The sequence below is a fragment of the Vombatus ursinus genome, unplaced genomic scaffold (assembly GCF_900497805.2).
Source record: "Vombatus ursinus unplaced genomic scaffold, bare-nosed wombat genome assembly UNPS02000580.1, whole genome shotgun sequence".
Classification (NCBI taxonomy): Eukaryota; Metazoa; Chordata; class Mammalia; order Diprotodontia; family Vombatidae; genus Vombatus; species Vombatus ursinus.
In genome coordinates this window covers 18,245,238-18,317,326 of record NW_020940358.1, presented here as the reverse complement: position 1 = coordinate 18,317,326, position 72,089 = coordinate 18,245,238, and positions in this window count along the sequence as shown.

Here is a 72,089-nt window from a genome sequence, read left to right as displayed (position 1 = left end):
CAACTGTTTTTAATAAGTTTTCTATTACCAAGGCTAAACATCTATTACTCCAAATCAAAACTTATCTGACTTGCGCTCCACTCCTGTCATCATTCTGGTTGACTTTGTCTTGACACTTTCCAGATTGTGTATGTATTTTCTGAAATGTAGTGTCCAGAAATGAAAACAGTATTCAGATGTGGCCTGATCATAATAGAATATTGGCAGAGGTGTATTGGAGTCAACGGGAACTGGTCTACAAGAAAAAATTGTTAAATTGCATACAGCAGCATATAGGGGCATTATTACCTACTTCATTCAACATACATAGTATAGGATATCGTTGATTTGTTTTTGTTGGCTATTACTGAACTTTTCATAGTAGCTATTGCCTCACTTCATGTCCCCCAGCTTATCTTTGTCATGTTGTTGTTTGAAGCCAAATATAAACTTTATTAAATTTCATCTGATTTAGCTGGGCCTTTAAATCTACCCTGAGTCTTTTATGAATATGAACTATGCTATCCATGTTAGCTATTTCCCCAAACTTCATGAAGTCTTCAGATATGAAATATGCACTATCTGTACTTTCATCCAAGTCACTGATAAAGATTTTCAACAGCATAAGACAAAAGATGTACCCTTCAAGCTTTCATTAACACATTAATGGCTCTTTCGGTCTAGTCGTGTTAGAATCTAGGTACAAAGGGCCAATACTCACAAAAGGTTCTCAGTTGGGGTCAGTAACAGTTAGGAGGAGTTAAAATGATACTAAGAATTTTATTTATCTGGCCAGAAAGACACCAAGACTGAAGTAATCTGCAGGAGCCTTTGGGGAGAGGGCTTTTGTACACAGCCTTGAGGCAGCTTTTTGGAGCATGAACCAACCAATTCCTAGTTAGGTTAGGCCTTGAACAGGAGAATTTTCCAGAGAAAAAATGGAACAGTACATATTGTGGAAATTGGGTTGCAATAACAAGAAGATTTTTTATCAAGATGAGACTTGGAGGTATTTCAATAAGGACACAAGAGGAGAGGATCCTTGACCTAATTACCGTAGGCAATTAGTCTTGGAGTAAAATCAAAAGGCACTGTCAGGGATGCAATCTTCAAACTGGATGCAGTTTTCTAAGTTTTCTTCTACTTCCTTCATCCATTTCTAAATCTGCCTGACTATACTTTTATTTAACCCATATCTCTTCATTATATCACATGCATAGTAAGAAGGAATGCCAAAATCATTCCAAAAAAAATCTAAGTATCCTATAGGTGCCATAACTAAGGTGAATGATGGGATTTTATGCCTGGTTACCAAAGATATAGCATGTGTACTCCAACAGATGGAGGTGGAAAATTGAGATTGGCATCTACATGGCTAGAACAATTAGTTAATATAAGAAAACACCCATCTTTCAGTCACTATATTAATGTGTTCAACTTCTTGTTCAACTATGTCTGAATTATTTGTCTTATTTTAACATGATAAAAGAAGCAGTGTGGTGCAGGGGAAAGATGAATGACTTTGTGATTTGGATCCCAACAATGACATTTATTACTTGTATCACTCTATTCAAATTGCTTACCTTCTCTAAGACTCAGTTACCTTATTTGTAAAAATTAAGGGGTGGACTAATTGACTTCTAAGGTGCCTGCCAGCTCTAGATCTATATCACTATGGTCTTAATTATGAGGTTAATTTCAAGGCTGCCTGCTTCAGGTATTCTAAATGCTATTTGCACCAGAAACTAAGATTTTTAGATGGAACTTTACATTCTGTGAACCACAATCCCCTGATCAGCTAGTCTGGTTGCTCTGTAAAAAAAAAAATGAAGTTTTGTTGACATGACTTGTCCATGATGAAGCCATGCTGAGTTTTTGATGTCACTGCATCTCTTTTCTATGTCTTCACAAACCATTCCCTCAATAACAATGTTTAGAATTTTTCTACTTAAAGAAGCTAAGCTCACTTCTCTATAGTTTGAAAAAGCTAGCCTTCTCCCTTAAAAAAAATGGGACAAAATTTGGGTCTCTGCAATTCTGCAGTATATCTCCTTACCTTTATGATATTTCAAAGAATAGCAAAAACAATTCAATAATCATAATGGACTCTGTGTGTGACTACATATATATTTCATGTGAAAACTAAAATCTTTTTAAATTAATTAAACATGCATATCATATTCTTATTAGACATAAGTGTTATTTAATTTATCCTGGAACTTTTGGTCCAGTACCAAAATTTAGGAATTAGTTTTTCATTTTGTTTTTCATTTCTTTCTTCCACTCCAGGTTATGTCAACAAAATGATTGAAAGGCAGAATTCAGAGACTTCTTGTTTTCAACCAATTAGAGAAAATGGGTCTACTCTTCATGTGGTGATTTAGCAGAGTCCTAATCCAGGTTTTGTCCCATTGTATTTCTGAGTAGTGGCAGTGTGCCTTTCTCAGGAGGGAAAGCCAAGTATTTCTTGGAACAAGAAAACCAAGGTATACTGCATTTGGCAGTTTTCTTTGTGCTGTCCATGATTTTTCTGATTGAATGAATAGTGTTGAAGACAACTGTGTTCTGCTATTCATTAAGCTTTTCTCTTAGGCAACAAAATATTATACATATATATGTATATATTTATGTATATATATACATACATACTTGTATACATATGTATATATGTATGTGTTTATATGTGTATATGTTCACATATGTATATATACACACCTGTCACATATATCAGATTCATCTACACAGTATGGCAATTTTTGACTATAGTTTTGGCAGTTACCTTTGTGTTCTATATATTTCATCTTCATTTTAGCTTTCTACAAGTCAATGTTTTTATACTTTAGGGTTATTTTCCTTTGAATTACTTAGTTTAATGTTTGCAGATGTTGAATGATTAATTTATTATGATTTTTTTTTACAGATTCCTTAGGCAATTAAATGCACAGTCATGGTTTGGTGTCCTACACCACTTCCCATTCTTAAATGCTGTAAATCACTCTGTATTCTAGTATTCAGTTACTCAAATGCAACTGTAATATCATTAATTTGAGTGCTTACATAATCCACTCATACATACCTATCCTTTGTGATGTCTACCAGTGTCACAGAATTATATAAAGTAATTGAGAGTTGGAAGGGACTTCAGTGATCATCCAATTCAACTCATACATGAAAGGAATCTTTTCTGTAACATACCAGACAGGTGGTAATTGATTCTCTGCTCAAAGACCTCTAATAATGAAGAACTAACCACCTCTCTAGACAGCCCATTCCATTTTTGTAGGTTCTAATTGTTGGTTGGTGGGTAGCTAGGTGGCACTGTGGATAGATTGCTGGGCATGAAGTCAGGAAGACTCATCTTTTGAGTTCCTATCTGGCTTCAGACACGTCATAGGTTTGTGACCCTGGGTAAGTCACTTAGCCATATTTGGCTCAGTTTCTTCATCTGTAAAATGAGCTGCTGAAGAAAATGGAAAACCACTCCAGTATCCTTTCCAATACAATACCAAATGGGGTCACAAATAGTTGGACATGACTGAATACAACTTAACAACAACAACAGCAAACTGTTAGGATTTTTTTTCCTGTTAACCTAAATTGGCTTCTCTAAAACTTCCATTCATTGCTCCTGGATAGAAGGCCCTATGAGACAAAATAGAGCATGTCTACTCCTTCCTCCACATGAGAACCATTCAAATGCCTGACGACAACTGTAAGTATCTTCAGAACCTCTTCTTCAGGCCAAATATGCCTTATTCCATTGACTAATCCTCAAATTTCATGAACACAAGGCCCTAAAATTACTTCTTCTGAATACTGAATACATTACTAATGTCCTTCATAAACCATTGTGTCCTGAACTGATTATAGTATTCTAGATAAGTTCTGACAAGGGCCAAGGGAATGGGCCTGTCACCTCTCTATTCCTGGAAGCTGTGCCTTTCTTATTGTTGCCCCAGATAACATTTATTTTTGACCACACTTACAATCCACTAAAACTCTCCGTATCTTTCCAGAACAACTAGTGTTTATCCGCGCCCCACCTCTTATGTTTATGAAGTTGATTTGTTTTTTTACCTAAGTGCAAGAATTTACATTTATCTCTATTGAAATTTATCCTATTAGATTCAGCCTAACATTCTGGTTTCTCAAGCTCCTTTAGGACTCTGTCTCTAGCAGGGAGCTATATGGTGTAGTAGCTATGACTGGAGTGAGGGGCATAATACAAATACAATATAAATACAATACAAATAAAATAAATCACAATACAAAGCAGAAAAATAAAAATATTAAATTCATCCTTTTCAAATCATGATGCAATAAAAATTATATGTAATAAAGTGCCATGGAAAGATAGAGTAAAATTAGTTGGAAACTAAATAATCTAATCCTAAAGAATGAATGGATCAAACAACAAATCATAGAAACAATCAATAACTTCATCCAAGAGATTGACAATAATGAGACAACATACCAAAACTTATGAGATGCAGCAAAAACAGTTCTTAGGGGAAGTTTTGTATCTCTAAATGCTTACATAAATATAATAGAGAAAGAGATCAATGAATTGGACATGAAACTAAAAAGAAAAAAAACTAGAAAAAGAACATGTTAAAAATCCCTAATTAAATACCAAATTAGGAATACTGAAAACCAAAGAAGAGATTAATAAAATTGAAATTAAGAAAACTATTGAACTAATAAATAAAACTAAGAGCTGATTTTATGAAAAAAAAAACAGTAAAATAGATAAACCTTTGGTCAATTTAATTAAAAAAAAGAAGAAAACCAAATTACCAGTATCAAAAATGAAAAGGGTGAATCCACAACCAAGGAAGAGGAAATTAAAACAATAATTAGGAACTATTTTGCCCAACTGTATGCCAATAAATTTGACAATCTTAGAGAAATGGATACATGTTTACAAAAATATAAATTGCCCAGATTAACAGAAGAGAAAGTAAAATACTTAAATAATGACACCTAAGAAAAAGAAATCGAACAATCCATTGATGAACTCCCTAGGAAAAAATCTCCAGGGCCAGATGGATTTACAAGTGAATTCTGTCAAACATTTAAAAAAAAATTATTTCAATGCTATATAGACTATTTGAGAAAATAGGTGAAGAAGAAGTCTTACCAAATTCTTTCTATGATACAAATATTATGCTGATACCTAAACCAGGAAAAGTCAAAACAGAGAAAGGAGATTATAGACTAGTTTCCCTAATGAATATAAATGCAAAAATTTTGAATAAAATGTTAGCAAATAGAGTACAGCAAATTATCACAATAATAATACACTTTGACCAGGTAGAATTTATACCACAAATGCGGGACTGGTTCAATATTATGAAAAATATCAGCATAATTGATCACATCAACAACAAAATTAACAGAAACCACATGATCATCTCAATAGATGCAGAAAAAGCTTTTGACAAAATACAACACCCATTTCTGTTACAAACACTAGAGAGCATATGTATAAATGGAGTCTTCCTTAAAATGGTAAGTAACATTTACCTAAAACCTTCAGCAAGCATCATATGTAATGGGGATAAGTTAGAAGCATTTCCAATAATATTGGGGGTGAAACAAGGATGTCCATTATCACCATTGTTATTCAATATCATACTGGAAACCTTAGCTGTAACAATAAGAGAAGAAAAAAAAATTGAAGGTATTAGAATAGGCAAAGAAGAAACAAAGCTATCACTCTTTGCAGATGACATGATGATATACTTAGAGAATCCTAAAGAATCAAGCAAAAAACTACTTGAAATAATAAACAACTTTAGCAAAGTTGCAGGCTATAAAATAAATCCACATAAAGCATTGGCATTTCTATATATTACCAAGAAAGCCCAACAGCAAGAGATAGAAGGAGAAATTCCATTTAAAGTTACTATAGACAGTATAAACTATTTAGGAGTCTACCTCCTGAAACAAACCCAAGAACTACATGAACACAATTACAAAACACTAGTCACACAGATAAAGGCAGATCTAAACAATTGAAAAAAGAAAACCATCAGTTGCTCATCAGTAGGCCGAGTTAATATAATAAGAATGACAATTCTACCTAAGTTAATTTACTTATTCAGTGGCATTGCAATCAAACTAACAAAAATTATTTTATAGAGCTAGAAAAAATAATAAGATTCATTTGGAAGAACAAAAGGTACAGAATATCAAGGGAACTAATGAAAAGAAATGGTAGAGAAGGTAGCCTAGCCATTCCAGATCTTAAATTGTATTATAAAGTAGCAATCATTAAAACTACTTAATACTGGCTAAGAAATAGATTGGTGGATCAGTGGAATAGCTTAGGCATGCAAGACACAGTAGTCAATGACTATAGAAATCTTCTGTTTGATAAGCCCAAAGACCCCAGCTTCTGGGATAAGAACTCACTATTTGACAAAAACTGTTGGGAAAACTGCAAAACAGTATTGCAGAAACTAGGCATAGATCAAATCTTACACCATATAACAAAATGAAGTAAAAATGGGTACATGATTTAAATATAAAGGCTGATACTATAAGCAAACTGGTAGAGTAAGGAATAGTTTACCTGTCAGATTTATGAAGAACAGAAGAATTTATGATCAAATGAGATACAGAACATTATGAAATGCAAAATGGATAATTTTGACTACATTGAATTGAAAAGTTTTTGCACAAACAAAGCCAATGCATCCAAGATTAGGAGGGAAGTAAAAAACTGGAAAAGAATTTTTAGAATCTGTATCTCTGATAAGGGCCTCATTTCTAAAATATATAGAGAATTAAGTCAAATTCATAAGAATACAAGTCATTCCCCAGTTGATAAATGGTCAAAGGATATGAACAGGCAGTTTTCAGATAAAGAAATTAAAACCATCTATAGTCATATGAAAAATGTTCTAAACCACTATTGATTAGAGAAATGCCAATCAAATTGTCTCTGAGATATCACATCACACCTATCAGATTGGCTAACATAACAAAACAAGAAATGTTGGAGAAGATGTAGGAAAATTGGAACACTAGTATGTTGTTGGTGGAGTTGTAAAATGACCCAACCATTTTGGAGAGCAATTTGGAACTATGCCCAAAGGGCTATAAAATATACCTATCCTTTGACCCAGCAATAGCACTTCCAGGGCTGTATCCCAAAGATATCATAAAAATAGAAAAAGGACCCACATGTACAAACATATTCATAGCAGTTCTTTCCATGGTGGCAAAAATTGGAAATTGAGGAGATGCCCATCAATTGGGGAATGACTGAACTAGTATATAAATGTAATGGAATGCTTTTGTGCTATAAGAAACAATGAGCAAGTGGACATCAGAAAAAACCTGCAAAGACTTATATGGACTGATGCCGAGTGAAGTGAGCAGAACCAGGAGAATGTTGTACACAGTAATAGGCACATTGTGTGATGACTAACTTTGAGAGACTTAGCTCTTCTCAGCAATGCAAGGATCTAAGACAACTCCAATGCCTCATGATGGAAAATGCTATCCACCTCTAGAGAAAGAATTATGGAGTTTGAATGTAGATTGAAGCATACTATTTGCTCTTTTTTTCTTTTGTTTTGTTTTGTTTCTTCTTTCTTGTGGTTCTTCCTATTGCTTCTAATTCTTCTTGACAATGTGACAATATACAATAGGAACATATATGTAGAGCCAATATCATATTGTATGCCATCTGGTGGCAGGAGGCGGGTATGGAAAGGGAGAAAATTAAAAACTCAAAAGCTTATGGAAGTGATTGTTGAAAACTAAAAATAAATTAATTAATTTTAAAAAAGATTGTAGTGAGGAAGATCCAAGTTCAAATCCTGCCTCAAGCATTTCCTAGCTATGTAACTCTGGGCAAGTAACTTACCCTCTGTTTGCCTCAATTTCCTCATTTATAAAATGGGAGTAATAATATCACTACTTCTCATAGCTGTTCAGAAGATAACACAAACCAATATTTGTAAAATGCTTAGCATAATGCCTGGCAGATAGTAGGCATTATTATGATTATTCCCTCCCCCTTTCATTATCCACTGTATGTAGCTACCATTCTAGGCTTTGTGTTATTTTCAAACTTGATGAGCATGGCTACCTATGACTTTAACTAGTCATTTATAATGAAGCATAGATATTCAGGGCATTGTACTATAGACATCCTGCCAATTCATCCAAGACTCTTTGTACAGATGAGGAAACTGAGGCTCAAGGAAGTTGCATAACCAAGTTCACACTGATATATTGATTCAGAATTGAAACCCAGCTGTCCTGACCTCAAATTTAATACTCTTTCTAGAGAATAGCACATTGTCTCGGTAGAGTATAATATATATCTTATAATAATTTTATAAGAAAAGTTTAAACAAAATACTCTGAAAATTCCTGGACTAGATGGATAATTTCAGACTCATTTAGGCATGGAAGTGGGGCTATGGAGGCTATATATATACTTTTTTAATTAAAAATGAAATTTCTATATTAAGAGTAGGCAATTATATATTGAAGGTAATGTAAAAGTTACATTATGATTAAAATATAGAAGAATTATCTGTGTTAATAATGATTATGCTGAAGATGTATTTCCATTTTGCTCTCAACTATTTAATCACCATTTTAAAAAGTAAATGTATTTAAGAGGCATTTTTGTATGTCAAGATTGATTTTATTTTAATTACCATCATTGTGGACAAAACATAGGACACATTGCTTTTTACCAGGCCCAGGTAAGAATTATATCTAGACCAAGCTGAATCACTGGTTTTAATGTTGTTGTTTGTTGTTATCATTCACTGAATTCACTGCTTTCTTGTATTGTTTTTACTCTACTGATAAGTTCTATTAGAGTCATGCCACTGACTTGCTCTGTGGCCTTGGGGACTTCATTTCCCCTCGCTGAAATAAGGGAGTTGGACTCAAAGATCTTTAATGTCTTTTCCATGCTATGACTGAGAGGTTTAACATTAATTTTCACCCATGACTATCACAGTGAAGATTTATCTCTCCTATATCCATTTTTTCTCTACCCTATAATTCTGCTTAGAGGGATGATCATGCAAAATGAGTCTCAATTGTGTTCTGTGTCTACTAAGGAAACTATGGCACAATGTACATGGCTTTTATGCCTTTAATTTCATTAGCATACTGGCCACCACAGAAATTACATAGTTGTATGGAGGGTGATTCTAGGATAGAATTTTGCATAGTAGTTTCTGAAAAAAGTACAACTCAGTCATGCTGAAGGCCCAGTTGTCCCTTTCCTGATACCAATATTGATGCAACAGCGTGCTGCCATTCTTATTTGTTTTCCCTTCATTCTTCCTTTCTACCATTTTCCCCTCTAAAGGTTGCTAGTCTTCTGGTGAAGACAAGTAGTAATTTCAATGTCAATAGTTTTTATCTATTGCCATTTCTATTCTAGCAGCAAAAGCACTGATATATTTGAACTGTATGCCAGTCTTAGGTTCTTAGTAACTTATTCTTTTTTTATTAATTTATTTATTTTTAGTTTTCAACATTCACTTCCACAAGATTTTGAGTTACAAATTTTCTCCCCCTCTCATCCCTTGGCCCACCCCAAGATGGCATGCATTCTGAATACTCTTTCTCCTAATCTACCCTCCCTTCTATCTCTCTCCCCCCTTTTCTTATCCCCTTCCCTTTCAATTTTCCTGTAGGGCAGGATAGATTTCTATAACCCATTTCCTGTATATATTATTTCTCAGTGGCATGTGAAAACAATTTTTTTTAACTTTTGTTTTTAAAACTTTGAGTTTCAAATTTTCTACCTTCCTCCCTCCCCACCCATGCTTATTGAGAAAGCAAGCAACTCGATACAGGTTATATATGCATAGTCATGCAAAACATTTCCATAGTAGTCATGTTGTGAAAAACTAACTATATTTCCCTTAATTCTATCCTGTCCCCCATTTATTCTATTCTCTTTTTACCCTATCCCTCCTCAGAAGTGTTTGCTTCTGATTACTCCCTCCCCAATCTGCTCTCCCCTCTATCATCCTCCTGCTCTTTTGTTCCCTTCCCCCCCCCATTTTCCTATAGGGTAACATAGATTTCCATACCCAATTGACTGTGTATGTTATTCTTTCCTTAAGTCAAATCTGATGAGAATAAGATTCACTCATTCCCTCTCACCTTCCCCCATTTCCCCTCTACTGTAAAAGCCTTTTCTTGTCTGTTTTATGTGAGATAATTTACCCCATTCCACCTCCTTCTTTCTCCTTCTCCCAGTATAATCCTCTCTCATGCCTTAATTTTATTCTCCCCATATCATCCCTTCATCTTCAACTCAGCCTGTGCCATCTATCTATCTATCTATCTATCTATCTATCTATCTATCTATCTATACATGCATACATACATACATATAATTTTCCCCTCTAACTACCTTAATACTGACAAAGGACTCATGAGTTACAAATATCATCTTTTCATGTAAGCAGTTCAACCTTAATAAGTCTCTTATGATTTCTCATTCCTGTTTACCTCTTCATGTTTCTCGAGTCTTGTATCTGAAAGTCAAATGTTCTATTCAACTCTAGTCTTTTCATCAAGAATGCTTGAAAGTCCTCTGTTTCACTGAATGTCCACTTTTCCCATGAAAGATTATGCTTAGTTATGCTGGGAAGGTAATTCTTGGTTATAATCCTATCTCCTTTGCCCTCCAGAATATTATATTCCAAGCCCTGTGGTCCCTTAATGCAAAAACTTCTAAATCTTGTGTTATCCTGATTGAGTTTCCACAATACTTGAATTGTTTCTTTCTGGTTGCTTGCAATATTTTCTCCTTGACCTGGGAACTCTGGAATTTGGTTACAGTATTCCTAGGAGTTTTTCTTTAGGGATCTCTTTTAGGAGGAAATTGGTGGATTCTTTCAATTTCTATTTTGCCCTCTGGTTCTAAAATATCAGGACAGTTTTCCTTGATAATTTCTTGAAAGATGGTGTCTAGGCTCTTTTTTTGATCATGGCTTTCAGATAGGCCAATAATTTTTAAATTCTCTCTCCTGAATCTATTTTCCAGGTCAGTTGTTTTTTCCAATGAGATATTTCAAATTGTCTTCTATTTTTTCATTCTTTTGGTTTTGTTTTACAATGTCTTAATTTCTCATAAAGTCACTAGCTTCCAATTTCTCCATTCTAATTTTTAAGGAAATATTTTCTTCAGTAAGCTTTCGATTTTCCTTTTCCATTTGGCCAATTTTGATTTTTAAGGCATTCTTCTCCTCATTGGCTTTTTGGATCTCTTTTGTCATATAGGTTAGGCCATTTTTAAGGTGTTATTTTCTTCCATATTTTTGGGGTCTCCTTTAGCAAGCTGATGACTTGTTTTTCATGATTTTCTTGCATCACTCTCAGTTTTTCCTCTGCTTTTCTTACTTGCTTCTCAAAATCTTTTTTGAGCTCTTCCATGGCCTGGGCCAATTCATATTTTTCTTGGAGGCTTTGGATATAGGAGCTTTTACTTTCTCATCTTCTTCTGGTTGTATGTTTTGATCTTCTTTGTTACCAAAGTAAGATTCTATAGTCTGACTCTTTCTGTGCTGCTTGCTCATGATCCCAGCCAATTACTTGAGTTATAAAATCATTTGTTAAGGTAAGAGTCTGCTTCCAGTGTGGAGAATGTACTGTCCCAAACTTTGTTGGTTTTGTACAGTTGTTTTTAGAGATACTTCTAGGGACCTGTAAATTTTCAGTTCTTTTAAGGTACTATGATCAAGGGCAAGGTGTTTACTCCTTTCCTGGCCCGTGCTCTGGTCTATGAGTGGCAGCAAGCACTCTTTTCTGTCTTGGAACTGTGAGGAGGATTCTCTCTCCAGAGCCACTGCAAGCTCCACCACCCCCACATTCCTCCTTGCCCCAGGACTGCCACCCAGAACTGTGACCCAGATCCAAGCATGGGCAAAGAAAGAGAATCCTCCACCAGCAAAGAGATCCCTGCAATCTTCCTCTGATTAGCCACTAAATTCTCCCTCAGACTGTGGGCCAAGCTTCAGAGGCAGCCACTGCCCCAGGGCTACACTAGGGGACTGGGGCTAATACCGTGCTTCTCTCTCACCACCACAGACACAGACTTTTCCTACTGACCTTCTAAGTTGTCTTTGGCATTCATGGATTGAGAAGTCTGGAAACCACCATAGCTGTCTGTGATTCAGTCCTCTGAGGCTTGCTCCAGGGTCACTGAGGCCTGTGCACCCATGCTGAACTATGTTCCTTTCCCAGTCCAGTGCGATAGAACTTTCCAATCAACCATCCAGGGTGTCTTGGGCTGAAAATTTGTTTCATTCTGTCTTATTGTGGATTCTGCTGCTTTAGAATTTGTTTACAGCCATTTTTACAGGTATTTGGAGGGTTTTGGGGGAGAGCTCAAGCAAGTCACTGCTTTTACTCCACCATTTTAGCTTTGCCCCCCATAACTAATTCTTAATAACTCTATTCACTATTAAACAACATTTGTTGAGCTTATTTTCCACCAAAGCTTTTCTTCAATGTCTCATGCTAACATAGAGATAGCCCTCAAATGTAATGTGGAATGAATGTGGACTTCAATAAGAGGTCCTATTGTAGAAGAAACACACTGAGTTTGAACCTGATGGTAAAGTATATACATGTATCTTGTTCAAAGCTAATCCAACAAAGTTCAAAGGTTCATCGCCATAAGATGGGCTAAGAGATGATTTTTCCCCATCTACAATATATCATAGGCACAGGATATCTGTGATCCTTATTGGTGAAAGCTGTGCCCCACTATGTTGGAATCATAGATCTCTGAAACTTTAAAGTCAGTGTTATTAAGTATAGGTTAATCAAAATTTAAAAATTATTGGACTACCTGAAAACCATGATCAAAAAAGATCCTAGGCATCATCTTTCAAGAAATTATCAAGGAAACCTGTTTTGATATTCTAGAACCAGAAGGTAAAATGGAAATTAAATGAATGCACCAATCACTTACTGAAAGAAGTCACAAAATGAAAACTGTCAGGAATATTTTAGCCAAATTTCAGAGTTCTTAGGTCAAAGAGAAAATATTGCAAGCAGCTAAAAACAAGTATGGTAGAGCCACTATCAATATCACACAAGATTTAGCAGTGTTTACATTAAAGGATCAGAGGGCTTGGAATATGATATTCTGGGGGCAACCAAGAATTGCCTACCCAGCAAAACTGAGTCTAATCCTTTAGGGGAAAAATGGTTGATATAGAGGACTTTCAGCGTTCTTGAAGAAAAGATCACAGTATTAGCCTGTTTAGAAGGAGTATATATAGATAGATGGCACAGGTGTGAGTTGAATATGAAGGGATGATATATAAAAAAAATTAACATTAAAGGCTGAGAGAGGAATGTACTGGGAGAAAGAGAAAGGAGAGGTAGAATGGGTAAATTATCTGGCATAAAAGAGGCAAGAAAAAGCTTTTACAGTGAAGGGGAAAAGGGATGAGGTAAAGTGAATGAGTGAACCATACTCTCATCAGAATTGACTAAAATAAGGAATAGCCTACACACAATTAGGTATAGAAATCTATCTTACCCTACAGGAAAGTAGGAAGCAAAGTGTATGAGAGAAAGGGGTGATAGAAGGGAGGGCAGATTGAGGGAGCGATAGTCAGAAGCAAAACATTTTTGAGGAGGGACAGTGTAAAAGAAGAGAGAGAATAGAATAAACAGGGAAGAGAAATGGGATGGAGGGAAATACTGTTTTTGTGTGTTTTTTTCCCTTTTGTTCTGATTCTTCCTTCACAACATGACTAATGTGAAAATATGTCTAATAAGATTGTACACACATAGCCTATATCAGATTGCATGCTGTCTTGAGGAGGGAAGGAGAAAAAAAATTGAAACTCAAAATCTTATAAAAGTGAAAGTTGAAAACTTATTTATATGTAATTGGAAAAAATAAAATACTAGGAAAAAGTTCAGTTAATCAATTAGTAAATATCTGTAAACATTTCATGTTCAGTCTTATGTCTCAGAGAGTGCAGACATTCTCTGTCATTACACTTCAGTTGGGAAGAAAAAAAACAGAATATAAGTAACAACTAGTTAGAAATCAGTACCAGATAGAATATAATCAAATGCTAAATGGTATTGTACCTACTGTATCTGCTGGAGGAGGAATGTTGCTCTTAATTCTTTTTTTTTAAGGCAATTGGGGTTAAGTGACTTGCCCAGGGTCACACAGCTAGTAAGTTTCAAGTGCTTGGTCTGAGGCCGGATTTGAACTCAGGTCCTCCTGATTTCAGGGCTGGTGCTCTATCCACTACTCCACCTAGCTGCCCCCACTCTTAATTCTTATACCACAAATGTTATCATGCATGGCTTTCTCAGTCAGAAATATTATTAAAGATCCATGTTCTTTCCCTCCTTTCTTTGGTTCAATTTAAAGGACCTTAAAGTGAAGTACTGTCTAATCTGGTTTCTGTTGAACAGTTCCTTTTCCATGGTATTCTTGTAGAGACTGTAGGCAATTAGGTTGCAGGTGCCACACCAAATTATCTGTCCAACATTTTAGGTTATTGATCCCTGAGGGAAAAGTTTGCAAATTCCTTCAAGAAGTAAGGAACAATAAGGCATATTTTGTCATTTAAGTGCAACTAGATTTGTGAGTTTCTAATAAATGACTCTACTTCACAGGTCCCCCAAGGAATGAAACTTTACCCAAGCCCAGATGATGACTTTGATTTTAGAACTTGAGAAATAACTTTGGATAACTGGTTGGATAACACTTCTTCTCAACATCACTGCAATCCCATAAAAAATTCTGGCTACTTAACTATTTATTTTCTATCTATATGATACCAAATATCTGATTTAACTAACACTTTAATTGAATTAACCAGAATGTTTAGGCATTTAATTTCATTAAATAGTGATATCTTCACTGATTTTATTTCAGTCTTCACAAGAGAAGGATTTTAAGAAAATATTTGCCATCACTTTTAACTTGATTTTTAAAGGCTTGGTGACTTGGAGTAAGGAGAATTGAGTTCAAGTCTCACCCCCACCTCTTTCTAAATTTTTCACTTTGAAGAAGGCACTCTCCCTCACTCCGAGGAATATGTGTGTATTTTAATTTCTAAAACTTGGAATAATAATAATGATTCTCCTACCTACTCAACACAGTTAGCATGAGGATCAAATAAGATAATATGTGTAAAAATGCTTTGTAAACTCTAAGATGCTAAGCAAAATCAAAGTATGATAATGATAGTCTAGTATTTAATAGTGTAATAATTCAGATAGTAAAAGTTTTGAAGAGCCTCAGTTTTTTGCTGGATGAACTAGAACTTCAGAGCTGCTTGAATATTGCTGCTTTCATTCATTTGTTCATTCAAGAACTATAGACAAGTAACGACAGCTTTGCAAATGACATATTGAATTTAGTTTATATTTTAAAAATCAGGCTATATATAATAGTCACAGGTTCATACATGATCCTCTTTCTATTCTAGTTAGTATGTGCAAATGTTCTTTTTTAGTTTTGAAGTTCAGAATAAAAATAAATAAAAAACTAAAAATTTCATCCATCTACACATACTATTTGGATTTCTCCATGTTCTAACATAAAAACTTGAGATTGAGTAAGTACTTTTCAAAGATTGTCTCTATGAATAATTACTGTAGACTCAGTCCTCAGTCATTGCAACATTAAAATATGTTGAGTGTGAACTACAGAATCTTTTGTTTAAGACCTCATTGAAAAAAAGGAAAAAAGAAATAGAGAAAAAGCAAAAATTTCAACAGTGACTGAAAATGATTCTTACCCAAGGGAAATGCAAAAATCTTTGAGACTCTCAAGTGAAAGCTACTACCAGTGAAAAATCCCCAAGAGCAATAAACTGGTAGGAATGATGAATGAATGTATGTCCCAACTATTCATTGCTCTTAGTGACTAGAAGACCAACTTTCTATTCAACCACAAACACAGATCCAGTTAAAGTTTTGCTTAGTCAGCTGACATTTGCCCAGCATGTTGCTGAGAAACATGCATGAAAAATGAACTGCCTGGCCAACCCATTAGTAATGGGGAGTACAAGTACTATATAGGAAAAAAAAAGGCAAAACCATCTACTTGCTGTTTCATTGCTAGTCTGAGGCATAAACTTTCAGAGTTTCAAACAGAATGGGGAACCTGACTCTCAAAGAAGAGATTGGATTCTTCCAAAAAGATTGTTTGAAAAGAACAGTTTATTAAAAGGAAGTCTTGAAAGAATTTCAAGACTGTGGGATACCTCATGAGATTACTGAAATGTTTTGAACTTTTTGGAGTCATGTACCCTTGTTTGAACACAAAATAAAATTTCAGAAGTTTAATCAGGTGATAAAATGTGAGAGAGTGATTCACTGTGATCAGGTCTACCATGTTGATAAAGCCTCTTGAAACCTTCAGTCATAAAGATTCGTAGCGGAGAGGAAATTGAAAGGAAAACACAACTCCCTCTCAGTTTTCCTCAAGTATAAAACTATATATTTTTTAAAAATAGCAATAGCATTGATTTAGACTGAACTGGGCAGAAATGTATTATATTTTATAGAGATTCTGGGCTATTATTTACTAAGTAAATGACTACCTATTAGAACAAACACAAACCCATATTATTTTATAAATGTCATTTATATACAGTGTACTTCTCTAGATATGTACAAATATGGGGAAAGGATAAGGAAAGCAACTCTGCAGAGACAACATGATGGAATGGACCAAGCTGAACTGTCCAAATTCATCAGTCTGCACATATGGTCACATGATTCCCTTCTTTTCCTTTCCCTTCCCTTCCCTTATCTTACCTAATATGCAAGATATATAAATACCCTCTCTTTTTGAATTCACTATTTATTTATTTGAACATTTTTGCTTAAGTTTTTTAATTCCAAAATGTCACCCCCATTCAACCCCTCCCTTATTTACTGAGAAAGCAAGCAATATACTGTAAATCATATATGTAGATCATGCAAAATATATTTTCATATTTGACATATTACAAAAAAATCAGAAAATTATACTTTTATTTGCACTCAGAGTTCATCAGTTTTCTCTCTGGAGATGGATAGTATTTTTTTTTCATCATGAGTCCTTTGGAATTGTCTTAGATCATTGTATTAATCAGAGTACCCAAGTCTTTCATAGCTAATCCTCATTACAACAGTGCTGTTACTGTGCACAATGATCTCCCTGTTCTTCTCACTTCACTTTGCAGCATTTCATATGAATCTTCTCATGTCTTTTTTTGTTTTTTTGTTTTGTTTTGATGAAAACACTCGCCTTATCATTTCTTGGAGCACAATAGTACTCCATCACAATCATATGCTGTGACTTGTTCAGCCATGCAGGAATTAATTATCATCCCCTTGATTTCTAATTCTTTGCTACCACAAAAAGTACTACTATAAATATTTTTATACATATTAGTCTTTTTTCTTTAGTCTCTTTTCATTTAGTCCTTTCCATCTCTTTGGAATAGAGACCTAGTACTGGTATTACCAGGTCAAAGGTTATGCCTAGTTTTATAGCCCTTTGGGCATAGTTCCAAATTGTTCTCTAGAATGGTTAGACCAGCTTATTACTCTACCAACAGTTCATTATTATACCTATTTTCCCCTCATTCCCTCTAGCATTTCTGATAGATGTGAAGTGGTACCTCAGAGTTATCTTAACTTGCCTTTCTCTAATAAAAAATGATTTAGAGCATTTTTTTATATGACTATGGAGAACTTTGATCCTTCTTCTGAAAACTGCCTTTTTCTATTCTTATATACATTTGAATCATTTTCTCTATATGTTGAGACATGAGGCCTTTATCATAGAAATTTGCTATAAATTCATTTGATATTACTTCATTGTCTATGGTAGGTACCTTTTGAGCAAAATGTAGTCTCCCTAATTATCTCTTTTAAGGAGGTTTTCTTTTTTTTTTTTGCTTTTGTTTTGAGATCATGATTTCTACCCTTGCCTTTTTATTTAATCTGAAGGATATTAAATTCTGCTATAGCTCTTTATTTTAACTCTGTGAGTATCTTTCTGTCTCAAGTCTTTCTCTGGTAAAAACAAAATGGATTCTGGTTTCTAATCCGTTTTTCTGTCCACTTCCATCTTATTGGTAAGTTCATCCCATTCACATTCATGGTTATGACTAATAACTGTATTTCTTTACATCTCATTTTTTTTCCATTTATTCTTCTCTTTTTTCATCTTATACCTTCTCAAAAGTCTATTTTGCTTCTAAACAACACCTTCCTTAGTCTTCCCTTCCATTTATCATTCACTCACTTTCTTTTATTCCCTTATTCTCCTATTTTCCTATTGAGTAAGATAGATAGCTCTACCCCAACTAAATATATGCATGTGTGTGTGTGTGTGTGTGTGTGTGTATTCTTCCCTCTTTGAACCAATTCTGATGAGAGTGAGGTTCAAGCAGTGCCCACCATCATCCCAAGTTTTCCCTTTACTGTAAAAGCCTTTCCTTGTATGCCATTTTACATGAAAAAATTTTCCCCATTCTACCTCTCCCTTCTCCTTTCTACTAGTACACTCCCCTTTCTCATTCCTGTATTTTTTAAGAGATCATTCCAACATAATCAATTCACATGATTGCCCTAGGGCTAGGTACACTCCTGTTAAATGCCCTAATAATGAAAAGGCTCTTAGGAGTTACATGAATTATCTTCCTATATAGGAATGTAAACAGTATAACTTTATTTATTCTCTTGTGCTTTGTCTTTCATGTTTACCTTTGTATGTGTCTCTTGAATCTTCTGTTTGAATGTCAAATTTTCTATTCAGTTCTGGTCTTTTTATTGGGAATGCCCAAAAGTCCTCTCATTAAATATCCATGTTCCCCTAAAAGATTATACTGTGTTTTCCTGTGTAGGTGATTCCTGGTTGTACTCTTAGTTCTTCTGCCTTCCAGAATATCATACTCCAAGCCTTCCACTCCATTAATGTGAAAGTGTTTAAATCTTATGTGATCCTGACTGATTCCATAATAATTAAATTGTTTCTTTCTGGGTGGTTGCAATATTTTTTTCCATGACGTGGGAGCTCTGGAATTTGGCTATAATATTACTGGGAGTTTTCATTTTGGGATCTCTTTCACGAGGTGATCAGTGAATTCTTTCGATTTCTATTTGACTCTGCATCTAAGATATCAAGGTAATTTTCTTTGATAATTTCTTGAAATACGATGCCTAGACTATGTTTTGATTATTGCTTTCTAGTAATGCAATAATTCTTAAATTCTCTCTCTTAAATCTATTTTCTAGGTCAATTGTTTTATGATGAGATATTTTACATTTTCTTTTTTTTCATTTTTGGCTTTGTTTTATTGTTTTTTGATGTCACATGAAGTCATTTGCTTCTATATGCCCAATTCTAATTTTTAGGAAATTATTTTTTTGAGTGAGATTTTATACTTTTTCTATTTGGCCAATTCTGTTTTTTAAGGAGATCTTTTCATCATAAATTTTTGCGACACTTTTACCAAGTTGTTACTTTTTATAATTTTCTTGTGGCACTCTCATTTCTTTTTCTAATCTTTCCTCTACCATTCTTATCATTTCTTTAACTCTCCCAGAAATTCTTGTTGGCCTTAGATCCAATTAGCATATTTCTTTGAGTCTTTGGTTATAACTTCTGTGTTTGTGTCTTGGTCTTCCCTGTCACAATAGCAACTGTTTTATGGTCAAGTTCTTTTGTCATCATCATTGTTGTTGTTGCTTACTTTTCCTATTTATTCCTGACTTTGAATTTTTTTTTGTTTAAAATTGGGGTCTACTCACCTGGTGGTGGGCAGGTGGTCCCAATCTTCAGGCTTTTTTGTGCTACTGTTCTCATAGCTAGTTATGGGGATCTGCAAGTTTTTGATGCCTCCAAGATGGAGTGATCTGGAGAGAGGTATGATCAATACTCATTTGGTCTCTGCTCTGGTCTTTACCCTGGATGGTCCCCTTTTTCCCTGCAGCCACAAGTACTAGCACTCTTCTTGGCCCTAGAACTGTGACCAGGTTAACTGTTACCCTGCAGCTACAAATGTCAGCTGTCCTCTTTGCCCTAGAACTGCAACCCAGAACTATATGGACAATAGAGTTGTCAGTTGTACTCAATGCTAGAAATGGGTATTTTTTTTTTCTGTATGCCTTTTTCTGACAAGTTTTTTTCTTTTTCTTTTCCTGACAAGTTGTCTGCTATCCATTTCTAGGATAAGAGCTCCTGAAGCTACTCCTTTACCTACTGTTGTTGCTGCCATATGTATGCATTCTGGTCAGGCCTCCAATCCTCTTACACAGACCTCTTCTATAGACCTCATAAGTTTTCTTAGGATAGAAAAATTCTCACCCTGACTTTTTTGGGGGGGCGCACTGCCACTCCAAAATTTTATTTGAGGAATTATTTTAAAATTGGCAGGGAATGTTGAGAGAGTTCAGCTGGGTTGCTGACTCTAAGCCACCATCATCATTACATAACTATTCCCTAAGCCTCACTCTCATCAAAATGGGAATCACAGTATTGAAATCTGAGAGGAACTTAGTGTTCAACTTGCTCATTTTACAGATGAGGAAACTGAACCCCACAATGGGTACGTAACTGTTTTATGGTCACATTTAAGTAGTAACTAGGAGAGCTAGGATTTAAATCTAGATCCTTTGATTCCAATCTGTATCACATTGGGAATGTTAATGCTTGCATAATATATCTCATAAGATTGTTCATAGAAAAGCATTTTGGGTAATTTCAATCACCACATAACCATGAGCTGTTATCATTATACTTACCAATTTCTAGAGTGCATACCTTTATATACTTATATATAATCGTATCATATTCCATTATGTCAAGTAATCATTTTTATGTTTTCAGTCAATTGATATATGATTTCACTAAATTTTCCTATGGGAAAAAATGGGTATATACTCAATCTGTTGCTGTTGTTTCTTGCTTACCTTGTTACTGTATCATTAATAATATTACATTGTTTTCCCAAAGGCCTGCAAACAAATTTACTCATTACAACGTTGCTTGTAATATACACAATGTGGTTCTTCTCACTTCACCTTGCAATGGTTCATATAGGTCTTGCGATGTTTCTGTTTTTCTTTCTGTAAACACCCCATCATCATTTCATAGAATACAACAATCCTCCATCACAATCATATGCCACAACTTGTTTAGCCATTCACCAATTGATAGTCTTCCCTTTAATTTCCAAGTTTTTTGCCACCACAAAAAGAGCTACTATAAAAATGTTTATACGTATAGGTCCTTTTCCCTTTTCTTTGATCTTTTTTTTGGCATACAAATTTAGTACTGGCATTACTGGGTCAAAGTTTTATAGTCCTTTGGGCATAGTTCCAACTTGCTCTCCAAAATGGTTGGACCAGTTCACTAATCCACCAGCAATTTGCTGGTGTACCTATTTTCCCCTCTTGCCCTCCAGCATTTATCATTTTTCGTGAGTGTGAGGGAGTGCTTCATAGTTCTTTAAATTTATATTTCTCTAATCAATAGTGATTTAGAGCTTTTTTTATATGACTATGGGTCATTTTTATTCCTTCTTTTGAAAACTGCTTGTTTCTACCTTTTGACCATTTATCACTTGGGAATGGTTCTTTCAACATTCACTTGCACAAGATTTTGAGCTCCAAATTTTCTCCCCATCTCATCCCTCCCCCAGGCCCAAGGCAGCGAGCATTCTGAATACCCTTTCCCCTAATCTGCCATCCCTCTATCTCCACCGCTTCTCTTATCCCCTTCCTCTTCTATTTTCCTGTAGGGCAGGATAGATTGCTATACCCTATTGCCTGTGTATCTTATTTCCCAGTTGCATGTGAAAACAATTTTAACATTTCTTTTTAAAACTTTGGGTTCCAAATTTTCTCCCTTCCTCCCTCCCCAACCACCGTCATTGAGAAGGCAAGTAATTCAACACAGGTTATACTTGTATAGTCATGCAAAATACTTCCATAGTACTCATGCTGTGGAAAACTAATTATATTTCCCTTCATCCTATCCAGCCCCCCCCCCCTTTATTCTATTCTCTCTTTTGATCCTGTCCTTCCTCAGAAGTGTTTACTTCTGATTACCCTCTCTCCCAATCTGCCCTCCCCTCTGTCATCTCTTATCCCTTTGCCCCTATTTTCCTGTAGGGTAAGATAGGTTTCCATACCCAATTGAGTGTGTATGTAATTCCTTCCTTCAGCCAAATCCTAGGAGAATAAGATTCACTCATTCCCTCTCACCTTCCCCCACTTCCTCTACACTGTAAAAGCCTTTTCTTAACTGTTCTATGTGAGATAATTTACCCCATTCTACCTCTCCCTTTCTCCTTCTTGCAGTATAATCCTCTCTCACCCCTTAATTTTATTCTCCCCATATCACCCCTTCATCTTTAACTAACCCTGTGCCCTCTATTTATCTATCTATCTAAACATATCATTTTTCTTTCCCTTCAATTATCCTAATACTGATAAAGGTCTCATGAGGTACAAATATTATTTTTCCATGTAGGACCGTAAACAGTTCAACTTTAGTAAGTACCTTATGATTTCTCTTTCCTGTTTACCTCTTCATGATTCTCTTGAGTCTTGCATTTGAAAGTCAAATTTTCTATTCAGCTCTGGTCTTTTCATGAAGAATGCATGAAAGTCCTCTATTTCACTGAATTTCCACTTTTTCCCCTGAGGGATTATGCTCAGTTTTGCTGGGTAGGTGATTCTTAGCTATAATCCTATCTCCTTTGCCTTCCAGAATATCATATTCCAAGCTCTACAGTCCCTTACAGTAAAAGCTGCTAAATTCTGTGTTATCCTGATTGTGTTTCCACAATACTTGAATTGTTCCTTCTGGCTACTTGCAATATTTTCTCCTTGACCTAGGAACTCTGGAATTTGGCTACAATATTCCTAGGATTTTTCCTTTGGGGATCTCTCTTAGAAGGTGATCAGTGGATTCTTTCAATTTCTATTTTGCCCTCTCTTTCTAAAATATCAGGGCAGTTTTCCTTGATAATTTCTTGAAAGTTGATGTCTAGGCTCTTTTTTTCATCACGGCTTTCAGATAGTCCAATAATTTTAAAATTCTCTCTTCTGGATCTATTTTCCAGGTCAATAGTTTTTCCAATGAGCTATTTCACATTGTCTTCTTTTTTTTATTCTTTTGGTTTTGTTTCACAATGTCTTGATTTCTGATAAAGTCACTAGCTTCCAATTGCTCCATTCTAACTTTTAAGGAAGTATTTTCTTCAGTAAGCTTTTGGACTTCCTTTTCCATTTGGCCAATTCTGCTTTTTAAGGCATTCTTCTCCTCATTGACTTTTTGGACTTCTTTTGTCATTTGGATTAGGCTATTTTTTTAAGGTTTGTTTTCTTCAGTATTTTGGGGGGGGGGTCTCCTTTAGCAAGCTGTTGACTTGTTTTTCATGATTTTCTTGCATCACTCTCATTTCTCTTCCCAGTTTTTCCTTACTTCTCTTACTTGCTTCTCAAAATCCTTTTTGAGCTCTTCCATGGCTTGGGATTGATTCATATTTTTCTTGGAGGCTTTGGATGTAGGAGCTTTGACTTTGTTCTCTTCTTTTGGTTGCATGTTTTGATCTTCTTTGTCACCAAAGAAAGATTCTATGGTCTGACTTTTTGTGCTATTTGCTCATGATCCCAGTCAATTTCTTGAGTTTTAAACTCTTTGTTAAGATAGGGGTCTGCTTCCAGTGTGTAGAATGTACTGTCCCAAGCTTCAGGGGTTTTATGCAGTTGTTTTCAGAGATACTTATAGGGACCTGTGAATTTTTAGTTCTTCCAAGGTGGTATGATCCATGGCGAGGTGTTTACTCCTTTCATGGACTGTGCTCTGATCTGTGAGTGACCACAAACACTCTTTTCTGTCTCAGAACTGTGAGAAGGATTTCCTCTCCACAGTCACCACAAGCTGCACTATGCCAGCGCTCCTCCTGGCCCCAGGACCACCACCCAGAACTGTGACCCAGATTCTAACATAGGCAAAGCAAGAAAATCCTGTCTCAGCACCAGCAAAGAGATCCCTGCAATCCCTCTCTGATCAGCCACTTGATTCCACCTCAGTTTGTGGGCCAGAAACTCTGGAACCAGCCACTACCCCAGGACTGCACCAGAACTGGGGCTGGGACTGAGCATCTCTCTCACCGTGGTTACAGACTTTTCCTACTGACCTTCTAAGTTGTCTTGGAATTTGTGGGTTGAGAAGTCTGGAAAGCATCACAGCTGCCTGTGATTCAGTCCTCTGATACCTGCTCCAGGTTCACTGAGATCTGGCCTTTGCCTGTGTTTGGGCCCATGCTGAACTGCATTTCTCTCCCAGACCTTTCTAATCAACCATCTAGGTTGTAGGGCTGAGAATTTGTTTCACTCTTTTTGTGGGTTCTGCTGCTCTAGAATTTGTTTAGAATTGTTTTTACAAGTATTTGGAGGGATTTGTGGGAGAATTCAAGCAAGTCAATGCTTTTACTCTGCCATCTTAGCTCCGCACCCCACCCCCCTCCCCAGAATGGTTCTTATTTTTACAAATTTGTCTCAGTTCTATGCTCAGTATTTACTTGATAATCGAGGAATTTATCGGATAAATTTACTATGATTTTTGTCAATGTTACCTTTTAGCAAATGTATTTTTTCTGATTATATTTTTTAATTAGGTCATTTTTGCTTTCATTTTATCTGAGTTCACAATTGCTACCTCTGCCATTTTTTCCTTCAGCTGAAGCATATTACATTCTGCTCGAGCCATTTATTTTAACTCTGTGTATTTCTATTTCAAGTGTGTCTCTTGTAAATGACATATTGTTAAATATTGTTAGCATCTAGTTTCTAATCCATTCTCCTATCTGCTACTCTTTTATGGGTAAACTCATTCCATTCACTTTCATAATTATGATGACAACTGTATATTTCCTGCCATCCCACTTTCTTCTATTCATTCTTCTTTCTCTTTTTTTATCTTCTCCCTCCTCAAAAGTCTATTTTGCTTCCAATCACTTTCTCCCCTAATCTTTCCTCCTTTTTATTATCCCTCCCCCCCCACACACATTTTCTCTTATCCTTTCCCCTCCTATTTCCATATTGGGTAAGTTACATTTCTATATATAACTGAATATACACACGCACACACACACACACACACACACACATTTTTCTCTTTGAATAAATTCTGATAAGAGTGAATGAAGTTCAAGCGTTGCCTGCCACCACCACTGTCAATTTTCCCCTTCATTGTCAAAGCTCTTCCTTGCATACCTCTTTTATTTGAGATAATTTCCTCATTCTACCTCTCCTTCTCCCCTTTTCCCAGTGCATCTCTCTTTCTCATCCCTTCATGTTTTGAGATCATTCCAATATAATCAACTCATGCCCATGCCCTCTGTCTAAGTAAGCTCCTTTTAACTGTCCTAATAATAATAACGTTCTTAGGAGTTCCATGTATCATCTTCCCATATAGGAATGTCAACAGTTGAAATTTATTGATTCTCTGATGATTACTCTTTCATATCTACCTTCTTATGCTTTTCTTGACTGTTCTGTTTGAATATCATATTTTCTGTCCAGTTCTACTGTTTTCCTGAGGAATACTTGAAAGTATCCTATTTCATTAAATATCTATTTTCCCTGGGAAGGAATACACTTAGTTTTGCTGGGAAGGTAATTCTTGGTTGTAATCATAGCTCCTTTACCTTCCAGAATATCATATTCTTATTCCTTCACTCCTTTAATGGGGAAGCTGCTAAGTCTTATGTGATGCTAACTCTGGCTCCTTGATATTTGAATGTTTTCTTTTTTTTGTTTTTTTTTTTGTTTTAACTTTATTAATTTATTTTGACTTATCAACTGTCACTTCTACAATCTTTTGAGTTTTAAATTTTTCTCCACTTCCCTCCCCACCTCCCTCCCCAAGATGGTGCACAATCTGATGTAGGCTATACATATACATTCCTATTAAACATATTTTCACACCTGAAAGAGGAAAAAAAAACATAACAGAAGGGGAAAAAAGTAGCAAATAGTATGCTTTGATCTGCATTCAAACTCCATAGTTCTTTCTTTGGATGTGGATAGCATTTTCCATCATGAGGCCATTGGAAATGTCTTAGATCCTTGCATTGCTGAGAAGGGTTAAGTCTATCAATATTAGTCATTTGAATGTTTTCTTTCTGACTGCTTAAAGTATTTTCTCTTTGATCTGGGAGCTCTGGAAGGTGGCTATAATATTCCTGAGAGTTTTCCACGTCACAGTTCCAGGGTGGAGAGGAATCTACAATATGAAGAAAAACATAAGGAAGTAAATAATCAATTATGGGATCTCTTTCAGAAGGTGATCAGTGGATTTTTCTGATTCCTATTCTACCCTTTGTATCTAAGAGATTGAGGTAATTTTCCTCGATATGTTCTTGAAATATGATGTCTAGACTCTTTCTTTGATTGTGGTTTTCTGGTAATATAATAATTCTTAAATTCTCTCTCCTTGATCTATTTTCCAAGTAGGTTTTTTTTTGATGCTATATTTCACATTTTCTTCCACTTTTTCATTCTTTTGACTGTTTTTTTTATTTCTTGATGTCTCTTGAAGTCATTAGATTCCTGTTGTTGAATTCTCACTTTTAAGAAATTATTTTCTTCTGTGAATTTTTGTACCTGCTTTTCCATTTGGTCTATTATGCTTTTAAAGGAGTTTTTTTTTTCTTCAATGAATTTTTGTGATTCTTTTACCATCAGTTCAATTCTGTTTTTTAAGGTGGTGTTTTCTTGGTATTTTTGTGCCTCTTTTTACCAACTATTAATTCTCTTGTCATAATTTTCATGCAACACTCTCATTTCTTTTCCCAATTTGTCCTCTATCTCTCATTTATCCCTTTCTTCAACTCTTCCAGTTATGTTTATTTGCCTTCAGTCCAGTGAGCATTTTTCTTTGAACCTTTTCTTTTTTTTTGGTAGCTGTTTTCACATCGTTATTTTCTTCTGAGTTTGTTTTGGTCTTCCCTGCTACCATAGTAGTTTTTAATGATTTTTTTTTCTTACTAATTTTTCTAGCTTATTTCTTGACTTTGAACTTTGTTAGATTTGAACTCAGCTCACTTGGGGGTAGGGAGGCACTGTCTCAGGCTTCATGCTTTTTCATGCTGCTCTTTTCAAAATTAGTTCTGGGGGTCTGAAAGTTTTTGTTGCTTTCAAATTGTTATGATCCTGGGAGAGTTGTGATTATTACTCTCCTGGTCTTTGCTCTGATCTTCACCAAGGAAGGGTCCCAGGTCCCCTGCAGCTGCATGAGTTAGTGCTTATTTTTGCTTTGGAACTGTAACCAAGGCCTCTATTCCCTTGTGACTGATCACTAGCATTCCTCTCCATCCTGAAACTGCTACCCAGACCTGCATGTGAGCAATAAAGCTGCTAATCAGCAGGAGCAGCAGTACCCAGTGACAGCAAAGGTCCCCTGTAATCTCTTTCTTAGCAGTGTTCTAAACCCCTTACAAGTTATGGATTGAAAGTTCCCAAAGCTAGTATTGCTTCAGCCACTATAGCCACCATTATATATGTGGGCTCTGGAAAGACTTCTTCCTCAGTGTCACAGACTTATTCCAATCTATTAAATTGAATCAATATTAATTAATTAAATACATTATTATTAAATCTAATTCAATTAAGTTATCCTAGGCTAGAAAAATGTCACATCATGTACTTTTGTTGACTCTTCCACTCCAAAATTTTATTTGTCATTATTTTAAAGTTGTTTGGAGAGGAACGTGGGAGAGTGGAGCTTAGTGGCTGCCTCTAATCTGCCATCCCTATTCCCACCTGTCTATGCCACTCTTGATCTGTGACCTTTGGCAAGTCCTTTTATGTGGAATCATATATAGAGTTTGAAGTAAAGTTTTCGTTATGCATGGAATGAATGCCCTTCTCAATTCTCTGCCTCTTAGAATTTCTAGTTTTCTTCAAGATTCAGCTCACATGCCACCTCCTCCAAAAAGTCTTTCTGGCTCTCTAATTGTTAGTGCTCTCTCCCTCCAGAAATGAGAGTGTTTTCTCTATACATGTACTTTGTTTCCATAGTATGAATATAGTCTACTTCTAAGCCAAGTACTTTTCCTTTTGTGTTTTATGCCCAGTCTCTAGCTAAGTGTCTTGTAATCATTTCTGTGTTTGGATTATATTGAACTGGATATAGTCCATTTTTCTCATTTCTTGGATGAGGAAACTGAAGCCTAGAGAAGGAAAGCAAGTTGTTCCAGGTAACAAAATTTGTTGCTTTTTAGAACTCAATTTACTTAGGTCTTTACTACTTTTAACATTCTGTGATTATTTCTCACAATTTTAACAGAAATAAAGTTTCCTAGTACCCTACCTATCAGGTAAACTGCGAGTAGTACCACCCACTCTAGTTTATACCAGAGAATAAAGACAAATTCATTTTTGTTTTACTTCCTTGTATCTTTCTACATAGTATAAACTTAATAGGCAATGTATTCTATTACACGTAATTGATCCAGCAGGAAACAGGAAGGAGCCAGTGTCTCCAAAAAGATACCTGCAGTGATCCTAGCCTTGATTCACCAACTTTTCAGATGCTGAGAAACAGAAATATTGGCTGCTGTCTTCAGTAGCTATTTGTTTCTGTTCTGGGCAAAAGCTGACACTTTCACTTCTGCCATTTCTAATAGATAATGCTTTAGGCTTATGGAGAAGACAAAAGGATGTGGAAAGAAAGAAGACTGATATGGGGGAGATGAAAAAAACTAGGCTTAAGTCAGATTATTTCAACAGTTTAGCCACGTCTACAGACCTTTTCCTGTCTACTTTATGGTCCCTGTGATGCCTCATAGGGCATGAAGGGTTAATATTTTCACTGCAGAAGAAGTATTTATGTGCATTTAGTGAAGAGAAACAGGGAAATATTTTATTAGTTAACTGCTGCTGGGGAAAATTGATTCACTGGCTTTATGTGAGAAAGTAAATGTGTCCCTTTAACCTTAAATCTGTGCATCAAGCTCTAAGAACTCCAATTATCTTGACAAAATTGATTTAACAAATAACAACAATAGGGGAGAGGAGGAAGGAGGGCTCTAGAGGAAGGCCAGGATACTGCAAGAATTGGGCCTTAGGCTCCTAACAATGGGAACACTCAGGAATGAAACAAAAGAGAGTCCCAGAAGACAGGATACTCTGGGAGAGTTATCTGTAAGTAGTATCTCTGTTTCATGTTTAATAGTAATATATATATTATAACAGTTTCTAGCTAAGAAGTTAATTCAAAAAAGTTATAAAATTACAGCTAAAGGCATATTGATACATTTAAGAAGAAACAGTTACTTTTTAAGACTTGCTAAGCTTTGAGGTTATAGTAACACTGATTTGTTCCCAAACTTCATACCCTGAAATCTTGATCAAAAGCCAGTGAGAAGAAAAGCATCTGCTAACTTCTCTTTCAGAAGAGAAGTTTCTCTCCAGACCTGCATTTCCAACCTATTGGACATCCCTGTTGAATGGCCCCCTGGTACCTCAAAATCCATAGGGCAGGGGCAGCTAGGTGGTGCAGTAGATAGAGCACCAGCCCTGAAGTCAGGAGGTCCTGAGTTCAAATCCAGTCTCAGACCAAACACTTGACACTTACTTGGAAAAGTCACTTAACCCCAATTGGCTTAAAAAAAAAATCTACCTGGCAACAATACAGTCCCACCAAATTAGCTCTCCCTGCAGACTTCTTGACTTTTCTCTTTATTTACATTAATGTCAGCTTTATTTTCCCATTAAACCACCAGTAAAACATTAGGGTCTTTTTTAACTGTTCCTCCTTTTTTTCTTCCCCCTCCGTCACTGAAAGAAATTCAATTAGTCATCAAAGCACTGAATTTGGTGTCTTAATATCATGGATTTAAATCTAGAAGAGACTAGAGATCATTTGAGTCCTCATTTTCATTTTTACATGTGAGGAAAATGAGGCCCATAGAATTCATGTGACTTGCCCACTGTCACCCAGTCAGTAAGAAGGAGAATTGAGATTCAATGACAGGTTCTCTGACTCCAAATCCAGGAATCAGAGCACCAGGATTTGAATCCTAGCTCTTCTGTTCCTACTTGTTTGATCTCGGAAAAGTTACTTAATCTCTGTCTCTGTTTCTGTCTCTTTCTCTCTGTGTCTTTCTGTATCTCTTTGTCTCTATCTGTCACTAGCTCTTTCTCTCTCTTTCCTATCTCTGTCTTGGTTTGCTCATATGTAAAATAAGGAGGTATACTAGATGATCTCTAAGGTCCCATTCATCTTGAAATCTGTGTACTATACCACGGATGGGAAACCTGCATACCAATCTTCTTTCCATATGCAATGTCATTTGCATCATAGCTGCTCATCATTCTTCCATGGAGAATCCTTCAGTTGCCTAATAAAGAGTAAATAAATAAAATCCAGTAATAAAAGTAAAAACAAAAATCTAAGATCTTGATCCTACCATTCAAAAGCATCTGCCTGGCCTTAACCAGCTCTTCCAGCTTTATCTCATGCTCTTGACTCTCACAAGGACTATGTTCCAATCAAACTAGAAATACTGTTCCCTCAATTCAGACACTGCTTTTCTGCCTCTGTGCCTTTGCTCAGACCATTATCCATTCCTGGAATATCCTCTCTCTATCTCTATTAAATTCCTACTCAACCTTCAATACCCAGCACAGATGCCACTTCTTTCTCTGATATCTGATTTACCTTCTCTGTTCTCTCCATCTCCCCCAGTTGAAAATAATATTTACCTTCTCAGCAGTTTCATAATGTGATATGTTTCTTTTGTGTACTTTTTTCTAATTTACATTATTTTTGTCCACATCTTTCGTCTTTACTAGATTATAAATTTCTTTTTTTATTAATTTATTTTGATTTATCAACAATCACTTCCATAACTTTTGAGTTTTAAATTTGTTCTCCCCCTCCTTCCCTACCTCCCTCCCCAAGACAGCACACAATCTAATATAGGCTATACATATATATTCCTATTAAACATATTTTCACATTAGTGATGCTGTAAGTAAGAATTAGAATTAATAGGAGGAACCACCAGAAAGAGGAAACAAAACACAACAGAAGAAATAAATAGCAAATAGTATGCTTTGATCTGCATTTAAACTCCAGAGTTCTTTCTTTGGATGTAGATAGTATTTTCCATCACAAGGCTTTTGGAGATGTCTTAGATCCTTGTATTACTGAGAGGGGTTAAGTCTATCAGTCAGTCATCACTTATTGTGGCTGTTACTGAGTACAACATTCTCCTGGTCTTGCTCACTTCACTCAGCATCAAACCATGCAAGTCTTTCCAGGTTTATCTGAAGTCTGCCTGTTCATCATTTCTTTTAGCACAATAGCATTACCTCACATTCACATATCACATTCACAATTATGATTACTATCAGTGTCTTTCTCTCTATTATTCCCCCCATTTATGCTTTTCTTTCTCCTTTCTCCTTTTCCCTCCTCACTAATGTTTTGCTTTTGAATACCGCCTCCCTCAGTCCCAACTCCCTTCTATTAGCCCCCTCCCTTTTCTTTCCCCTTTTTCCTCCTACTGCCTATAGAGCATGTTAGATATCTATACCTAACTGATTATTTTATTCCCTTCTTGAGCCAAATCTGATGAGAGTAAGGTCTAAACAATGCTCATCTCCCTCCTTTCTTTCCCTCTGCTGTAATAGGTTTTTGTGCCTTTTCCTGTGATGTAATTTACCCTTGTCTGCCTCCTCCTTTCCTTTTCTCTCAGTACATTTTCTTAGTTAGATCAGATTAATTCACTTACTTGGATCCATTTAACCCACTTGATTAGATTTTTTTCATCATTACATCAAAGTCAATTTATACCCACCCTCTTTATGTATACCCCTTTAACACGGTGTAATAACAATACAGTTCTCAAGAGTTACAAATGTCATCTTCCCTTGTAGGGATGTAAACAATTTGCCCTTATTAATAACATGTTGTTTCTTTCTGTCCCATTTACCTTTTTAGGTCTCTCTTGAATCTTGTATTTGAAGATCAAATTGTCTGTTAAGCGCTGGTCTTTTTTATCAGGAAGGTATGGAAGTCCCCTATTTCACTGAATATCCATCTTCTCCCCTGACAGATCATGCTCATTTTCACTGGGTAGCTGATCCTTGGTTGTCATCCAAGCTCCTTTGCTTTACAGAATATCATATTCCTACTGTCTTTTAATGTAGAAGTTGCAAGGTCCTATGTAATCCTGACTGTGGTCCATGATATTTAAATTGTTTCTTTCTAGTTGCTTGTAGTATTTTCTCTTTGACCTGGTAATTTTGGAATTTGGCTACTATATTCCTTGGTGTTTTCAATTTGGGATCTCTTTCAGGAGGTGATTGGTGGATTCTTTCTATGGTTATTTTACCCTCTGGTTCTAGGACCCCAGGGCAGTTTTTCTTGGTGGCTTTCTGAAAGCTACTGTCCAGACTTTTTTTTTATCATGATTTTCAGATAGACCAATAATTTTTAAATTGTCTCTCCTGGATCGATTTTCCAGGTCAGTTGTTTACCAATGAGGTGTTTTACATTTTCATCTATTTTTTCATTCTTTTGTTTCTGTTTGACTGATTCTTGCTCTCTCCTAGAGTCATTAGCTTCCATTTGCTCAATTCTAATTTTTAACAAATTGTTTTCTTCTATTAGATTTTGTACTTCCTTCCTCATTTGGCCAATTGTATTTCTTAGGGATTTGTTTTTTTCAGTGTACTTTTTTTTTTCCTGTTAGCCAATTGTATTTTTTAAGGACTTGTTTTCTATAGTTACTTTTTGTCCTTCCTTTTCCAAGGTATTGACTCTCTCTTGCATACCTCTCATTTCTTTTCCCATTTTTTCTTCTACCTCTCTCGTATGACTTTCAAAATCATTCTTGAGCTCTTCTAAGAAGGATTTTTGGGCTTCAGACCAGTTCATATTCCCTTTTAAGGTTCCAGATGTGGGTTTGTTGACAGTGTTGTCCTTTTCAGAATTTCTACCTTGATCTTCACTCTTCCCATAATAAGAATCTATCGTGTGTTTCTTTTTGCTCATGGTGTTTGCTTATTTCCTGGCCTTTAAATAGATTGGGGTGTCCTGCTGGGGAGCAGAGGGCACCGACCCAAGCTTCTTGTGTTGGGAGCCTAGGGCCTGGTTGATGGCTTTGTGTGCTTGGGTCCTCCAATGTTGGCAGTTGGAGGCGATAGAATTCTGGCAGCTTACCTGGTGTTGGGCTGGAAACAACAATACTGGAACTCTAGGGGTACAATTGGGTAGCGTGGCTCCTGCAGATTTCCTGCTCACCCAAGCCTTTCCTTCCTTTTGCTTTCTTCAGCTTTTTTCAGATGGATGTTGTAGGGTGTTTATCTACCTGGGGCCCCTTAGAGCACTGCTTCCCTTAGTCTTGCTGAGGTACTGGGCGAGCCAGTTGCTGTAGAAGGCCAAGGCACCTGATGTGTTTCTGAACTGGTTTCCACCAGTTCCCCCATCCTCACTGAGGTACTCGGGGTCCAGGTGTTAGTGTTTGCCTGTTCCACCACCTAGGCTTCAGAATATCCTCCTGATATGCTGAGGTGGGGTTTTCCACTAGCTTGCCAGTATGCCTCCCATTCTGTACTGCTCCCCTTCTGCCTGGGTAAGAGGGGACTTTCCAGTTAATCCCTCAAGCTACCTGGGCTACTGGACTGCTGCACCCCATCTTTCTTCTGGTTCAGCTGTTCCAGCATTTTTCCTGAAGTGATATTTTCTGGGCTTTCAGGGGCTAATAAGGGAGCGTAAGAGAGACTCACCTCTTACTCCACCATCTTGGCTCCTGGAAGCAGAAGTACTACAAATTTCTTTAAGTGGAGATTGTATTCAATTTCATCTCTATAATCCCAGTGCATACAATGTAGCCTTGCTCTAAAAACTTAGCTCCTTGAGTTTATTTGTAGTTATTAAGTTTAGGTCAGTAGTCAATAAATGTTTTTGAGTCAAATTATATTGATTTGAAAAATACTATTGTCTTTCTAAACTAAAAAAAAAAATAATTCCAAGGCTCTACTTTTGAACTTACCTGTGTTCTTATCCAGGTGACAATTCACAGTGGAATACTGCTTACTTGTAAGGGTGAAGGTATGGAAAAGGTCCTTTGTAGAAGTGTGCCTACAAAAACTACTCATATCCAAGCTATGAATGGGAAATATGGGCATAAGAGGCAGAAGTTCCAGTATTGACATGGGCAAGTTCATCCCTCCCAAGGAGTTTAGCAACTTTAATAAATTAAAAAAAGCCAAGTGAATGAAATAAGACATGAAGGTTTCTACTTGAATTCTAAGTAAAGCTTGAGTTCATTGCACTTCATTTTAAAGTAGTAGACTTGTTTTAAAACAATAGGACTATGTGAATAAAATGCTAAATTGACCAAGCAGCACAATCTCAATCACTGACAAAAGTCTCCCCACATGTTGTTGCCTTGGTGATATTTTATTTGGGAGGTGCTCAGTCTACACATTCATGTTGACAACTAGAAAATGAACAAACTACCTCAATGGCAATTAAGGCTTGTAGTGTCCCTTTCCTCACCTCAGGTAATTCTGATCTTACTTGAATGGGCTCAACCTTTGGTTTACCTGTGGGGAATTTAGCTAATTTAATTCTTTACTCTGGAACTAAATGATTGCATTTTCTTAGTTTGAGTTACAATTTAATAGAATCATAGCCCCTCAGAGATTGAATGGATGTGGAAGTCATCAAACACCAAGCAGTTTTGTGAGAAAATAAACAAACAGTAACATGCTGCCTCTGGAGTCCAAGGACCTGGGCAGTCTTGTCTCTGCAACTGGTTGTCCTTGTGCCATAATCATGAAAATAAGAGATTTTGCAACCAAATTGGCAAAGGAGGTAAAAGATGGAAATATGCAACTTTGGAATTAGCTCCAGAAAGACAAGACAATACACTGCAGGATTAACTGTGGCCTGGTTCATCTGTTCTGGAAAACAGTTTAATGTTATCTCCAAAAAAGTTACTAAACTCTTCATACCAATTGACTTGGAGACATTACTATTGACAAATCAAATATATATCAATGTCTTCATAGCTTTATTACTTTTTCTAGTAAGAAAAAGTAAAGTCTGGGGTGGGGGGGATGTGCCTATTGAATGATGGAACTAATGGTTGTCTATAAAAGTACAGTGAGAGTTGATAGTGACTGGCCTATGATTTTTTTTGATAGGGAACTCCCAGGTAAGGGAATTCCCTCTTTCAATTCAGGTCAGAACCTTCTCTGTCCCCTATAGTCATAGAGAGTTGCTGAGGGTACTGAAAAGTTAGGTGACTTGCCCAGGGTCACACAGACAAAAATTATGGCTTCCTAGCTTTGAAGTCAGCTCTCAGTCCACTACCATATACTGCCTGTGTTCATTAACAGTGGGATATTGTTTACCTGCAAGAATGAAAGTATGGGAAAGATCTTTTGGGAAAGTGGTAGGCCCATGATTGCTTGGCTGCTTAGCTTCTCAAATATAAGCTACTAATGAGTAATTAGGGCTTGAGAAATGGAGATTTCAGGATTCAAATATTCACATTCATCTTGCACAGGTAGCTTAGAGTCCTTTGAATGAGTTAACACATGGAATTAATGACTTATTTTTAATTCAGAGGTTGTTTATTTTTTAAATGGCAGGAAACTGTGTTCAAAGACTAAAGGAAAGATTGCTAAGAAACAATAGAATTATATGAATAAAATATAAACTGATGATGTCAATACAATGATATAAATGTAATGAAATAGTGTTAGACTGTAAGGAACAGCAAATATGAGGAATTCAGAGAATATGGAAAGACTAGTATGAACTAATGCAAAATAAAGGAAGTAGAACTAGGAGGACAATATACACAATGTACAAAATTATATAACCAAAGTTAACACTGATGGCTTCAGATGGTTAATGTTAAAACATGGTTAATTCTTTGTTCCTTTTTAAGGATAGGAAAACTATAAGTATGTCATAGTGTATGTTCTATCAGTTGCAATTGCTAAATTATATGGGTTTACTTAACTTTCTGTTGATATCTTGTTTTATTTTTTGTTTAGCTTTTTTTTGAAGATGCAATAGTAATTGTTGGGAAGTGATTGCTATATCAAAATGACCAGAAACTCTCGAGGGCCTTCCCTTCCTAGACTGATTCTTTGTGAAAGCAAACAAGACCATCTTTTGCCATGATTCTTGCCTCGCCTTTAATCACTGAAATGATATTGCCTCAGACAAACTGAGACCTGGAAAACACCTTAGCTTACAAAGGCCAAGATACCCCACTGGATCCAGCACCATAACTAGTCATCCTGACGTATGTCTTGCCACTGGACTGCAATGACTCTGGAGGAGAGAGTAACGCTGATGACTTTGCACAGTCCTGCCTCACTTAAATCCATTTACTTGCAAATAAAAACATCACCCTCCTGATGTCATTGGTCCTCTTCAAGAATTGAGGATGAACAACAATTAATTCACTCTTTCATATACTAAAAAAAAAAGCTTTTTTCACCCCTCCTCAAGCCTCCCATAGATTCCCCTTCCTTGATCCTCTCATCTGAGAATATTTCCTCATAGTTTACTGAAGATACTGAGGCTATTCACCAAGAGATTCCTTTTCTCTCCTTCCCCTCATTTCATATCGCTCAGATGCCTCCTGCCACTAACTCCTTTAGTCCATTCTCACATATGAGGTGGCCCTTCTTTTTTCTAAGGTAAACCTTTCTATATGTGTAATTGATCCTGTTCAATCCTGTCTTCTCCAGCAGATTGTCTTCTTTATTATCCCCACTATCTCACTTATTTTCAATCTCTACCTTTCTTCTGGATGCTTGTCTATTGTTTACAAACATGCCTATGTCTCTCTATCAAAAACAAAACAAAACAAAACACCACCAGATCAATCAATCCCTGCTAGCTATCACTCCACATCTCTCCTTTCTCTCCTCTCTTTTGTGGCTGAACTGCTTGAGAAGGCTGTCTATAATATGTGCCTCCACTTTCCTTCCTCTTAACTTTCTACAGTCTGTCTTCTAACCTCATCATTCAACAAAAACTCCTCTCTCCAAAGTTTCCAGTCTCCTGACAGATCTAATGGCTTTCCCCCTCAATCATCATATTTCTTTAACTATCTGTAACCTTTGACACCACCGATCAAGGTCTTCTTCCTATTTTCTTTTCCTTATATTTTTGTGATGCTGCTCTCTCCTGGTTCTCCTCCTACCTGTGTGAATGCTCATTCTCAGTCTTCTTTACTGGACCTTGATCCTGGTCATACCTGCTAAAGGTGGATTCCCAAAGGACTATATTTATTCCACTTCTCTTCTCCTACTATACTATTTCACTTGGTGATGTAATAAGCTCTCATTGATGCAGTTGTCATCTCTATATCTCAAATCTATTTATTAAGCCTTAATCTCTCTGATGACCTCCAATTTGGCATCTCCAATTATCCATTGAACATCTTCCCCATAGACATCTGAAACTCAACTTTACTCATCTTTTCCCCAAAACCCTCCCTTCTACCTAACTTTCCTATTATTGTTGAGGATACCACCATCTTTCTTGTCACCCAGGCTCACAACCCACATGTCATCCCTAAATTTTCACTCTTTCTTGCCCTTTCTCACCATGTTCAATCTGCTGCCAAGGCCTATTGGTTTTGCCTTTATAACATCTTTTATATATGCCCCTTTCACCCCCCCTTTCATATATGGTAACTCCCTGGTGCCATCATCACCTGAACTCTGGACCATGACAATGGCTGCTGGATAATTTCCCTTTTGAAAATTTCTCCTCACTCTAGTACATCCTCCCAAAGTGATTTTCCTAAAGTCCAGGTCTGATGATGTCAGTCCCTACTTAATAAACTCCAGTGGCTCCCTATTATAGCATCATATATAAAATCCTTTGTTTGTTGTTCAAAACCCTTATTACAATATCTCCTTTCTACTTTTCCAGTCTTCTTATACCCCTGGACAAACTTTGTGATCCAGTGACGCTTGCCTTCTTCCTGCTCCTCACAAAAGATACTCCATCTTGTAACTTTGGGTATTCTTACTGGTTGTCCCCCATCCATCAAATCCTTTCCCTCTAAATCTATTTCCTGATTTCTCTGGCTTCATTCAAGTCCCAGCTAAAATTTTGCCATCTACAGGAAGCCTTTCCTGATTGTATATAATATGTTTGTTCATAGTTGTTTGCATGTTGTCTCACCCATTAAACTGTTACTTCCTTGAGTGTAGGGACAGTTTTTTGCCTTTCTTTGTATCCTCAAGGCTTAACACAGTGCCTTTCAAATAGTAAGCACTTAATATTTATTGACTGACTTAGAACCAAAAATCTTACCTCATCTTTCATCAACCAACTGTGTCACTTGAGCAAACAATTTCCCCTTCTTAAGTCTCAATTTTCTCATCTATCAAATGCAAGGGCTGAACTGTATGTTCTCCGAGGTACTTTCTAGGTCTTAATCTATGATTCTATAAATATCTCTACAATAAACTTCTAGTTGTTATTCCTCTAGCTTTGCCATTAAGATTTCTACTGATGGGGAAGCTAACCTACCTCCTTAGGGAGCACATTCAAGTTTGAGTTACCTTTCTTACTGAGAAGTTTCTTCTTACATCAACTAAAAATCCATTTCCCTGTAACTTCCACCTACTGTTTCTAGCTCTCTTCCCTGAAACCTAGCTGAACAAGTCTACTCAATTTCTAAACTTCCTCTCTAAAACAGAGATGATAATAATATTTGTTCTACCTAAACTATAAGATTGTTTGGGTGAAAGTACGTTGCATACTTTAGAATATTGTACTGTGTAAATGTAAGTTATTACTATACATTGTAAAGGTCCCTGTAACTTTGTTCAGTGAGCATCTTTCATTCATAGAAAGGTACTTGGAGACACAAGATGGACCCCTGTATCTTCTAACCACTTCATCTACTGAAGTTCTTACCACTTAAAAAAAAAAAGAAAATAACTTAAATGATTTATTATGAACTTAACATTTAATATCAACACTACTATGTAAGTTTGTACTGAAACTATTTACATTTAAATAAATGCACCTCAACAACAATAAACAAACAACAACAATAGATTTTTTTTTAGTCTCTCATTGAGGTTTTATCTTACCATGACTCTTTTTTTGTTTATTCTCATTATTTATATTCTTACATTTTCACAGTTAGATGGAAAACCCATGAACATGGTCCACTATTACAGATATCTTAGGCATCCTCATTAGGACCCAGTTATATTCACAACAATGAAATTTTGGGGTTGATATCTTACATTGTCACATAAGCATCCACAAACTAACAGGACATTCTTAATCTGAGGAAAAATGAAATTGAGAAGTGCATGGAAGTCATTTCTGACCAAGAGAAGGTCCTACCGAACCATCCAAAATCCTATAAGATCTAATGATTATCAAAAAGCAACAATTATCTAGTCTAATTTATCACTTCAAGCTCAGAGCATACCCTAAATTGCTCCTTTGGTTCTGTTCTCTTCACCTTGCATGAGTTCATATAAGTCTTCAAAGGTTTCTTGGAAATCATGCCCTTTGTCATTTTTATAATGTTCCATCATATGAATATGCCATAATTTGTTTTGCCAGTTGATGGGCATATCTTCCCTTATAAGGAAACTTAAGATCATAATATTTAAACATAGCCTAATATATCCATCTCACAAGCTCTCTTTCTACTTCTCCTATTTCTGATAAAAGCTCTTCCAACATTCTATACATCCAGCTCTAAAACCTCAGTTATCCTTTATTCTTTCTTCTCCTTCATTCCCAATATCCAATCAGTTATCAAGTCTTTTTGATTTTACATCCTTAATATCTCCCACATCTGTCCCCTTTTTTCTGTACTCATATAAACACTACCCTAGTTCAGGTCCTCATCATCTCTCTCCTAGACAATATCCTCCTAATAGGCTTCCAAGTCTCCAGTCTCTCTACTTTCCAATTTCTTTTTCCATAGGTACCAAAAATTTTTTTAAGACCACATCTAGACAAGTCACTCTACTATGTGAAAATGGCTCTATTGCTTCCAGTATTAAGTTTTAACTCCTGTATATGGGATTTAAAGACTTTCACTACCTGGTTCCAATTCACCATTTCTAAGATCATAATTGTATACATTATTGCTCTTCGCACACATTCTTTGGTACAGCCAAAATGGCTTTCTTGCTGTCCCTATATAAAATAGTCCATCTCCTACTTCCTTGTTTTTGGACAGAGACTGTTCCACACATCTGTAATGTACTTTTTCTTCACTTCTACCTACAAAGAACCCCTATCCCCCTTCAAGATTCATCTCTATTGTCACTGCCTACATGAGGCCTATCCCAGTTGATAATTCCCTCCCCAATGAGCAAATTATTTTGCATTTACATATCTGTGTTGAAAATGCAATAGAAAAAAAATTCTTGTGTAAAAGATGGAATTGTTTCATTTATGTTTTATCCAGTGCCTGGATAAATGATGTTTAATAAATGCCTGTTGAAGCCATTGATGAACTCCCTAGGAAAAAATCTCCAGGGCCAGATGGATTTACATGCAAATTCTATCAAACATTTAAAGAACAATTAATTTCAATACTATATAGACTATTTGGGAAAATAGGTGAAGAAGGATTCTTACCAAATTCTCTTTATGATACAAAAATGGTGCTGATACCTAAACCAGGAAGAGTCAAAACAGAGAAAGAAAATGATAGACCGATTTTTCCAATGAATATAGATGCAAAAAATTTAAACAAAATATTAGCAAATAGATTACAGCAACTTATCACAAAAATAATATACTATGACCAGGTAGGATTTATACCAGGAATGCAGGGCTGGTTCAATATTAGGAAAACCATCAGCATAATTGAACATATCAACACCAAAACTAACAGAAATCACATGATCATCTCAATAGATGCAGAAAAAGCTTTTGACAAAATACAACACCCATTTCTATTAAAAACACTAGAAAGCATAGGTATAAATGGAGTCTTCCTTAAAATAATTAACAGCATCTATCTAAAACCTTTAGCAAAAATCATATGCAATGGGGACAAGAGAGAAGCATTTCCAATAAAATTGAGGGTGAAACAAGGATGTCCATTATCACCATTGTTATTCAATATCATACTGGAAACCTTAGCAGTAGCAATAAGAGAGGAAAAAGAAATTGAAGGTATTAGAATAGGCAAAGAAGAAACAAAGCTATCACTCTTTGCAGATGACATGATGATATACTTACAGAATCCTAGAAAATCAAGCAAAAAACTACTTGAAACAATAAACAACTTTAGCAAATTTGCAGGCTATAAAATAAACCCACATAAATTATCAGCATTTCTATATATTACCAACAAAGCCCAACAGCAAGAGATAGAAAGAGAAATTCCATTTAAAGTCCCTGTAGACATTACAAAATATTTAGGAGTCTACCTCCCAAAACAAACCCAGGAACTCTATGAACACAATTACAAATCACTTTTCACCCAAATAAAGTCAGATCTAAATAATTGGAAAAACATCAGTTGCTCATGGGTAGGCCAAGCTAATATAATAAAAATGAAAAATCTGCTAAAGCTAATTTATTTATTCAGTGCCATACCAATCAAACCACCAAAAAATTATTTTATAGAGTTAGAAAAATAATAACAAGATTCATTTGGAAGAACAAAGGTCCAGAATATCAAGGGAACTAATGAAAAGAAATGCAGGGGAAAGTGGCCTAGCAATTCCAGATCTTAAATTGTATTATAAAGCAGCAATCATCAAAACTGCTTGGTGCTGGCTAAGAAATAAAGTGGTGGATCAGTGGAATAGGTTAAATATGCAAGACACAGTAGTCAATGACTATAGTAGTCCAGTATTTGATAAACCCAAAGACCCCAGCTTCTGGGATGAGAACCCACTCTTTGAAAAAAAAAAACTGCTGGGAAAACTGGAAAAGAGTATGGCAGAAACTAGGCATAGACCAAAATCTCACACCATATACCAAAATAAAGTCAAAATGGGTTCATGATTTGGATATAAAGGCTGATACTATAAGCTAGGAGAGCAAGGAATAGTTTACATATCAGATCTATGGAGAACAGAAGAATTCATGACCAAACAGGAGATAGAGAATGTTACAAAAAGCAAAATGGATAATTTTGATTATATAAAATTGAAAAGTTTTGCACAAACAAAGCCAATGCAACTAAGATTAGAAGGAAGGTAGAAAATTGGGATAGAATTTTTACAACCAGTCTCTCTGATAAGGGCCTCATTTCTAAAATATATAGAGAATTAAGTCAAATTTATAAGAATACAAGCCATTTCCCAATTGATAAATGTTCAAAGGATATGAACAGACAGTTCTCAAATGAAGAAATTAAAGCCATCTATAGTCATATGAAAAAATGCTCTAAATCACTATTGATCAGAGAAATGCAAATCAAAACAACTGTGAGGTACCACATCATACCTATCAGATTGGCCAACATGACAAAACAAGAAAATGATAAATGTTGGAGAAGATGTGGGAAAATTGGAACACTAATGCATTGTTGATGAAGTTGTGAAATGATCCAACCATTTTGGAGAAGAATTTGGAACTATGCCCAAAGAGCTATAAAAATATGCATACCCTTTGACCCAGCCATGGCATTTCTAGGGCTATATCCCAAAGAGACCATACAAAAGGAAAAGGATCCACATGTACAAAAATATTCATAGCAGCTCTTTTTGTGGTGGCAAAGAATTGTAAATGGAGAGGAAATGGAAACCATTTGGTTTCCTATGTGATAAAATGCTACAGACACACAAAAAATCAACTGTAGCTCAAATCTGAACATTCAATTGGGGAATGGCTGAGCAAGTTGCGGTATATGAATGTAATGGAATATTATTGTGCTATAAGAAATGATGAACAGGCTGACTTCAGAAAAACCTGGAAAGACTTGTATGGTCTGATGCTGAGTGAAGTAAGCAGAACCAAGAGAACGTTGTACACAATAACAGCTATGTTGTGCGATGACTGATAGTGATAAACTTAACTCTTCCCAGCAATACAAGGATCTAAGACATCTCCAGAGGCCTCGTGATGGAAAATGCTATCCACATCCAAAGAAAGAACTATGGAAGTTCAATTGCTGTTTTTTTTCTCTTCTGTTGAGTTCTGTTTCCTCTTTCTGATGATTTCTCCTATTGGTTTTAAATTTTACTTGCAACATCACTAATGTGAAAATATGTTTAATGGGAATGTAAATGTATAGCCTATATCAGATTGTGTGCTATCTTGCAGAGGTTGGTGGGGAGGAAGGGGGAGAAAAATTTTAAACTCAAAAGCATATAGAAGTGATTATTGATAAATCAAAATAAATTAATAAAAATTAAAAAATATTTAAAGGAAAAGAAATAAAAAGTAAATGCTTGTTGAATGAATGAATGAGTTAACTATGCCTGTGTCCTATGCCACTTCTACACTATGTGCTATATGAAAGTAGGAGCTAAATCTCATTCCCCTAACAACTAGTACAGTGCTATGTACACTTGGGTACTTAATAAATATGTATCAAATTGAATTGTGTTATATCGTAAGACACAACTAAGAGTCTTAGATTTAATTTCTACAGAAATTATAGGAAAAAAATATTCCTTCAATATATCTTCAAAGGAGCCAACAGACAACCCACTTGGTTTCCTATGTGATAAAATGATACAGACACACAAAAAAATCAACTGTAGCTCAAATCTGAACTTCATTACTTCAGTCCAAGAGAATAGTATTCAATGTGATCAGCCACCATTTTCATCATTGAATCATAAAAAATTCAGTCGGAAAGGATCTTAGAAATCATCAAGGCCATCCCCCTCATTTTGCACATCAGAAAACAGACCAAATTACTTGTTCAAAGTTATTTAGCTAGTTAGTGGCAGAACAAGAGAAGAACCTGGGTCTCCCATTAAACCACCCTGCCTCATAGCAGTAAAACAGTAGAGAGAACAATTGTTCTCCTGTTGGAATGCTGTGACTATTATATTCAGGACAATACCCCCTTCTTAAGCTAGATAAAAGCAATGGAAAAATTCTATATAGTAGTTAACTCATTTATTCCTAAGGAACTCCTGCTATGTATTTTCCCTACTGTACCAGAATTAGCTATCTCTGCTTCCAAAAAGGATCTAATTCAAGGAACAAGGCCTCAGAATTAGCATATAATGCTGGTTCCAAATGTAGCCTTCAGACATCACTGAACTAGTTAGTGTGGTATAGCTAATGAGTCCTGGACTTGAATTCAGGGGACGTGGTTTCCAAGGATGCCTCTGCCACCTACTTAGCTTAGCTTTGTGACCTTGGAGAAGTTTCTTAAGACTGCTTTGGATTCCTCATGTGTAAACAGAATAGAGGTAATAATGATTTCACTATCTGCTTCAAAGGATTTTGAAAAATGTGATTAGCTAACCCTAAAGAACTATAGAAATATAAGCTATTGTCATTATTATTAATGAAAATATTCATGAGTTCAACATAGCAGAATATAACAAAAGAAAACTCTTTTGGCTAATAAACTATCTCAGAAACTTCTGTCTGTCCATCTTTCTCCACATTTCTTTTTTTCTCGAAATGGAAATAGCATGGAACCACAGTATATATTTTATGATTTGTCATATCTGTTGTGTAGAGCTTTATGTTTCTTATTCTTGATTTTTAAAAATGATGGGCAAAACATTTTGTATTTAATCTCCTCAAAACCACCGTCGAATAAATTCCTTTTCATTTGGATGTGGCCTTTAGTTGATTTCCCTCCCACTATGAATAAGCATAGCTATGACTTGTTATATAATGATATGAAAATCCCACCTCAAGTTTGAAAATTATAATTTATCTCCCCCTCCTCACATGCAGCCTCCAGATTTAGGGGAAAACTTTCTGTCACTGAATTATTTAGTTTCTGTCAAGAGCTAGTACTGAAACTGGATGATCTATCAGCCTAGAAGACAAACCCCAGTTTATTCCAGCCAAACTGGTACATCTGGTTGCTTTCATAATTTATTGTATCCTCTGTCTCTGATCTTCAGGTCATTTGCACTGTCAGAATTCTTCCTCACCAGGTAGGGTGCTGACTTATGGCTCAAGTCCATTTCTACCACTTCAATGGGTCTCTTAGAAACCATGCTGAAAACAAAGGAGCAATCTCTGGACACCACCCATACTAAGCACACACAACAGGATGCTGGGTTCTAATAGTGTGGTGGTATGTCAGATGGGATATAAGACACTGAAATGGTGTCCATATCCACCACCATAAATAAGTCTTAATCAGATGTGTTTTACTATCTAGGAATGCAGTCTTAGATGGTATCATATAAATATCTGTTACCCACAAGATTATCATTTTTTCTTACATAATATTATCCTTGCAAATTAGCAGTATTTATGGGGAACACATGAGTGCAAGGCACTTGGTCAGCTGCTCTGTAGACACTCAAAGAAAATATAAAAGAGTCCAAGCCCTGTTTACTATTTTGGAAGGGACTCTCAGCTGCATGTTCTTGTTAACTCCTTCTGCCAGAATCAGTTTCCATTCAGAAGTCTCCTTCCTTAGGTCTGTCAATTACATGAATAAGGCACAAGTTCAAACACCCTGGAAGAGGGGCAAAGACCATCCAAGGGGTAAGGAGCAAACAACTTCAGTAAGAACTTTTAATTAAGTGAGATTGACCTCATTTATTACTTAATTTAATATTTAAAGAAACTGTAATTTAATCACAACTCTTGCTTGCCTTAGCAGTTGGTCATTTTGAGTTGCTAAGGCCAAAATAAAAGTTTCTTCTGATTCCCTCCAGCTCAGTGCTCTCCCTCCTAAATTACCTTCCATTTAACTACTTCATGTGTATATATTTATATACTTTATATTCTTGCTATATGTAATTATATATAATGTACTCATATGTGTTATATATGTATGTGTATATAGAATATGTGTGTATCTGTCTTCCTTATTAGCATGTAAACTTATTAGAGATCCAAGAAAGAAAAAAAGGACTAATATGTACAAAAATATTTTTACTTTTTATATTAGCAAAGAACTAGAAATTAGAGGTTGTCTAACAATTTGGAAGTGGCTGAACAAATTATAGCATGTAAATATAATAGAAGGCTATTGCGCCATAAGAAATGATGAGGGGAACAGTCTCAGTGAAACCTGGGAAGATTTATAAGGGTTATGGAGGGAAGGGAACAGAATGAGAACATTTTATATAATAATAATACTGTAAAAAAAAAACTTTGAAAACTTTAGATATTCTAATCAATCCAATAATCAGTCTTGATTACAGATGATCAGTGATGAAGCAGGTTACTCACCTTTTGTCAAAGTGGTAGTGGGTGCAAAATGCAGTATGACATATATATTTGGGTGTATGGCCACCAAGGGAATTTTTTTGTCTTTGACTATATTTGTTGCAGAGATTTTATTTTATATATATTCCTTTTTTTCCAATGAGGAAAGGGTAATGAGAGAAAATCAACTTTTATTCATTAAAAAATTAATTTTGAAAAAAGTAAAAAGAATTTAAGCTTATTGTGACTAGGGATTGTCTCATTAGTTACACTTGTATTCCTAGTAGCTGGTACATAATAAATACTTAATAAATGTTTGTAGATTTATTGACCTAGTGTCAGCCTCCGGGGGAAGGGTCTTCTCTGTACTTAGCCAGTCTGTAGCTGGGAATCATGCTTATAGATTAGCTGTTTTGATGAGACCTGTAAGAAGTCATCCTGCTGGCATACATAGCCTTGGGACCACCAAAACCTATTACAAATAATTTTAATTCTGTTTTTCTAACTGGAACAGCAGTGTGGTAGAATTGTAAGAACACTAGATTTGGAGTACTGAATTTGGATTCAATGGACTTGAGTTCAAATTCTGGTTTTGCCACTTACTACCTATGTGACCTAAGGCAAGGCAAGTCAAATCAAAAAACATAAATAAGTAGCTGCTATGTTCTGGGCACTGTGATTAAATGCTGGGCATATAGGGGGGGAGGGATGGGGGAATTAATTAAAGAAAATCTAAAGTCCCTGCTCTCAAGGAGCTCTCTATTGGGGGAAAGAATATGCAAACAATTATGTATAAAGAGTTATATACAGGATTACTAGTAATAATGTTACACAGAAAGAACTAGCATCAAGAAAGACTGGAGAAAGTTTCTTGAAGATGGTGGGATGATAGCTGAAATTTGAAGGAAGCCAGGGAAGTGATGAGACAGAGATGAGGAAGGATGGTGATGATGACAACAATAGCAACACAACATTTCCAGTCTAAACTGTTCTAAACCATTTCAACTCTGTGACCACACAAGTAGTAAATATTAAAGACAAGATATGAACCCAAGTTTATCTGATTCCAAGTCCAATATTTTGGCCACTGCTCTACAATCATGTTGTTTCTAGAAAAAAAAATAATGTATACAAGGTATACATATGTGTAATATGTAAACATATACATAATATGCACACATAATACAGTGTACCTTGCATATGTATACTATATGCTTCACATATATACTACATTATATATTGTATATATATGATATATTACATATTATTGACATTATGCTGACATGATTGAACTTGTATCATATGTCATTTATTATTTATGAATTATGTTCTATATAACATTCTACATATGCCTATCTATGTAGATGCACACATATGTATAGTTCTCATCATATACATCTATGTTGTGTGTATGTCTATCTCTGTATGTCTGTCTCTATATAGATGTATGTATGTATGTATTATGCACATATGTACGTACAGTCACTGAGGATGAACAATGACCTGGGCTAAGAATTAATAGAAGGAAAAGAGGCCTAGATTGTTTTAGGGAAGTTTTGCAATACTTTTGAGAATCCAAATTTCTTTCTCCCACAAAAGCTCACTTTGTTGCTGTTGCTGCTAATAATGTCAATGTTCTCTGAGTGCTTTTTTTATGGAATACCATGATCTCCAAAGAATAAAATTGCAAATTTAAATAAATGGCTCAAATGAAGACAATAAAGTATGACTTCTGAGGTTAAATGGTAACACATTTACTAACTTTGGTCCTATTAAATATGATGAATAGAATCAAGAAGATTTGACATCTGATTAGAAGAGGAAGGTCGGGGATAGAAGGTGTGATCCAAGATGGTGTTCATTGATTTGAGACATGATAAGTTTGAAGCATGTTTACTTTCCTCCTAGGAGAAAAAAAAAGGCAAGTGGCACAGGGAGGAGCTGTTAATTTTTATTTTACATGATGATTTCAGAGTAGATGCTCATTTCTAAACCATATCTCAATTACTTCTGTTTGTTCTCTCAGAGACGATGTCTTTTCTTCTCCTCTAGTTTATTTAAGGATTCTAACTTAGGTTCTGACTCATTTTGAGTTTTATATACATGCAGTCCATGTTGACAGCAACTGTTCTGGGTTAGCTTTGCTGCTCTCTGGCACTGCATCTACAGTTATGGCCTTTCTTTCCAAGTATAGCCAGAATAGATAGTTGTCTACACAGTGTGATTTTCATGTCCTCTTACCTAACATATCTCATTTTGATTCTGTTTAAAATCCTTGTTGTTTTAAGCAGCTAGTATTCTTATTTTTATAATGTACGTATTGGAGGAATGTGCGAGGCACAAAAGATCTTGTCCTTATTTGCATTTTTTCTAGTAAAAGTCAAGCAGATTTCTTCATTTACAGATGATTCTTTTCATTGAATTACTTTTTTTTTATTCTTTGCACTGAACAAAGATGGGGAAGAGCCTGTGTTGTTTGATGGAGGGAAAGGAAAGAGACAAAGGTCACATAAGGCAGCCTACATTGCACAGCTAAGAAATTTGTCAGATGACAGATTCATCTCAGTCATCAAATTGGACCAAAGTTGCTTCTTTCCCCCTCAGCTTTAGCCTATTGGGGATCTCTGATAACATGCATTCTCAAATGGTCCTAGCTCACAGGGAACTTAACTCAATCTCTATTTCTTCAGTTCATAATGGGCAACTGAATATTCATAACTTTCTTAATGTTTTAAATTCTGCTATTCTTTAATTTCTTGTGAACCTAAAAATTCTAGTGATCAATGAAAGATTTGTAAGGCTTGGCAAGGCATAGACAAGATAGAAAGGGGGCATTTCCCTCAAGCTATGTATAAAGGATTAAATCTCCTAATTTCAAAAAGATTTTTCTATTGCTTTGGAAATGGAACAAATTCTTCCTAAGTCTCTTTGAATTTGCCTCACTCACCCTACATATTATTATAAATATTATATAAAGTGAGGCCATGTAATGAAAGACTTGTATTCAAGAAGTGTTTTGACATATACTGGTTGTGGAATCCTAGGCAAGTCATAACTTCTCAATACCCTAGGCAACATTTTTTAAGACTTGGATAAGCGGATGGTCTGTTAGCAATGGTGGGAGGAGTTTGCATTCTGAGAGTTCCTTACACTAATGAAATCACCATTTTGGACAAAAAGATATAATAATGGTAATAACAACAACAAAAAATCATAACAACAATTCTGAAATCTTACTTCATCCCCATCATGGTATGGAGATGACTCTGGTTCTCAAAGCCTGGCAGGAACTGCTTAGCTGGAAATACTTGAATGAGGAGCCAATCAATGAGCAGTATTTCTTTCATATAAGTTAAATATGGAGAGGCTGATCACAAGAGGACCGTACACTGGGAGATGATTTTTTTCAGTGTAGAGGTTGGGATTTGTTTTAGTTGAAGGAGTAGCCATTTTAACAAAATCAAGATTGCTAATTAAAGTATTGAATGATAGGTAGTAATGTACATATTTCTTAAGATTATTGTCACATCATGTAGTGCCTTATGAGCCTGAAGCAATCAGTAAGCATTCATTTAACACCTACTTTTGAGAGATAAGAGACAGAGACATACATGTACAGATGAATATAGATGAAAATTATCCACTTCATCTATATTTAAATCTGCTCTTGCTTAGTAATCTTATGTGCATGAATGTATGTATATGTGTTTATGTATATATATGTGCATGCACGTATGTATGTACATAGTGCAAAATAAAGTTAATTTTTAAGGGGAGGGCACTAACCATGGGAGGGATCAGGAAAGACTTCATGCAGAAGGTGACTCTGCAGCTGAAACTTGAAGAAAACCTGGGATTACAAATAGTTTAACATATGCTGTCTCATCATATCCTCACAGCAATGTGAATTAGATCAGTGGGGTCAACTACAATTGTGTTCTTATTTCCATTTTACAGATGAGAAAAGTGAAATTCAGTAAGATGAAAGGATTTGTCCAAAGCTACCCAACCCAGGAGCCAGGAGCATCACCTAGATCTGTAACTTAGATCCACCACACACTAGGGCTGGTACTGTTTACAGGACCCCCTGCTACCTCCAATCAGGAACAGAAGAGGCTGAAGCAAATGAAGGTAGAGTAGGTGGACCAGCTTACAGTCTCAATTGATTCATTGACAGGCCTGTCTATTGAGAGGGAAACCAAGACTGGAGAGCAGTAGACTTATCTGTTGATGCACTGACTGGATGACTGGTCATTAAATGGACTGAGTCAGGGCTTATAATGAGGTGAATGCTTTAGAATGTGTGGCAAACCGGCTTAGTGCTAACCTACATCCATCCAATGCCCTGTAATAGCTCAGAGCAGCTCTGTCTTTGGTTTGCTTTCAAAGCACTCTTTAGTAATGCACACATTTCCTCTAGAGACTGGCAGAAAGGAATGCAATTGAAGCATGAAAGTTAAAAACAATGTTTTGTTCCTTAATAGAAAATCCTGCATTGCTGTTTGAGGATTCCTTACCTGACAACAGCAACATGTCATTTTAAGGTAATGTGACTGGCACTGGGGACCATAAATCATCAATGATATTCTTAATGTAATTAATTATGTCTTATTATTTGTAGCTTTTTGATATTTTGGAGCTCATGCTGAATCACAAGAAGAGTATAAGAAAAGGAATTAGTTACAAATTAGTATCTGTTTACTTTAATACAGAAATCAGTTTGGAGGTATGACCTGTCTCCCCACACTTTCACTGATTCCAGAAACAAAAACAATCAGTTATATTTTACATGGTTCTTTAGTGGTACAACACATATTACATAGAACATTTTATTTGACAATTGCAACAACCCTGTGAAAGAAGTAATGCAGTTATTATTATTCCCATTTCATAGATGAATGAGATAAGGCACAGAGAAGGTTAGTGATGTGCCCAAGATCACTGAGGTATTAGATGTTATGGGTAGAATTTGAACCTGTGTCTTCTGATGAGAAATCCATTATTCTTTAAAAGATACCATGATGCAAGAAAACATCAATGAAAAAAAAAATACGGATTCTAAATTTCAGTTGAATCTCTAACTCAACTATCAGCAGACAGAGAGGATAACAGAGCCAAGCTAGACCGAAGAGGTTCAAGTATATCTATGATGTGAGCAAAAAGAGCAGACAACCCATGAACACTCAAAGGGAATGTCTATATGTACCATGGTTCATTAGTATTCTGTTAGAAATACTTGGCAACTAATCAGTTTCATCAGTCCACATGAAGAAGTATGATAAAGGAGCAAATTAAATTCAAATTGGGTACTTAATGTATCAACTTTTGGTACAAAATTGTCAATTGACATAATTAAAAAACCACTGATTTTAGATAGTCTATTCCTTGCATCAAAAAATATCAGAGCTAGAAGGATCCTTAGTGATCATTTAGTTGCACCTCTCATTGCACAGATGAGAAAATAAACCCAGAGTGAAGGGATTTCCCAAAATTGCACATGGAGCTAGTGACAAATATGGGAGGAGACTTCAGATCTGATTACATCTCCAGCGTTCTTTCTACCAGGTTTTGCTTTCTCTCAAAGTTAATCTGGGAGAAATAGAATATGAACATCAAATTAAAAACTGCATATTTCTGAATAATTTTGGCTTATACACTGGCTCTCTATAGCACCAAAGGATGGATATAATTCTCCAAACTAAAAAAATAAAATAAGATGTTACCTATGAAAGATAGAGTAGTATATCAATGTCAGATTTCCTATTAAAAACAAACAATAAATCTGATTCATATAACTCATAAAAGTTTACAAAAAGCTGTCCTTACAACAACCCTCTGAAGTAGATTATATAGGTATTAATTTCCTCATTTTACATATGAGGCAACTGAGGCCCCAAAAGGTGAAGTGACCTACCCACAGGCATATGGCATCAGGTTAAAATTTGAACCTGGAGTTCTTACCTCAAAATCCAGTGGTCTTCCCATTAGGAAAAGTTGCCAGAAAATAATGATGTGGGGCAGTTCCAGAAAGATCAGATCAGCCTCTCTAAATGGTCCTACCTGTGCCATTCCCAGCTCATTGAAAACTTTATGTATAGAAGGGGTCTGACCCAAGAAAATTATATCACCAGGTGGTTTGTTTGTTCTGTCCAACTGTTCTTAGCTTGGAGGAATAGTGAGAAATGCCCTGGATGATAATACAGGTAGTGAGGATATAAAGATGGTCACCAAGGACCATCTCTACAAAGGGTTTCACCTCAGATTGCTATATTTTATAAATGATCATTTCTTGTTATATAACCTGGAAGAAGCTTCTGCTGAACCTGGGCCAGTATCTGTTAGAATACATAATACACCAAAGGTGGAGGATAGGAAAAAAATCACTGTACTATTTTTTTCCAGCTTTTCTGTTTACAGAGGTTTAAAGATTCTGTCACTGGGATGATGACTGAAGGCATTTGTTAATAAAAAGAAAGGTTTTCCCCCAGCTAAATTTGGGAGCAGTGTTTTCATATTTTTTTTTAACTTGCCAATCTCTACTTCTTGTAACTTTCAATTTGTAGAGTAAAAGATGAAGTCAGGGGCAATTAAGCCTCATTTGGAGTATTATTCAATCCTCACTCTCCTGCTATCCCCCAGACCTGAGAACTCAGTGAATTGGAAATCTAGATCTGCAGAAAGAGCAATGATGTTTTGTTTTTGCCTAAGGCAGAATGAAAAGTCAAACCTCATCCCCCAGAATTCTAAACACAATTCTCCTGGAGTGGGGAGGTAGGAGGAGAAGACATTGTGGATAAAGCAATGTTTAGCATCAGAAGGCCTGGATTTCAATATCTTCTCTGCAACTTACAACTCATGGAAACTCTCAGTGCAATGAAAGATTAGAATACAGGTGAAATTTAGCTCCTAACTTAAATGCTTAACTATTCGTGTAGCCAAGACCAAACCCCTCTGCACTCACTTCTCTCATTTGAAAAACAACATGTTTGTGTTGCATCATCTCAAATGCCCCCTTCAGACAGGAGGATGTTGGTAAATGTTTAACAACTGGCTGTGCAAAACAAAACAAAACAAAACAAAATGAAAACAAAAACAAAAAGAAACAAAAAAACAAAAAACCAATGTTTATAGGTCACAATATGAAATTTAATCTGCATTACTTTTCTCAATCACTTTCTTAAGTCTAAATAATTAACAAAGCCCTAATTCACAAGCTGTTTTGTAGAATATGCTGATTTCTGCAATGTGTATTCTCACAATGAAGATTTAACAATCACCTCTTGCAATGTGTTTCAAGCTAGCTCCAATACACCTCTGCGTTCAGTTCTACATTTATAATTGTGTAATCTCAGGCACTTTCCCTCTCAGTTTGCTTATCTATAGGATAAGGCAACTGGGTTAGTTAATTCCCATGATTCCCTCTAGCTCTGGAATTAATGAGTCTCTTAGAACTGTCAGTGGTAACAAGCTTTTCATTGAAGGGATTTTTCTATCTTCTGCCTCTGATTCTTAGTTTAGGCTATTCACTTCTTTAGCATAACTACCTATTAGAATATTCATTATTCTTTTAAAATCTGCATTTTTTCAGAACTTAATGAACTTAACATAGTTGATTAGTGACAGAGGCAACTGAGTGGTACAGAGGATAGAGAACTGGGATTGGAGTCAGGAAGTCATGAAATCAAATCTGGCCTCAGACACTTACTAGCTATGTGATGCTGGGCAAATCACTCAACTTGTGTTTGCCTCAACTGCAAAATGAGGAAAACACACACACACTCACACACACACACACACACACACACACACACACACATGGGATATACATACATACATATCTATAAAATAGATATAGATATAGAGTAGGCACTCTATATCCATCCAGACATCTGTCAATCTGTCTATCTATCTTCCTATCTATCTATCTATCTATCTATCTATCTATCTATCTGTCTATCTATCAATTTATTACAGCTAGGTGGCTCAGTGGATAGAATACCTGGCTTGGAATCAGGAAGACTCATCTTCATGGGTTCAGATCTGGCCTCAGACATGAGTTGTGTGACACTGGGCAAGACACTTAACCCTGTTTGCCTCAGTGTCCTCATTTGTAAAATGAACTGGAGAAGGAAATGGCAAACCACTCTTTGCCAAGAAAAACTCAAAATGGAGTCACAAAGAATTGGACATAACTGAAACAACATGGCAACATCTATCTACCTATCTATCTATCTATCTATCTATCTATCTATCTATTTTTCTATCTATCTATCTATCTATCTATCTACAACTAGCTCACTTATCTCGCTAGATCTATTGACTGACTCTAGACACTGCCCAGATGAGCTTCACCTCATTCAAACCTCCAATCATCCACTCAGGTTAGCTCCCCATCTGCCTGCGACCAGTGAGCTCTCCTTCTGACATGGATCATCACCTTCCATACAGAACCTGAGACATGTATTTCTAAAATTGAATATTTCTGAATCCATACCTCAGACAATGGAGAAGTTAATTCTTTCCTTCTTGGAGTCCCCCTTTTAGGGCATAGCCCACTTGACTGGTGACTGTATTCAAGCTAGTTGACTTAACTCACTATATCTACTAGATGACACTAAACACCAACTAGACCATAGTTAAACTTCAAAAGCCATCCAGCCATCTATGAATGAGTACTCCATTGGGATCTATGTAATTTCAAGGAAAAAAAACCTGAAGCACATTGGGAGGACCCAAATATAGGATTTATTTTTAATAGAGGAATGAATGGGTTGTAACCTGAACCAGTGGTGGAAATACAAATGTCAGTATGTCAGTTAGATCACAAATCTTTTAAAATTGCCAAAAAAAGAATATTTTTATCCATACCAATGTTTCCTTGATGTCAATAAATTTCTTGAGATATATTACCAGATGATTGCCACATTTCTGTATGAAAGATAAAAATAATTTACTAATTGTATTTATAATTTTATAAATTAATTTAGTTATTTTCTTGTATAATTCCAAATTTCTTTTCATAACACTTAAATAAATCCTTAGATCACACAGCAGTAAATGAGTTTGTTATCTTACCTCCAAAAATGAAGTTTCCCATATTGCTAACTTGATGTGTATAATGTACTGCCAACTAATTTACATTTCTTTGATCAGTGATTTTGGACATTTTTAAGGTACATATTGATAGTTGATTGATATTTCTTCTTTTGCAAATTGTTCTTATTCATTGTACACAGTAACAACAACATTGTGTGATGACCCACTCTGATAGACTTAGCTCTTCTCAGCAATGCAATGATCTAAGACATCTTCAAAAGATTCATGATGGAAAATGCTATCCACATCCAGAGAAAGACCTATGGAGTCTGCAGATTGAAACTTACTATTTTCTCTTTTTTTCTTCCTCGTGGTTTTTCCCCTTTGTTCTGATTCTTCTTACACAACATGACTAATGTGGAAATATGTTAATATGATTGTACACATATAATCTATATCAGATTGCATGCCACCTGGGGGAAGGGGAAGGGGAGGGAGAAAGAAAAAAAATTGGAACTCAAAGTCTTACAAAAGTGAATGATGAAAACTATCTGTACAAGTAATTGGGAAAAAAATAAAATGCTATAAAAAAGAGAATTGTTCTTACCCTTGAATGTTCATCTATTGGCAAATGGCTTGCAAAAGGTAATTTCATGTTCAAATAGGGAGTGAAAACATTCATATCTTTGCTCTACATTAGGAAACATGAATCTCTTAGAATTATAGAAAAGGTGAATACATCTAAATCTTTCTGAACAAAAGGATATCTCCACACCACATTGACATATCTGAGTATAACTTTAGAGAAGAGACCTTATGCTTGAGAAAATGCTTTATGGACAAGAATGTTTGGGGAATGAACAATTTTGGTGAATTGATTTTTCAGGGGAATTCAGGAGGTTACCCACTACCCCCCAAAAAAACACTTTTCATTTCAATCCTTGTTGAAAAACTTATTAAAATCTAATGATTCACTTTTGCCTAAATAAATCCAAGTTATTGAACATAATTTAATCTTTATCAACTGAAAATGTTTTAGGATCTTATGAACAATGCTCAGCTTCAAGACTATGGATATCCATGGTAGTAAAGAAGGTATAGTAGATCAACTTCAATTTGTATTGAGCACAAATAAGATTCTGAAAGTTAATTTTTTTTCCTTCTTGAAACAATATAAATCATAGAAAACATGATACAACAGAAAGAAGGTTCTATTTGGAGCTAGAGAACATGAGTTTAAATCTCACCTCTGAAACTTTCTGTGTGATCTTAAGCAAGTCACTTAAACCTCTTAGGACTTAGCTTCATCCTCCACTAAAAATTTTTCCCAGAGAGCCTCTTGTCAAATATTGACCAGCATATCCTTATCCTAAAGCCTTGAAAATGTATCTAAAATGTCATTGCAGAGGTGCCAATTTAGCTACTAATTTACTCCATGACCTTGAACAAGTCACTCTCCCTCTAAGTCTTAATTTCCTCCCCTATAAATTAGCAATAGACTAAGGCCTCTCTGAGCTCTAGTCTTGCTTGTGTGTTCCATTTATTTATAAACTTTATAGGCAAATAGACAAAATACCACTTACATGTATCCAGGAATGAAGCATCATAATAAATTGATTAATGTTAAATATATATATATATACCTTCAGGCAGCAAAGGTGAATACATATCTCTAATGGGAAGCAATGCAACTTGGCACCATTATCTAAATGATTTAATCCCATCATTATCCCCAAAATCACATTTTCCAGGGAACTGAAAGATCCCTTGGTGCCCAGAAAAAATAAATTCCTTTCTCATTGCTCTCTTTAGTGTGATATCAGGCCATTCACACTAAAGTAAAGGAACACTGGTACTTAGTCTTTTATATAGTCCCAGCAATGGACATGCATTACTTGGGTGGTTATAAAGTGAAATATAATAGAACTACATGAAACTTGATTCAATAACTGCTATTGAATATTTGAACAATCTCCCCTGCCAGTCTGCTATACCCTGGGTATTAGAGGATCACCTGATTGCATACATAGTAGTTTTTCCTCACAGAAAACAGATACTATTCTGAGATCCTTTGTTGAAATTGCAAAAAGCACCTACATGGCTGGAGTCAGTAGACCTGGGTTCTAGACACAACTTTGCCATGCACTTTGTGACCTTAAGCAAATTACTACCATTCTGAGAATCAATTTCCTCCTTAAGATGAGGAGGACAGACTAGATGATCCATAAGGTCTCATTCTAAGCTCTGTAATTCTATGATTCTGTAATTCTGTACAATAATTAGACCTGTTAAAAGATAACCCAGTAGTAGTTCAAAGTTATTTAGAATAAAAAATTATAGTAAATATAATCAATAATAATTGAGGCAACTACATGGAGCAGTGGATAGATCACTTGGCCTTCAGTCAGGAAGATGTGAATTCAAATCTGGTCTCAGGCACTTACTAGTCTTGTGGCCTTGGACAAGTCAGTCAACCTAGGTCTCAGTTTTTTCAATGGTAAAATGGAGGTGTTAATAACAACTCTTTTCTATGTTTGTCTTAAAGATCAAATGGCATAATATTTGTAAAGTACTTAGTACTATGCCTGGTATATAGTAGTCACTGTATAAATGTTATTTGTGTTGTTGTTATTAATATTATTATTATTAAATTATTTTTGGTGCAATTTTAGGAACCAATACACTTTTCTGCATTCTAGACTTCAGAAAAATGATAATTCAGAAATAAAATTCATAAGAGGACACAATTATTGGGGGATTTTCTGTCAACCAACACAGCCCATTCCTGAACCATTCTAGATAAGTGGGAGTTTACCATGTGTTCAATGTGGCTATTCAGTAGTATTTATCCTTTTATTTATCAAATCCTGAATTTGTTTTTCAGGTGTATTAAACTAAAAGAAGACATATTTCTTCATGCTTTTTGATTCAACATCAGTCCTATTTCTTCAGTAGTGCTAGGAGAAAAAAATGTTATTTTCTGTGTTTTATGAAAGTGGTTGATAGTGATGTTTTGCATTACACAAAACACTGAGGGGTACCTCAGGTATGAGTGGCTACAAGAAGAAGTTGATTCTATTCTCTGTTCCATTGATCTGCAATGAAAGTAATTCCAAAGACAAAATGGTTGAAGAGACAGATTGTATATTCCAGGGGCAGCTTTCCTAATAACATTTCTAAATAAAGCCATCTGCATAAGCACCACGACATAAGATGGACGGGCTCACATTTTCATGATGTAGTATTATTAAGTATTAGAATATACTCCTAAAGATCATCTCTGAAACCATGTCTGCCTTCCAAGGTCAAAACCTAAGATGAACCAGATTGGAAATGGAGTGCAGGGGAAAGATAATTCTACTTCAATTTAATTTGAAAAATATCGAGTAGGCTCTTATTATGTGCCAGGCACTGTGATAGGTGCTAGGGAAATGAAGGCAAAACTGAAAAAGTCCCTGATCTCAAGGAGTTTACATTCCATGGCATTTGGAGAAAAGGATTTGGAGTTAGAATACCTGAGTTATCACCTTTTTAAAGATCCTATCTTAATGCTTTGAGGCAAGATACTTTTCCTCCCTGGGCCTTGATTTCCCTCTTTTCTAAAATGAGAGTTGGTTTGGCTCACTAAGGTCCCATGTAGGTCTAAATGTGGTGTTTTCTTTAAATACATTTTTGAAGGAAGTGTGCACAGAAAATCACAATTCATCCAGCACAGCTTTTGTCATTGTTTCTCTACTTCCAAAAGGGCTTCATTTTCTACAATGAAGTTTTATATAAATTGTCTTAAAATTAGGAAATGTTCCCTTTGATGTGTGATTTAAAAAAAACAAACCCAAACTAAAAGATATTAGCATTTGAATATTCCAGCTTCCTCACAAGGGCATTGAATTCACTTGTCATTTACATACTTTCTGTATCTGTAGCAACATCAGCATGATTATCTATAATGGAATTTTATAATTTTGTACAAAAATAATCATCTTAAAATAACTGAGCATTGTGCATTAATAGAATGACGTCTAACAGGAACCATTACAGTCTTTTATGAACTCCATTTAAAATTAAATATATTTTTAAATGTGATGTTTTGTACATCTCTGTCTCAGGATATTCTTTTGGGAGCCTTCCTGATCTAAGGAGAAGCTCACAGCTGATGAGAGTAGTATGGAATCAGGAGAAAGGAAAGGTAAAGGGATAAGACATTATTGTCAATAAATGTCCTATAAACACAAGGAGTAAATCTATCAACAAATAACTTGGGAAGATTTACTTGGATGTTGTACTATTTCTGCATATGAGTTTTTTTTTTTACATAGGAACATACATATAAATATGTATTTGATACAATATTTTGTTAGGTTTGGAATCTTATTGATGTGCCTGTTCCTTAGTTACTGTAGAGGACAACACACTTATTCTTCCCCATTCTGTCCAATTCTTGTCCATGTCTTTCTGTAAATCCTTTATAGATATCTACCCAACGTGTTCTAAATCTTCCTCCAACTCTTTCAAAATGTCATGGGCACCATTGCAATGCTAGGATTGTTTCTTTTGTATCTGTCTTTCTCAGTACATGTGACTTTTCACTTTCACACTGTTCCTTATCTAATCTATTGCTGTCTTATTGATTCTATCGGTGCAACATCTCTGGCATACACTTCTTTTCTCTCTTCAGACTATGCTGGGTCTGTCCAGGTCCTCATCACTTCTACCCGGACTATTACAATAGCCTGTTGGTTCATCTACCTTCTGGTTAGTCTCTCTGTCATAAATCTCCCTCCACTCCAGTGCTCCTCCACTCAGCTATCAAAGTGATCTTCCTAAAATGCAAAACTCATCATGGCAAGCCTCCCCTTCCCCCAATTCAATAAACTTCAGGGGCTCCCTATTACCTCCAAGGTCAAATCTATAATCCTGTTTGCCTTCTAAAGACTTTTATAACCTTACCCTTTCTTACCTTTCTGGGCTTCTAACAACTCACTCCCCTTCAAATATTGTATTATCTATGACCTCCTTGCTGTTCCTCATTCAAAACACTCCATCTTCAGATGCTGTACAATTTTACTGACTTTCCCCATACCTGAAATTTTTCCCCTCCTCATGCCCACTTCCTCACTTCTTTGGCTTCCTTAAATTCTCAGCTAAAATCCCACTTCCTACCAGAAGACATTCCATGTTTGTCCTCCTTAATGATAGTGTCTTCCCTATGTGATTATGTCCAGTTTATCTTGGAAATATCTTTTTTTTTTAATATTCCCAGTTCTTTGCAAGTTGTCTTCCCCATTACAGTGTGAGCTTCTAGAATTTTTGCCTTTTTTTTTTGGTATTCTCAGTGCTTAAAATAGTGCCTAGCACATAGTAGAGCTTAATAAATGCTTTTTTGGCTGCTATAGTTCACCTAACTCCTTTTCCACATAACCATGTCTTTATTGATGCATTATGCAATGTAACTATTGTAAAAAAAAATCAGAGTTATGCAGAGTCACCATTGTAAATGTACTATAGCCTATGAACACCCATGATGAGCATCTCCATCATTTTTTGGGATATCTTAATTTCTGTTTCTTTGGAGATAGTATTGTTTTATGACTCACAGACTTATAGCATCATCAGGGAAATAATGTTTAAAAAAAGTATGCTTTTCAGGGAGAAACTTGTGATCATTGAAAGCATTGTGTCATTTCACAAATACCATCCACTTCATTCCTCTGTTTTATTCAATTATAGGCCCAGATTATTGTCCATCTGCAATGGACCTTGAAGGCAGGTGTGTTGTTAACACTGAATTAGTGGACTTCCCATTCAACTGCTTACCATAATTTGGGGAAATAAACTCTCTTTATTCACTTTTCCATATTTTATGGACTGTTAGGCTGAGTTTTTTAGCTTGTCCTTGAATTTCAACAAGGAGACCTGAAAGTGTTCTTAAAGTGTTTTGCAATCAATATAATGTTGCCTTCATATAGGAGGATACAAATGACCTTCTTTTTGGACTTTAAATTTTGCAAAGCACTTTCCATGCATTATCTTATTTTAGCCTCACAACAAACCTGTGAAGTAGGTTTTACATGTACCATTATCCTCATTTTAAAGATGTGAATATTGTGGCCCAGAGAGGCTGTGGTTTGCCAAGGGCATATGCCTTGTAGTGTGAGTTGTTGATCATTGGACAACAATCTTACCTTTTGAGTTCAGTTTAATCATTTTTTAGTCATGGCTGATTTTTCATGACCCTATTTGAGATTTTCTTGGCAAAGATACTGGAGTGGTTTGCCACTTCCTTCTCCAGCTCATTTTACAGATGAGGAAATTGAAGCAAATGGTTTTAAGTAAATTGCCCAGGGTCAGACAGGTAGTAAGTGTCTGAGGCCAGATTTGAACTCAGGAAGATGTCTTCCTGACCCCAGGCCCAAAAGTCTATCCACTCTACAATCTTTGCACAATTAAAGTGACTATTTACAGATAATTTAGAAATTGTATAACTCAATATTCTTTGCCCTTTATTCTGTCATTCATCTATCATTGTTAAGACAGGGTATCACACAGAACTAGGGCCCCTTGATTTGTATAAAAGTTGATTTTTGTTTCTGAGAAGATACATGGCTATGAAGGTCCAACTTCAAAATTTTTGATACTATGGTTTTGCATTTTAATCCATTTCATAGGTTAATGTGGCCAGAAAGTTAATCATCTAGGGTCAACTTAGGCTAGGTTTCAGGTAGCAGATGCAGATCACTAGAACTGTAACTAAAACCTTTCACCTTGGGAAAACGTGACAATAACACAACTTTTGAAAACCTAGGGTTACTTCTATGTTAAAATGAGCAGTAGAGTATAACTTTTGTGGATGGTATAAATAATACAGGCATACTTGCATAGACATACATGCCTCATACACTGAACTGAAAAACTCAAAGCATTTAATGAATACTCAAGATTTATCCTGACAGCTCTACAAATTAGGGAAGTATATCACTTTCATGTGTCACACAGAAGCAACCAGATGATAGAATCACACACACAGGATTATAAAATAAAGTTTACTAATTGTGTTCTAAGGGTAAGCCCAATGCACTGTCCAGTGCAGACTTTACATCATAACTGTCGCAATAATCAAGAATTAAAGTCCCCAAACAGGTTAAATGACTCCTTTCTCAGAACCATCTCAGTCTCTAGGGATAAAAACAAACAACATCTCTACTAGTCTGTTGTCTAGCAAATATGTGTATCTAGCAGTTCACCAGAGGGAGCAGGTTTGATTCTGAGGGAAAGGGGGAAATGAGCTGCTCTCTTTCTATTTTGACTCATTGCTTTAAGGCTTCCAAATGAGAGCAATCAATATTTTCCATATGAACTAGACTCAGTTGATTGAGTGACCAATAGTGTTTGAGTCACTTAATTCGCTTGGTCTGGGCTTATTTGTTCCAATCAGACCTTTGAAGTCATGTGAGATTCAACTTCACTGAGTGTTTCTCTCTCTCTCTCTTTCTCTGTCACTCTCTCTCTCTCAAAAACCCTACATGCAAAGCAGATGATGGGTATTCTGCCTCGGTTCACAGGATGGCATTTCTAATTATCAAAATCAGAGATCACATTAACTTAAAGAGGCCATTGTACCTTTGTCATTCTTTTATCTCTGGTCTCTGACATTCATTGATAACTGGTGACTTGGGCATCAGGAGAGGCTCTGTGATTCAGAGAGAAGAAAAGAAAAAAGAAAAAGACTGGGACAGTGTACTCGATCAATGTCACTACCAGTGTCAAGAGATGGTCATTACTACCCTGCAGATTTATTGTTTAGGTCAAAGCAAATTACTTTCTCTTTCCTCCAGCCCTGGCTGCCTAAGTTTTTAATCTTTCTCCTACTTTCCCATGCTCAGGGCCAAGTTATAGGCACCTCTGGAATTTGTGGGTGAAGGAAGTTAACATGAAGACTGAAGTGTCAGACTTCTGATCCAAAATGCCAAAATAACAAACTCATAGAATTGTAGTACTTAAGTGATCCTTGGGGGGAAAAATAAACAGAACACCTCCCCCATAAATCCCTGCCTGGTTAATTTGCAGATAAGTAATAAATGCTTGGTCCCTCTCCATTAAAACTGGAAACAACTTTCCATCCCCATGATGTCACTTCTCTATTTGTAAATGAATATGCCATTTATTTATTGAATTAATGGATCTATTAAGTGTCAGATAAATTTATTGACTTGTCCATTAATGTTGATCCATAGTAACATCACTGATCTGTGATTTCAATCTTTCAAAAAACAGAAGCTCTATTGGTGAACTCATAAGTCTAAACAAAATCATTGAATTATTTTGAATAGTAATGTCTACTGTTATCTATCACACATCTCTACCTTCAGGAAATACTGGGCTGACTAATTGCAACAGCCTCCTAATTGGTCTCCCATTCTCAAGTCTTTCTCTTTTTCAATAAATTCTCTACATAGCTATCAATGTAATATTACTAAAACACAGGGCTTGCCATGTTAATCTGCTGCTCATTAAATTCCACTGGCTCTCTATTACCTTTGTGGCATTAAAATCATTCACAACCAGCCTTCTACCTAGATATCTAAGCTTGTACATAATTCTCCTTCACATACTTGGTAGTCTATCCAAATTGGTCTTCTTGCTCTTCCTCATGCATTACATTCTATCTCCTATTTCCATGTCTCTGCAAAGGATGCCACAGTGCCAAGGATATAACTTCCTTTTTATCCCAGACTCAATAACCGTAGATCCTTTCAGAACTCAGCTCAAATGCTGCTTCCTACATAAGGCTTTTCTTAATTCTCTTGGATGCTAGTGTCTCTCCTCTTGCTCCCCAATTACATATATTTGTTGCGTATATGCTTATATATGTACATGTTTCTGTCCCTTAAAAAAATAAATAAATAAAATGAGCTTCTTGAGGGCAGGTACTGTTTAACTTTTGCCTTTTTGTCTACAGCACCTAGCACAGGGCATGGCACACAGAATGAACTTAATAAATGCATATTGCTCGATTGACAGAGAATTAAATTTATTTTCTGCTTTTAAAAATCTCTAAGATGAAAAAATTCTCATTCTTACTAAATTCTTCCATTTAACAGATCTCATAATTTATTACTTCCTCATCAGTGACTGAAATTTTTCCTCCCCTAAATTAAACTCATACTAAATCTTCCATAAAAGTAAAGAATAAATAGACATAAGCTTTGATGATTGTGAAGGCATTCTTTAGTCTTTTCTTTATTCTAGTAAATAATTCCAATTGTTTTCAATGTTTCCTCATAGGTTTTACTTTGTAAATGGATCACCTGTTTTAAAATATCTCTTGAGTTCCTCTAAATAGTTGGCTTAATGATTATAATATTTTTCTAAAATTTTGAAGTCACCATTGCTTATTTCTATTTAAAATAATTCTACTTAAAGATGTTTTTAAAAGGTTAGAAATTTAAAAAAAGGTATACCTCCTTTAAAAGATCAAGCTTAGAAAAAGTTGCTGAGCTAAGTAATGAGAAGAAATGGATATCTTAGGAAATTCTATGCAAAATAACCTTTTAGGGCAGTAAGAAATGCAAGAAAATATTTTCCTGATTTGAAATAAGTACATATGTACACATACACACAGATATGTTTATATGTGTGTGTGTGTGTATACTTACATGTGTATGCATGTGTGTATAGACAGAGACAAATGCAGCATGTGGTGATTTCATGCATGACTCCATGAGCTTTGCCTCAACTCCTGGAAAATTTCTCCCATATCAAAGGGAGAAAGCATATAGGGGCTTGAACCTCCATAAAGAGGGATAAAGGAGAAGGCAGACTTCTCCTAGAAAAGGAAGTTCAGATCCCTTAGAGCACAATAAGTGGAAAAGGCTTATTGCTGTAGTACTCTAAAAGTACCTAACTTGGACCTCAAAATTTCTATTTCTTATAGTTCATTCATTATTGTAAGTGATAGTATTCATAAGCAAAATTATAGCTGATTTTTTTTTTATTTTTTAAACTATTTATCTTTTGCAGGAAAAAAAGATTGATTAGATTGTGTGTCATTCTCATTTATCTATGTCTTAGGAACCCTGAGATAGTTAGACTATTCAAATATCCCTCTCTATACAACTATTTACTTAAGAAATGTGACACAAATGATCAGATCTTATAGGGGTGACCTTAGAAATGAAAACTTTCAAGTGATACAAACATCCTCCTGGTTGTGACCAGTTCTAACTAGAGATTATAATACTCTGTGTAGAGGAGGAGCTCAATCTATATTTCAGATGAATTATTAATGTTAATTTTTCCCAGCATTATGTGCATGCTCAGCTCAGCTCAATGTCCCCAATTTTTTTTCTGTTCAAACTTTGTGTCAAACTATGTAACCCATTTAAACTAAATTCTAGACTCTAGCCACATATTGAAGTATTCTAGTCTAAGAAAGGCATGAAGAGGATGGAGTTATTTCTTAAATAGAAACATGAAGGCTTTTGCTTTGAAAACACTGACATAGTAGTGGTGTAGAGAATTTACTGGCAGACTGCACTACAAGATAAGGTCAGGCACTGGTACTTACTCATGAAAAGTGCAGCAGAATAATTTGGTATTTTTTTTAAGATCCTTTGCAAATGCATGACAATGACTTTACCATGAATTTCTACATTAGAATGGAAGTAGAATGCAGAACAGACAATCTAAGCCCCTGACTCCCAGTGCATGTGGGAGACAACGTCAAAGTTAATGGCTTAAATGCAGATCATCATTGTGTGAAAACCTACTGGTACATCTTCACAAAATTCAGACTTCAGGAGAAGAAAGTCTGCCTTGTTTGTCTGTTCAAAGAATAGCTTCACTTCTCCCCAAATCATAAATATACATGTAGGTATTTCAGAATATGGGATAATCTGTAGAGTATTACAGTACTAAAAAAAGAGTGATTTTCTGATTGGAAATGTTTTGTGAAAGCCCAGAACACTTTAAAACAAATTTGTTCTCAAGCAAAAAGAAGACTTTTCTCAGTCACCATCCTTTCTTTTCTTTTCAAACTTTCTGGTGGATGTTATTAAAAGCACTTGAACTTCAGGGGATTTAGCCATAATGAAATTCTGCATTCGTTGAGGTTTCTTCTTCTCTGGGTCTTATTAATATTTCAGAAACATGTTCCACACAGCATGTTTCCTTTGGAGAAACAACTAAGAAAAGTCCTGAAGTTTGAGTCCTAAAAACTGCATTGGAACCCTGGGGAAATGGCAACTGTGGTATTTGAGGACTGAATGATAGTTTTTTTGGGAGAAAAGTAAAGCCCAAGCAAGACGTGCCTGTGGACAAGAAGTGATTGCTGGGAAACTGCTTCCAGTTGGAAGTGCATACTTCCAGTTAAAAATGTATTCTGTGATAGTAAGGGACAATTCAATCAATCTAAAAGCTAGAAGCCTCAGCAGTATCACCCTGTCATATCAGAACATCACCACATACTTCCTGACAATATTATGTAATTTCTTCATAAGAGGATCTATTTTAATATATGTCACACACAAAAAAGTTAATTTTCCAAGCACTTATCTGTTAGGATTGTAAAAGATTGCACACAAGTTCCATTTGAAGCCTCAAATAATAGGTATGAATAATGAGAGCTATTCAATAATGGGAGAGACTACTTCAAGATGTAGTAACTTGGAAGTCCCTACAAAGCAACTGTTTAGACTACATAAGTGGTTGATCTAAATGATTTCCCAGGTATCTTCAAATTATGAAATTCTAGGCAATTTTATTCCTGCACAATTTGTGGCATTTTAGCAGCTTATGCTAGAGAGTTATGAACAAGAGGTTACATGCTTGGATTATCTCACCAGGAAATGGTCATCTCCATTGCATTACTCCAGTGTGGTTTCTCAAATACTTGTCTGCCAAAGGACATGGGGAATTACAGAATCTATGAATTGAAAAGAATTTCAGGGTCCTCTAGTCCAATACACACTTAAGAAAAGATTCCATCTATAGTATAGATGACAAATGTACATCCATCTTTTGTTGCTTGCTCCCAGTGAAGAGAACCTGCTAACTTCTGACTCAGGTTCATTCTGTTTTTAGCTCTAAATGTTAAAAAAAATTTCCTTGTGTCAAGCCTATATTTTTCCCTTTGCCATTTAAATCCATTACTCCTAGTTCTGCCTGCTGGTACCAAACAATGTAAGTTGATTCCCTCATCAAGGTAGCTTCAAATATTTTTCAGTACTTGGCATGCCCCTCTCCACTCTGTCATCTCTTTTCCAGGCTAAACATGCACACATAACTCAAATGATTCTCATATAAAATTAATTTAGGATTCTACACTATCTTAGTCAATATCACATGTACATTCTACAGCTTAAAAATGGCCTTATTAAAATGTGGCACCCTGAACTGAACATAATATTTGAAATATGGTAAGACAGGGATTGGATAAAGGGTCACTCTTAGGTCCTCATTTTCAGAAGCTATGCCTTTGTTATTGAAGCCCAAAATCACATTAGTGATCACTTAGGGAGTAGACAGCTGGTTCCAAATTTAACTTGTGGCATCCTACTGGGGAAAGTTATGGGAATGGGGGAGACTGTCTAGAGGCTTGGATAGGAAATTGCTTTTAGTTTATACATACCAAACTGAAGGTCTACAGAGCTGTTGTGCTGACCTCATTGTTGTGTGCCTGTGAAACCTGGACAATCCACCAGAAAATTGAACTGCTTCCGTTTGAATTGTCTTAGGAAGGTTCTAAAAATTACCTGGCAAGATAAAGTACTAGACATTGAAGTTCTTTCTTGAGCTGGACTGCCAAGTATTCAAACTCTACTGTAGAGAGTGAAACTCTGATGAGTTGGCCATGTCGTTCAAATGCTAAATGTACAATTCCATAAAAGACTATTTTACATAAAACTCACACAAGGAAGGGGGTCACATGGTGGTCAGAAAAAGTGATACAAGGACATTTTCAAGTTATTGTGAGTCATTGATTGTGAGGCAATGGAGATACTGCATAGGATCATCCAGCATGGTGTGCCCAAATCAAAGAAGGCACTATATTCTGTGAGCAAAGGAGTATTGCAATAGCTCAGAAGAAACATGAGATGATCAAATTTAGATATCTCCCTCCCAAGTAGTCATGTGAACTATTTGCACCTGACCTGTGGTAGAACCTTCTGAGCTCATATTGATGTGATCAGCCACAGTCAGACACACTGTACATTGACCCCAACATCATGATGTCATTTTGGTCCTCTTTGAGCATGAAGGACAAAAAACAACAACAATCCTATCACTCAGGTACCTTAGGTCATCTTCTTTTCCTTCACCTCTGTCTCAAACGATAAGGTAACTTTACTTCTTATGAAGGTTAACCTCTCTATTTGTTCAAGTGATTCCCATTCTGTCCCATCTCCTCCAACATACTGTACCTTTTGTCATCCTCACTTTTTCATTTATTTTCTTTTTTATAAAAATATATATTTTATTTCATTAAATATTTCCCAATTACATACAAATTGAGACTTTTTTTTAATGAGTTCTATATTCTCTCTTTCTCTCTACAACCCCAACCCCCTCCCTGAGAAGGCACACAATTTGATATTGATTCTCTATGGAGGTGGATAGTACTTTTCATCATGGATCCTTAGAAATTATCTTAAATCATTGCCTTGTTCAGAATAACTAAGTCTTTCTTAGTTGATTCCTATTCCTATGTTTTCTAGTGTTTTTAATAAAAATTGGTATTGTATTTTGTCAAAGACTTTGACACTATTCACCACTCTCTCTTACTTGATATTCTCTTCTCTTTAGGTCTTCAACACACTAATCTATCCTGATTTTCCTCCTGCCTATTTGAACACTCCTTCATTGTCTCCATTGCTAAGTCCTCTTACAGATCATACACTCTAACCATATATTTACCCCTGGGTCCTGTCCTGTACCCTCTTCTCCCCTTATACTACTTCACTTCATAATCTCAATGCCTACGGATTTAATTACCATATTTATGGTGGTTATTCTCAAACTATTTTCCCCACTCCAATATCTCTGCTGACCTCCAATTTCACATTTCTAACTGCCTTTCAGATATCTATTATGTCTAATAGAAATCTTAAACTCCATATTCTAAAACAGAAATCATTATTTTCCCCCTTTAAATTCTCCCTCTGTCCTACCTTCCTTACTACCATAGAAGGCATCACCATCTTCCTGGTATTCCCGAATCATAACTTGGGGGGTCATCTCAGATTCCTCACTATCTCTCACCCCAAGTTATTGCCAAAGCCTACTGATTTCACCTTTCTAATATCTCTTGAATATATCACCTTTTTATTTCTGACATCACCACTAATTTAGTGCAGGCCATCATCACCTCACACCTTGATTATTGTAATAGCCTACTGATGGGTCTCTTCTAATAGCCTCCCCAATCCATCCTCCATTCACCCACTAAAGTGGTTTTCCTGAAGTATAAGTCCAGTCATGTCACTGCCCTATTCAATAAACTCCAGTGACTTTCTATTGCCTTCAGGAGCAAATACAAAATGCTTTGTTTAACTTTCAAAGTCTTTCATAACCTAACCCCTCTTACTTTCCAGTCTTCTTATATCTCTCAAACACGTAATCTTTGATCCAGTGATCTATTTCCTTGTCCAGGAACTAGACACTATATTTCTTGGTTCCAGTCATTTTCTCTGGCTATTCCCCACTCTTGGAGTTCTCTGACTCCTCTACTCTGGATATTGTCCTCCTTGTCTTCCTTTAAGTCTCAACTAAAATTCCACCTTCTATAGGAAGCCTTTCCTAACCTCATTTAATTCCAGGGTCTTCCCTCTTTTAATCATTTCCTACTTATCCTACATATAGCTCACATTGTATATATTTTATTGTATGCTGTCTCCCCCATTAAATTTTAAGCTCCTTGTGGGCAGAGTCTATCTTTTGCCTCTTTTTTCATCCTAAGTGCTTATCACAATGCTTGGCCCAGGGGAAGCACTTTATGTTTATTAATTAACTGATTGATTATTTCTCATACCACATTAATATTCAATTACATTTATGTACCACAATTTATTTAGTGTTTCCCCCAATCAATGGGTATCTACTTTGTTTCTAATTATCTGTTATCACAAAAGGTGCTTCTATAAGTATCTTGGTATATATGAGGAAATTCTTCTTATCAATGACTTCCTTGGGGTGCAAGCTAAGTAAAGGAGTCTCTGGTCCAAATGACATCGACATTTTAGTGTCTATATTTGCATAATTTCAAATTACTTTCCAAAATGGTTTTCATTTCACAGATCCACCAATAATGCCTATCATTCTAAAACACCTTCAAAATTGACTTTTGTAATTTTTGCCAATTTGTAGTGTGTGGGGTGAAAGCTGAGAGTCATTTTGATGTACAAATATTTCTCTTCTTATTAGTGATTTAGAGCATTCTTTCATATACCTTTGAATAGTATGTAATTATTCTTTTGAGAATTATTTGTTCAGATCCTTTGATTACTTATGTATTGAAGAATGGCTATTAGTCTCATATGTGTTTATTGTTAATATATCTTAGGTTTCAAACCCTTATAGATATTTGAAATAATTTTTCCCCACTTGACCTCTTCCTTTTCTATACAAGGTACATTTTTTTCTGTTTAGAAATTTTTCAGATTTAACTACTTAAACTTGTTTATTTTATCTTTTTTAATTGCTTCTAGCCCTTATTTTACTAAGGATACATCTTCCACCCATTGCTGAGAGAGGTATACTATCTGCTTCTCTTCTAATGTTCTTTTTATAATATGATCTTTAATATTAAGGTCATGTATCTATTTAGAATATATTTTGGAATATGGTATAAGGTATCAATCTAACCCTAATTTCTGCCAGACTGTGTTCCAGTTTTCCCAGAATTTTTTTTTTTATCAAATAAGGAAGGTTTCCCTAGGTCATTTATATTTTCCACTTTATCAAACACGGGGTTATTGAGATTCATTTTACCCTATTGTTCATTCTCTGACTTGCTTTAATCTCAGTCTCTTTTCACTCTTGGTCATTCACAATTTAACATCCTAGATCTCTGCCACAAGTGACATTTGGGGGAGGAGAATTGTCTCCTGCTGGATGATGAACTCTCAGATTTAGTGGAATACCACACAGTCCCTCCCCCTACACCCACATAGTATACAGTCCCATTCCCACTGTTTCTAATTTCTCTGCCCAAGGAGTTCAGAGAGTTGCTCCCCTGGTGCTGTGACTATGTGGAAAGACTTCTGTCATTTGGAGGTTGGATCTCTGACATTCTGGGAGATGAGAGGGGCTTGGGATACAAAGTTGACCTCTATCATAATCTTAGATACATAATTTGCCCTATTATTTCTATTCCTTTGTTCTCCTATAGAGCTTTTTTTTGGTATAAAATGCTGCAATGGTGCTGGCTATCAAAGCTTTGGCAAATTTCTGCAGTTCAGAGCTCGAATCTCTATGGCATCAGAAAAAGGAGGGGTGATCAGATGAGGTAGTGTTTTGTTGCACACCAGTGGATTGGATTGGTCAGTACAGCCTTGTTGCCAGGATTATGGTGGATAGTAGGGAAGGAGTACTGAATAAATGTGTTAGGTGTAAACTTATGGAGTTTTTAACCTTCTTTTAGATTTTTGGTATCCTAGACCATGGAGAGAGTGAATTTGTTTTATTTTTGGTGTATAATTTCTGT